General features: G+C 37.3%; 1 protein-coding gene across 1 annotated transcript; it reads left to right on the forward strand.

Annotated features, from left to right (window-relative positions):
• Positions 1-6,433: 6,433 nt before the first annotated feature.
• LOC146003601 (trypsin-1-like) lies at positions 6,434-38,623 on the forward strand. Its single transcript, XM_083141913.1, has 8 exons — positions 6,434-6,623; positions 14,589-14,810; positions 17,377-17,461; positions 18,505-18,667; positions 27,762-27,967; positions 31,374-31,585; positions 34,202-34,259; positions 38,235-38,623. Exons 1-8 carry the CDS (start codon positions 6,555-6,557, stop codon positions 38,354-38,356), a joined length of 1,137 nt encoding a protein of 378 aa, XP_082998039.1. The 5' UTR covers positions 6,434-6,554; the 3' UTR covers positions 38,357-38,623.
• The last annotated feature ends 22,325 nt before the right edge of the window (positions 38,624-60,948 follow it).

Below are 60,948 nucleotides of genomic sequence, written 5' to 3' on the forward strand. Positions count from 1 at the left end.
CGGTTTGGGGGTGCCGATGAATGCAACCACATAACAGGTTCTTCCGTAACAGGTTAATATTAATAACATGGATTCTGCTCGCATACTTCGTTTTCATATAGGATACATCGTTCAATTTCTTCGCCTTTAAAGCGAACATGTGTTATAATATCTTCTACCTCCGATCGAACGCGTCGGCACCGATTGAATACGGGTAAATCCGGATCCTTAATTATACCAAATATGACTCACCACCGACGCCAAAATGGCCGGAATAGGCCGAAAGTGTCTTTTGTACATTAATGGAAAAACCATTAATTCCAAGTTCCCACGTGTGCCTAAAGCACCCATGACTCATATCCGGCAGAAACGCATTAATAACATACAACAATTGTGTTAGAATAGTCCGAAAACGAACTCCATAATAGTGTCTTTTGTACCTTAATGGAGAAACCATTAATTCCAAACTCCAACGTCAGTATAAATCATCTGTGACTCATATCCGGCAGAAACGCATTAATAATATACAACAAAAGGTTAGCTTAGGCCGAAAACGGAATACATAATAGTGTCTTTTGTGCACTAATGGAAAACCATTAATTTCAAACTCACACGTGTGCATGAGTCATCGATGACTCATCTCCTCCTCCACCCACGACACGTGGCGCTAGATTAAATAACAATAGCGTCACCCCTCGAAAATGAATAAAAAAGCCATTAATGTCAATTAAAAGGTCTATTGTTAGGCACTAAGTATTTTAGATTCTACTGTTGGAAGGTTGGTAACTGCTGTGGCTTTCTCTCTCCACGCAATCCCGTTCCTCTCACTTGTTCATCGCTGCTCAGATACATGTTTTCGTTCACCTGCTCCAGAGATAAGTGGGACAGAGTGTAGTTCGCATACATTTAGCAAGTAAACAAGCTTATCTCAGAATGAAAATTCCAGAGAGTATTAAAACGTTTGCTTCAGCAATGAATGACTGATCATACATAATTCTCTTGCCAAAAATTAATGGCCTAAATTCATTTGAAGACTTGATAGTATATATTTACTAGATTTCAAGTTATAAGGAATTATTTCGTAGATGTTCATGTAACCAATAAAATTGCAAATAAAATATCCACAAGCTTAGATATACTAATACGAAGAAAGAAATTCAGAGTTACATTTCAAACGTATGCGTATAAAGTAATTCTATAAGTAAAGAGCTATATGAGAATTGAACTTTTTTTTCTTGCAGGATAAACTTTACAATACTGAGGCGACAGAATAATTAAGATATATTGCTCCAAGAAAAACCAAGGGCGTAGTGTATTATTCAGAGTTCTTGATAGCATTGTAAGCTGTCCCAGGTTTGACCCTCCATACGAGGTGTTCTTTCTTTAAATAATAATAAAAAATCCTTCTATTAAACAAGAACATGGTAAGATTATATATAATACCAGTGTACGGTGGCTACATTGTTCAGCATCTGGAATTTTCTAAAAATATATAAACAAATAAATGAATTGACACACGTTTAAAGGAATATTTTCATGTATAAGATCGTGAATTGTGATACTCTAACAATAATTGTTTACTGCTTCAAAGGCATTGGCAAATATTAATGAAATAACTATTTATGTTTGTGGCAATTCAGGACATACTAATTTTACCCCTTTTCCCACTCGAGTTCAATGCAGGGATACCTCCGTACGAACGAATGAACAATTTTCATCATGTGCAATTCTCCATTCAATGTTTTCGCCGATTCGTACTACCATCGTTTTCTTTGTTACAAACAAGTATCTTTGCACATTACATGTAGGAGGAGAGTTGATCTACATTTCACATTCGTCAGCTGCTTCTACCTGCTTTCAGGAGCGCAAAATTGTAGGGTAGTGCATACCGTTAAGCATTGTCAACCTGACGGTCGTGGGTTCAAACCCCTCCGGTGGCAGAAAATTTTCATACGTTTTAGACATATCCCATTGTGCTCATTGTCCACGCCGTGTGAAACGGAATGATTCAGTGTGGAATTAACGATTGGGGGTAGGGGAAATAACAAAATCTCCATTTCAACGAACCGCGAAGTGGAGAAATATTGGATAATTCTTATAAATATTAAAATTACATTCATGTTTTTAGTGGTATAATCGCAGGTAAAATCAAAGATCTTAAGTGGTAGATTTTATCTTGTTCTGACCCAACCAAAAGGCATTTCGCACACATCTAATACATTCTCCAAGACATTTTAAAATGTTATTGAATGTGTCATGTCGATAATTTGATCAATGCATCAATTCTTGACGCCGAGACGATATTTTCTGCAACTACATCTTCCCTTCTCTCGTCTCCAGTCTTTTCTGTTCTTCTCTTCTCCTTCTCCTTCTTCTCTCCCCTCCTTCTCCTCTGCTTTATGTCATATCGCCCTCCCTCCATTTCTCCCCTCTTGTCTTCATCCCACTCTTCTCCACTCCTCTTATCTCCTCTCCTGTCTTATATTTCCGACTCCACTACACTCTTCTCTTCTTTTCGTTCTTCTCTCTTTCACTCTATTCTCCACTCTCCTCTTATCGTCTCCTTCACTCCTCTCCAAACTCCTCTTCTAATCTTCTCTCATTCTGTTTGCCTTCCTCAGTTCTCTCCTGTTTGCTCCATTTTCCTCATCTCTTCTCGCATCTTTTGCCTTTCTCCTCATTACTTCTCCTATCCACTTCTGTCCTTCATTTCATTCCCTCCTTTGCTTTTCCTTTTACCCTTTTGCTTTCTCTCTTCTCCTCTCTGTTGTCCCCTTCTGTTTCATCTCTCATCTTTTCCTTTGTGTAGACTCATCAGCTATGAAATACTAGAAAATCGATTTTCTTTCTTTCAGAAAGTATTTCTCATTTGTAACAAATGTAATACTGATATTTTTTTCTAGTTTTGTACAATAATACTTGGATTTCTTTCTTTCTCGTATTTTATAAATATCTATTGTGCATGTGGCAACCCTGAAATTTAGCCTAACTCTACACGCAACCCAACAACGCCTTGGTAAGTTGGGTTGCCTAGTTTAAAATGTCGTTGTCCTAAAACTTTTGAGAGCCACTGTACCAGTGAAGTAATTTTATATTTGTTGTGGCTAATTTTAATAACTTATGATGATCATTATTTAGGATGTTATTTTTCGATACCATTTGGAGGTCGTATGATATGAAGTGAATTTTACTGTGAATTATTCGCTAAGCGGGTGGCAGTGGGTGCATAACGATAACCAAACTTGATACACATGTGACTTACAATCTGGAAAGAAATACTTTGGGGGTAAGACACCCCTGGTACCCTTAGGGGTGGGCGTGGGAAGGGGTGACATGTAAACATAATCTAAAACGACCGATATTAGTGTGGAATCCATAGTTTTCGGGGTTGATAAGATGAATAGTGACTCTCGCAATGCCTTTCAACTCCAAGACACCCCTGGCACCCCTAGAGGTGAGGGTGGGAAGGGGGTGACATGTAAAAATAATAGAAAATAACAGGATATTAGTGTGGAATCCATAGTTTTCCGGGTCGCTAAGATGAATAGTGACACTCTCAATGCCTTTTGATTGATTTATTGTTGCTCCTGGAGATGGAACTAAAAATGTTGTTCATAAATTGTTGTTAAATTTATATTATAGTGAATTTGTAAAATATATTACTTTATAATTTGTATAATGTACTTATGCTTTTAAATATACCTGTAAATAAAATTAGTTACATTTTTACGCTATAGTTAAAATTCATTAAACATCCGGGCAACGCCGGGTAATCAGCTACTAGCTGATTATATTTATTTTAAGAAATAAATTTGTTATTTTACGTATGATCAGGAATTGGATTTATTATTGAGTGGTTTGAAAATTTCTGTTGTGTTAATCGGGGCAAATAAGAAAACACTACAGAAAAGCACTGGTAGAAGGTAATACTGAAGATGGTGTGATGTTTGCAGTTCCAATGATCCTTATTTGATTTTTTTTTTTTTGATTTGTTTTATTTTATTTCGCTTTTGTGCCACTTTTGGCTAATTTGCGATGATGGAGATGAGTGATGAGATGATGAAATTGATGAAGGGACACACACAAACATCCACGCCTATGCGGGATTCGAACCCGTGACCCCTACGTCGTAGCGCGATGTGCTAACCACTCCAAAACGGGGGACGGCTGATCCTTATTAGTCTGTACTTTTACATGGTGGCAAGGTAATTTACTCATTACGTTATTTACGTAAATTTACGCAGATGAAAGAAACTAATTTTCCTTCGAAAATTAGTAATATAAAACTGCTTTAATTACTTTGCATTTTAACCTTTAATTTTCTTATATACTTTAGCACAAAATCGGTATTTTCTGAAGATTGTTTATTCAGCCACTTCAAGCCTTCGCCCTCACTAACAGTTTTCTTAAAAATAGAACTGTTCTTTCACATGTTTTTAAAAGTTGAGAAACTTGATATATCAGACTTGCACTAGTACTTGTATTCATAACATAATATAACGATTAACGACAATTTATTAAGATTGGATTTCAATGTTTTAGTAACAACTGCAAATTCCTTTTTCATGAGTATTATACACTTGCATAGGCTAATTATGATGTGAATGTGAATATGGCATTTTCTAAAATTCCAATATAAGAGCGGATTAAATTCGGAAGGAAAGTTTTAAAATCATTTTTGTTTTCTACCACTGAAAACTGCCATACACAGCCGTAACCATCGCAAAGAAAACTTTTCTTTTAATTTTTATGTTTGATTCTCGTTTTTTAAGTACTTTAAGTTTTAAACGTATTTTTACGCGAAATCTACGTGTCTTGAAGGAAACTTTTCTTACATGTAATTGCACAAACCTGCTTATTAACAAGGAATGTACCTATTCATTTTCATAATGGAGTTCTCAAGGCACACGAGTCAACGAAGATCACGAATAGAACAACCCACAAAAGCGATAATGCAACGGGTGGACTAAAACACTAACCACTGTTTCCAACTTAGCTCTTTTAGAGCCAGATCTGGCTCTTCCGTGCACTCGTTTGGCTGTGAACTGAGGCGCCTTTTCCCCTGCCCCACTACGATGTAATCACTGGCTCCAGCCCACATAGACCAACGTTTGCCATTTTGCACGCGATATTGTTGTATTGGCTACGTCGCCCCACCCCCTCTTACCTCCCCAGCTACCTTTTCAGAGCGCCGTGGCTGACATGAAGGTGACATAATATTGTTGTCTGGTAATACTTTATTTTCGTTTTCATACGACCATCGGTGGATTATTGAGATGGGTGATGCCGCCGGATGTAGACGGTGAAAACTAAGAATAAATTGTTGGCAACCTGAATTCTTAGGAGTTGGCAACCTAATTCTTAGGAGTTGGCAACCTGACTACCGTTGGGATGGCAACGTGGCTTCCTTGAAGACGTCAAGAATGAGCCTAGTCTTCTCCCTTCCTCCGTAACCTAGGACCAGGTCTTAGACTCAGCATACGCCACTGACACCTAACATAACCTAGGAGGCACTTTATTGAGCTTTCGAAAATTTAGATCCATGGAAGTCAGTTTTAACTCCATTTAAGGTGAAATTTAGCTCTTTTTTGCGCAACAGGTTTGGCAACAGTGCCGCCGAGAGGAGTTTTGCGCCCGAGAAATAGATTACGCTTATTCAATTCTGCGTTCTAACCATTTTTTGTCGAGCATGCCTTATATTTTTTTATCGTCGTGAGAACAACAAAGGGCTGTTTTTTTTTAGTTTTGCAAACGATCACTCTCTTTGAAATTCTATTAATAATAAACAGTGGTCCGATCGTGATGACATTTTAGTACGGTGCAGGCAGAAAGTATTTAAACACAATTCTCAATTTTCAGATTTTAAAAATGTGTCAAAAAAACGTTATTATCAATTTTACGAAACAACTTTTTCTTAGTATTGGGTAGTCCTACAAATACATATTGGTCTTGTTTTCAAGCTCTTTGCATCTGTTTTTACTAAAGTATCATCGTGATCGGACAACCTGTTTTTAATTTATAGAATTTCAAAGGGAACGAAAGTTTGGAAAACATTTTTAAATAATACGGCCCTTTTTTATTCTCAAGACGAAAAAAAATATAAGGCATATTCGGAAAAAAATTGGTTAGAATAGATTAACGCAGAATTAAATTAGCTAAATTTTGATGTAACTCGTTTCTTTGTAGGTCTACTGGTTAATTTTTAATTGGAGTCTAAACTCAAGTATCTATACCGATAGTAGACGGGGCTATTACAACCCGAATTTTGGTACAGACTAAACTAAGTAATAAACAATGTAAAGAAAACTTATGCCAGTTTATGAAACTGAACAGTGAAATGAAGGCACTCGTCCGTACCCGCATGTTTTGCTCCTTCGTGATCACCTTTGGCCCCTTCCCTCTGCCCACGCAGCTGCCTCCGCCCTACATCGTGTCAACTCTGAGTATCCGGAATCTTCGCCTGGAGCTGGAGAGCTGCTCCACATAGAGAGCTCGCAGCCCGTGGAGGAATTCGGGTCGCAAAATCAGTGGCTGCGTCTGTCGCACGTGCGCTGGAAGTGTGGATCAACAAAGCCATGGGGATTGCTGGATTGATTCTCGGCTTAGGGCTTCTGGTCGCCACGGGACTCTCCCAGCAGTTAGAGGTAGTGTTTACTTTCTCTAAGAAGATTCTGACATATAGCTAAACAAAAGTGTGTGACGTTGTTTATTTATCAATTCATTTCTTTTTCTACTTTGGTTCTCTTAGGTATTTTTTTTACTTATTTTGTTAATTACGACGATCAGAATATAAACTGATCAGATGGCAGTGGTCGGAAGTAGCGTCCTACTTGTAGTAACGCTACTGTAGCTGTAGTTGTAGCAGTGCTACATTTTAAAAATTTCTTCTCGGAGTTTTGATGTAAATTTTACACGCAGCAAGTGTCAAAAAAAATTGACAAAAACACTTACTTGTGTATGAGGTTTTAAAAAAAACACGTCTATTACTAGATAATGGCAATACGAATAATCTAGATGATAAATGTCCTGATATCGCAGATGATATCCACGTAATTTATTTCATTGATATATAAATAATTATGACATCCAGGTAACCAAATGGCATCAATATACTCCGAACAACAGCTATTTATCTTCCAAGAAACATATGTTGATATAATAAAATAAATAAAAATACGTTAATTGAAAAATATGTCAGGTTTGATTAACACCCTAATGGTAATACTAGGATATCAAATTTGAATTAATTTGCCACTTATATACGCACACATCATTTTCAAACACTGTAGTAAAAATAAGTTAATGCGGCAATACTGCTATCAAAATGATAGAACGATGTGTATCATAATAATAAATAACGGAATCTATTTTCTAGTAAGTACAACTGTTTCTTTTGAATACCCATATTTTTTTAATGAAAAAGTAGCGCGTAGCGAAATGGAGTAGCGTAGCGAGCTACTTTTCGGTAAATGTAGCTGTAGCTCCTTTAACTATTATATTCTCCCTCAACTCCACCAGAATATTCAAAGGTGCCTTATAACTTATTTTACATAATTTGAAAATTCACAAGTTAAAATCAATTTCTTATTAAGTAAATTTGTCCCATCCTTAAAACAAAATTACCCGCTTATATCTGGTAAAAGTATTTTAAGGATTGTTATGTGTGCTTAATAAAAACTGTATAGCTTCATAATTCATTGAACAAAATCTGTGAGATAAATGTTCCTAAACTATCAGTAGTAGTTACTTTAGTGTCAAAAATGTAGTCTAAACGTCCCACCCGTGACAATATGCATACATGCATAGATGCATATAATATGTATACGTATAATCTTCGGTCATCCCAAATTCCGAGTTAAAGTTACGGCTTATACATGGTTGGGTGGGGGTGGGTGTTCGTTCTGAGAGACATTTGTTAATACATTTTATCTAGTCACCAGTCATCGTCAACGTTACGATTACCCCAATTACATGGACGTCCGCAGGATTTTTTTCCCAAGAGGTGGGGCAAATGAGGCATATAAGCGTTGTCCCCTCAAGAACACTCCTTCAGTTTGAAGATATCATGTATCTGCAACGTCCTTATCGTAATTGACATGAATCACTGTGATTAAAATGAAATTATATGTGAAATATATACTTTTAAGTTCATGCTCATTTTTTTTCTCGTTTGAAATATCAATTTGTTCTTGTTATTGTAAACTTGATTCGAACCTTTTTGAGAAGTTCGGGTCTCTTCCACTATCTGTAAGGAAGTGTCTAGTGTACTCTTCCCTTTATAATGTGTTGTGTTTGTCCTGTGCAGGCCACTTAACAACCTTTCTCTTTTAACCTATCTCAAGGGGCTTTTTACACAGCACTTTAACTTTCAGGTAAAGATTTTAAATAAAGGAATATTTCCCCTTACACATTAAATGAACAATTGGCCATAAGTGCCATCACACCCAAAAAGTTTATTTAATTCATTCATACGACTCGTCAAAATGCAAAGATTTCCTCAATTTGTGGGAAGATTTCTATACCACACATCTCACATGAAAACACTAAATATTTATAATATTCGTAAAACTAATTTCATTCATGCAAGAACACAGAGATCTAATCTATTTCTTCCAAAGGCTAAGTTTGTATAAATACTGTCAACTCTTTTTCTATCGTTGCAGCTTTAATTTTTTCAATAAGGTGTGTGTACTACAATATTATAAATAATATTTCATTAAGAAATATTGATGATAATATTTTAACACTATTTACTTAAAATTTTCTTATCATGCTTTACTTTTCAAATCCGCTCTCAAATTTCTGTTTGCCTCTTGCCCTCCTTATCGCACTGAATCTCGAACATTACTCAGAACTTATGAGACAAGTCTGGTTCAAGTCAAAATAAGTGGTAATGTTTTATTTTGTTGAAATTTGTTCGTTTATACTTTTTCTTTGGTACAATTCTCGGAAACATACAAAAATTAATGTATTCATATTATTGCCATTGTTGAGTCAGATACTAACATGATTTCGTCTCTTGAAAAGGGATTCGCTTTTAAGGTTCCGAACAACATATTATATTTGCTTGTTGTACGTGGACATTTTCAGTATCTTGTATTTTGATATCCATCTTCTTTGTGGGGTGAAAGGGGTGACCTTCAGATAAACAACCCAAAGGTCAACCTCACTTCCGTGTAGTACATCCCGGTAACTGCTTCTTGTAGACCAATGAGGCTCTGGCGCCTGGCGCCAAGATAATCTTTTGTGGGGTCATATTGTCTCGTGTTTGACCTTGCAAAAAAAAAGAAAGGAAGAAAGGAAAAACCCCCGCCCCCAAACGGCTCGCGGGGGTGAGTGGTGCCCGACCGGCAACTACCCCTTTCCAGCTTTTAACCTCGTCTAGTGTCTCAACTTTCCCTCGTAAGGCTGATTGATTCATTTTCTTTTTGTGCGAGCCATAGGCTGTACGCACTACATAGTTTTGATTTTTGTCTACAATATTTTGTTACATTTAGTTTTCTTTTAAGCTGTCTCTTACTTTGTCCCCTATATACACATTTTTCCCCTCCCCCAACAGTTCTTCTTTCAGTCTTTCTTCCTTCTTCCTCGCCCACTTCTTTTTTTCTGCACTCTCACCAAAAAACGCATACATTTTACTTTACACACACTTACACTATAAAGTGTAAGCTCCTTTCTGGAGCATGAACATTCATTTCGCTGCCTTGTCTAATAGCTTTCCTCCGCCGTTCTGTTACTTTTCCCAGGTATTTCCCCACTTGCTGCCTCGTTTCCATTATCTTTATTCTGTCGTCTACCACTTCTATCAGCTCCCTCCCTGTTAAGTTTTTCATCCATTTGGCCCTTAGGTCACGTGTAGAAGGGCAGTTCAGTAGGATATACTCGTCCGTCTCCTCCCCATCGCACAAAGAACATATCGTTTCCTCTGCTTGGTTTCTCTTTCTTAGTTGTTTCCATCCCCCTAATCTGAACCATGCCAGCGCGCCTCTTTCATTTTTTCCCACAACCTTGATATATTTCGCTTTCCCCCTTTCTCGTACTCTTAACTGTTCCCTGATTGTGGCGTGTCCCGTTGTTATATGTTTAACCAGATGTTTAATCCTACACGTGTTTCTGTGGGCTCGCGAAAATCCTCAAGTAAGTCAATCCGGCAACAGCGCATCGCTACCAGAGCGGGTGGTTCCACGCTGGTTACTAGCGCGTCCCGAAATGTTAACTACCTACATAATATCGTGATTTGTTTGACCTGGTTTCAGTCTTTAAAAAGATTTTTACCAGGCGGCGAAATTAGGAAAGATGTTGAAAAAACTAGAAAAGGAAGAGAAGGGATGCTCCGAAGATAAAAGCCGTCGAGCCAGCAAAAACCTCGGCTGCGTCTGAATTGCATTAGCTTCATCTAGATTCTGATGTGTGAAAAACCCTCACGTTGAAGGGGATGGAAAAACACACACCCTAACGGTTTCTAGCTTCTAGGAATAAGGAGAGGAAGTTTTTTGGGTATTTTGGCTTTGCGGCGCATCCATTCTATTGTTGGTAGGACCTACTCATGCATACCTAGTTCCTCCTTGTGGATCTGAAAAAGAGGCAAAACGGCTCTTCTAAGGACCACAAAAATGGTTAAACCCTGGGGAACGAAGAGTATGCGTAGTGCCTGTGCCCCTGTCGGGGAATGTGATGTGGTTTTTATGGATCAGTTGGCTTTCAGCTGTCGGGCCGTGTTTGACCTTGTGTGTGCTCAGTGCCCATTTATAGCCTCAGCAGGACTTTTAGTCCTCAGATTCAATATAATTTAAGTTCTTGTTAAGTTATGAATAAACAGTGCTCGAAAAATTTTCTTCAAAGCTAGGCGCCAGCTCTGAAAATCAGGCGCCAGGAAACCACCAACTAGCAATTGTGCATACTACGTACAGTATGTTTCAAAAGTTGCGCAATCCAAACTTTGGAAATATATATCATGAAAATCGTAAGACATATTTACACCGGATTTTGTGCACTAAACTAATCATGTAGGCTATCACTGGGTTCATAAATTTATGTTAGCTTTTATCTTAATAAAAGCAATTACATTATTTTAAAAATCATTGTTAATTTGCTGGAAACATCTGAGAACTGATTTTCAACAATAAATACCAACTCAAACAATTTGTGGGATCATTTGTTGGTGTTTGACTGGTTGTAAAACAGTTGCTTTGTGAGGTACAGCAAAAGCAGGGCATTTTTATTGGAAAACCTCTTGCACATGAGTAAGAATGAGTAGTAAATACTCTTCAGCGATGAACACGCACTGCTCCAATGAATACGCCATGCCTCATCAATTTAGAAAATAGGCACAGTAGCGGCGAAAGTGAGCCAAAGACAGCCTAGGATTATCTCAAGAGTCCAATTTCGGCACAAAATCTTGATTTACGATTTTTCACGTAAATACTTAGACACATGTTGCATGCAACTGTTGGCAAATTTCAACCTGCTAGTGTTGACATATACGGATATATGTACCAAAAATGGCACTTTTCACTCAAATGTTGCACATGACCAATGTTGGTCGCAAATGACAGACTCATAGCATCATTCATCAAATGTCTAATTATGATCCTTCGATAATTTCATACATATTTTTCTTACTCAGAAGTTCATTTCTGGAGAAACTTGAATGCTGCTTTCGGTCAGTTATTAATTTATATAATTTTCTGTTCGGAGTGAACTGATAATTTTAAGCATTGAAAAATATATCAATGGATGAGGCTTTATAATGCAAAAAACCCGGTGTAAATATCTCTTACGATTTTCATGATATACATTTCCAAAGTTTGGATTGTGCGACTTTTAAAACTCTCTGTATAAGATGCTGAGCATCACGGTATTCAAAACATCGCTAAATTATTTGTGAAAGCAGGAAATGGGGGACAAAGGGTAAGAAATTGTTACTGACTCTATGGAATGTTCACAAGTTGATAAGAAAAATAATAATTTGCTAACTTACGATGTACTGCAATTTGAACATAGAATCATCAAAATTTCGTACATATTACAGCGAAAGATCACAGTCGCCAGGCTGAAACTTTTAGTCGCCATGGCGACCGGAATTTTTCGAGCCCTGTGAATAAATTAATTAGTTTTAAAAATTGAGTAAGGATGTTTGAAACACATATTTTACATTCTTATAAGAGGCTTGTCCTCAATTTTGATTTAGTTAAGGGGTATATCACCGTATTTTGTGACGGGCAAAAATAGCCTATGTGCTGATGTACCCATAATATAAAAATCAGTCCATAAACCATCTTGTTTGTCTTCACATGGGATCTGGACCATTGAAATTCTGGTGCTTTTCCAAATGCTAATATGGAGTATAATATCATCCCCTTGGTTCACCACTGAAATTAAAAGATTTCTGAATAAAAAGAAAAAATATTATTATAAATATTTTGTGACAAGAAACATTTCATGGTTTTTGAAATTTGTGTCTATTAGGAAAGCAGTAAAGAAGAAGATAAGAAATGCGAAATTTAATTATTACAATGATTTAAATTTTTGTTTTATGCATGACAAAAATTCATTTTGGAAAAAAGTTAAATCTTCAACATGCAGTGATTCTTGTATCCTGGATCCTGTTAACGGAAATTTAACTGACAAACAAAATATAGCTGATACATTTTGTGAAATGTTCAAAAAGAATTTTTCTCTTCCTTAAAATGGTAATTATTCAAATAAAGAGTGGTCTACTATGCCCATATTTCCTCCAGTTATTGGTGAAAAGGAAATCTCAGATGCTTTCCGTAAACTTCAACCCAGAAGTGATCCCGGCATTCAACGCATTCCTAATTATATTTTCAAGGGGTGCAGTAATTTACTTGCTCCTATTTTGTGCAGCATCTTCAACAGGTCTCTATCAAGTGGTACATATCCTAAAATGTGGAAAGAAGTAACAATTATTCCTATCCCAAAGGCGAGAGGAAACACTGAGGTAGATAGACCTATTTCAATTATTAATATTTTTAGTAAGTTGTTTGAACAAATTGTTTTCAAATCACTCTATTTTAATTTTAAGAATAATATTAGTATCAACCAACATGGATTTATGGCTGGGAGATCAATAAGTACAAATCATTCAGTATTCTTAACCGACATCTCTCAGGCTTTTAGCAATAGACACCAATTAGATGCTATTTACCTAGATCTGTCTAAGGCTTTTGATTCTGTGAACCATTATGGTTGTACACCGATTTATTGTAACTGGTTTAGTAATTATCTTAGGCACAGATTATTTAAAGTCAGGTTTCAAAATGCTCTTTCCAAACCTGGTTTTATCAACAAAGGTGTACCTCAGGGGTCTCCCTTGGGCCCCCTTTTGTTTATTTTATTTCTAAATGATATAGAAGATGTTGTAAAGTATTCGAAATGTCTTTTTTATGCTGATGACTTTAAGCTGTATGCAGAGATTAATGATGTGAATGACCATTATAAACTACAAACGGACATTAATGCAATTAAGAAGTGGTTAGATAATAATCAACTTTCTATCAACTTGTCTAAGTCAGTTGCAATGAATGACCTTCTCACGCAAGAGACAGCACTCCTGCTACAATTATAACATAGACAATGTGAATCTTAGTCTTGTAGAAGATGTTAAGGATCTTGGGGTTTTTCTTGACAGGAAACTTAGCTTTAAGGTGCATCTTAATCATATTGTGTCAACAAGTAGAAAACTGACAGGTTCGATCATTAACAAATGGCAAGGTCTGAACAACCTCCACCTTCTCTTAGTTATGTACATGGCATTTGTCAGACCCATTCTGGAATTCAGTTCTGTGACATGGAATTTTTCCTGTGGTGTGGGAAAATGTGACGTCATTGAGAAAATATAGAAAATAAATTTCTTTCCTATTTATATTTTAGATTTAAACTGTTTAAATTGTTTTATAGTTATGACAACCTATTGAACAAGTTAAAAGTTGAATACCTTTCAGCTAGAAGAAACAGAAATGATATAAAATTCGTTGAGAAAATTTTAGAAGGTTACTACTCTGTCCCTACGCTTTTATCGAGAATATCTATACGAGCTACGCCGTATCGAATACGCACTAAAGGGTCGTTATTGAAAACATCTACAGATTATAAATATAATGAGTTTCTAAACTCCATAGTCAGTAGTTATAATGATCTCCAACGAGCCTAAAGATCAATTGTATTTTAATCATTCATCAGGCTTATTTTAATGACTTATCATGTATACTTTAATGTATATATCATTCATATTTTATTGTACTTCTTATTGTATTTAGTATTTCTTTCGAACAGTCACATCTTTATCATTCAATCTTGTATTATAAATTTATGACTTTTTTGTATTTCCATGTATACGTACTGCTGTACTAAGGTCAGCCAGCTGTTTTCAGCAGGATAATACTTGCATAAATAAATAAATAAATCATACACAGGACAGCTTAGTTTGTTTAACTGTAAGGTAGATTGTTGTGTCGTGTAATTCCTGTATTTACTTTTGCCAGTTTTGGTAAATTACCATTCAATTTTAATTCTTAGGGTTTGAACGAATTTAGTGATGTTATTGTCAATTAGCACATGATGTTTCAAATTTATTTCGTTCCTTCCAGAGCACCGAACGAAACTTGACATCCAATGTGGAAATTATACCTGGCAATCCAACCAATGATTCCAATTCTCAGATCACCAATGCTTTCACTTACTCAAATGATAGTGGTGCCACCAATGCGCCAACCATCTCAATACCAACCTCCCCTCAGGACTTTTCGAGTGACAGAGAAGGTGGAGAATCTGAAAAGGAAGTTTCTGCTAATGGAGACACGAAATTAATTGTGAGTATATTGAAGTTTTGATGTTCCTGAATGTGGCTTTCAACATCTACGTCTCAAAGTTATGAAATTGATGCTGACATTTAAAAAACGTACGTAAGTGTACAATGCAAAGACTCTTTTCCCTTTGCACGTTCCGTAGTTAACAGATTAGTCACAAAAACAACCTCTTGTTATCATTCAGGTGCAAAGGCAAGTCAAAAATTTATGCGATAGCAGTAAGAAATTGAAAAATGATGGATTCAAGATGGCGGACCGAAAGTTTCTACACATTGAAATGGGGAAAATTTCTCTTCAACTTGGATTCGTTCCATTTCATTCAATATTCACAGTATTCATTATATTTTGTAATTAAAAGTAAAGTAAAAGTTTTCCCCTATTATTAATAGTTTTACTACGCTAATACTTCAATTTTTAAACCTTTAAGTATCGTTAACTGTTGCTGTTGATCAAACTAAAATTTTGGAAGTAAATTGCTGAGGTTCAAAGACGGTATCTGTTATTGCACTTCGATCTTAATGTGAATCACAAAAATGTATGTACTTTCTTCCTGATTAACAAGACTTATATTGAAAATAAGTTTTTACTTTTTGAAGTATGTCGTCTTTAAACAGTTATAATTCTGAATAGTCTTCATCTTTAACAAAATATTTTGGTTGCCAGACAGTAACTTACCTTTATAATCTTTCATTTTGCAGTTTGCTGTGTCTGGAAATAATACAACCTTAGTGACAATGAAGTTCGACCAGTCACAAATATAGGAGTGCGTTGTGAAAGAAGGAGAACACATGCATATGCTGAACATATTTTATTCAGCACGCTACATGGAACAAAGGAAAACATAAATTTCCGCTGCAACGCAGCAATGTATGGTGTCACACAAAATAAAACATGTTCGTCCATCTACACGTGACATTGAAGTTCGACCACTGTTAGAGGGGATCCTGTTTACCATGGTGTGACGCCGCCCCGTCGGCGAATAACTGTGGCAATGCGTCGGGGCATGCTGCGGACGAGTCGTTCAAGGTATTCCACATCGATGCGGTGCCATTCCTCCTGCAGGCAGGCAATAAGAGCAGCCACTGTCGTGGGTCCCCTCTGTTGCACACGTCGCTTAAGAACACGCCACACATTCTCAATGGGCCAGAGGTCGGGACTCGATGGTGGCCATGGCAGAGTTCGCACGTGATGGCGAGTCAACCATTCTCTTGTCAGCCGCGCTGTATGAGGCCTGGCATTGTCGTGTTGAAAGATGAGACGCCGCCTGTGGAACAGGTGCCTTCGAACTGTGGGAAGATGCCGCTACAGTATGCGTGTGCATTCACAATGCCCTCACAGACGTGTAGTGGGCCAACCCCAGATGCTGTCATGCATCCCCATACCATCACTGACACAGGTTTCTGTACCCGACGTGCATAACATTTTGCTTCATTCTGTTCCTCCTTCCGACAAATGACTGTTGTCCGTATTTTCCCGTACACAACATTGAAAATGGATTCGTCCGTCCACAAAACCCTGTTCCACTGCCGAAATGTCCATCCCCGGTACATTCGTGTCCACCGTAGTCGATTGCCTTTGTTCAACATGGAAAGGAAGGGTTTACGTTTCGCCTTGTACACTCGGTAACCGCATCGCTGTAGGTAACGGCGAATGGTTGTGGTTGACACTTCAATGTGAAAGCGTTCTCGAGTCCACAGTCGTAATTCGGCCACAGAAACATGATTGTTGGTCTGGATATAGTGCCTAAATATCCGTAGGTCACGCACGATCAGCACGCGTTTTCGACCGGGGGCCTTACCTGGCTCTGTAGTACCCGTATTTTGGTGGTGTTTGATGATGCAGTGGACGATTGACTTGGGTAATTCAGTTGGCGCCCTATTTCCCGTTCACTGAGTCCATCCCGTTGCAACTCCACCACTCTTCTCCTCACGGTGTTGTCAATAGGTTTGCCCCTGGCCATGGTGATGATGCACTGCGGTTCCTCGGTGCACAGCACGCGCTTATATACGGCGGACTCCCTTATCGTGTCCGTGACGTCATGCTTCCGTCGAATGCGCCACTATCTGGAATTTCCGTATGGGTCTGGTGCCTGGTCGAAGTTCAATGTCACGCGTATAGTTCCCCGTTTTTGTTCTTTACGTGACCTTGGGTGCAACATGCTGGGATCACGATTCTTGCCTGCTCACACGCCTCCTCTTACACACATACGTCACTTCAGCGGGTCACCCATTCCACCGCCTATCCCTCTGTGCATTTAATCACGTATTCCTTTCTGGTCGAACTTCATTGTCACCAAGGTTGTACTTACAAATAAAGAACACATTTTTATTACATATCTACGATATATTTTTAAAATTAACTATCCTATACCTTAAACATATTTTCTTTAAATTTTGTTGGCATCAATCTTCCCTGGTGAAGATTGTACATTAAACTAACTAATGAACAAAACTTCTTCCAGGCTCATGTTTTGTTGGTTAAGTAACAGTATTTTACCTGTCTGAAACATCTGCTTACATCTGTAATATTAGAAGCATATTTTCATAACTACATGATTTAATATCTGCAGGGTTCTGGAGCAACAAATACCAATTATACTCGGCAAGGAGGTATTTTCCAACTTCTTTTCGGAGGACCACGACTTTGCAACTGCCGTAAGTACCACTAGGTGCTTCGAAACTATTCTCTGACTACTTTATCTATATAATAGTTATTGTGTGTTTATTTACAGTAGAACATACTTACCTATTATATGTCCTCATACAACTCATAAAATTTTCAGTAATTTTTGAATCAGCATGTTTTTCATATTTTTCTATGATAAGTTATTAAGAACAAGTAAAATTATTTTCACCTCAAATTATAATATATTTAATTTAGTTTGAAATTAGAACAAACTGATCGAACCTAGGGAAAAGTAACTAACTTCTTTATTGCGTACAATTTAAGGAAGGACCTAATAAATAATAGTTATAGGAGACACAAGCAAAAGAACATGCGCAGAACCGCGTGTCCTATGCATCGTACACGCGCATGGAGGGGAGGGGTAAAGTGGTCGTGGGTCGAGCTGAAGGGATGGAGGGGAAGATGCGCGAAGGCTTCTGACCGAAGGTTCTTTTGTTCGTGGTTGCTCTATATCGCCCAGAAACTAAACACATGCATAAAATCTAACATGTCTCATGTTTTGCAAAATGACGGGTTTTACTGGATTCTGGAATTTTGACAATTTTCAGGATAAGTAGGATTCCTGAGGAACATATGACAGAAGTTTTTGCTGTTACTTGTGACCGAGTTTTACCATAACAAAATAAATCTGAGTGCAACATACTGCATACAATCTGTTCTCTTTCTCCTTCACTAATACTAAAGCAGCTCATAATTTAATGCATATTTTAAAAGTGCCACTTTATGCGCAGATAGGTTAACTGAGACTGGATCTACAATTTGGGCCTTAACCCAAATCACTCCATCGGGAATGGAATCCTGGAAGTTTAGAAATATAAATATATTGTAAAGTACAACAATAGTTAATTTAAGATTTATGTGAACGGTCGAAGGAAATCTTTTGAGATTCATTCGTTTAAAACTTGGGTTTTTGGATAGATGGTTTTGTTGACTGAACACACGTATTTCGAAATGGACGTAAAGGAAGGTGCGTAATTGCAATGTATGAAGATACTGTCTTGACCTTTTCCAGCGTGTGGGCGCTCAAACACTATCACACGAATCCTTGGAGGAGAGTTCGTTCAAGTGAACGAGTTCCCGTGGCTCGTTCTAATCAACGTCCGGGGCATCGTGTCATTTGGAGGAGTTCTTCTCAACGACCGCTACGTCGTCACAGCTGCCAGCCAGCTTGTTGGGTAAGAAATTATCACACACAGGTTTTATTTCATCTCTAAATGTCACTGCTTTTAGGTACAGCTGTTTAAAACATTGTTTACGTTTTTGTTTGGAAGTAAATGGGTGAATGATCTGTCTGCTGAGTGAAAACGTTTCCATTAATGTTCAATGGATACGTACGAAAAAGATACAAGTGATTGCAAATAATATTAAAGGTGTTATGTATTCAGTAGTTAAGTATAAATTAGATATAGTAGCTGTCCAGGAAGTTAGGTGGCCAGGAGAAGGTGATTGTAAAAATAAAAATTATACTTTTTTCTATGGTGGTACTGAAAATTATAATTTCGGATCAGGCATCTTCATAAATAATAGAATTATCTCGGGCCTTAAAACAGTAGAATTTATTAATGATAGGATATCATATGCAGTTTTACAAGGTAAATGGTGCAAAATTATTTTAATAAACATGCATGCACCAACGGAAGATAAATATGATATTACAGATGATTTTTATGCAGAGTTAGAACAGGTCTTTGATAATTTTTCCCAGTATGATATGAAAATTCTGTTAAGTGACTGTAATGCACAGATTGGTAAAGAAGAGACATTTAAACTTACTATTGGTAAAGAAAGTCTTTATGAATTAAGTAATGACAATGATATCAGATTAATTACCGTGCAACCTCAAATAATTTAATTGTAGAAAGTACCACTTTTAAACATAAAGATATCCATAAATATACCTGGTCTTCTCCAGATGGTAGAGCTCATACCAGGTGTAGAAGTATGAAACCGGAATTGGCCGATAAATGGTGCTAGCCGGCAGTGGAGGCTGCGGAAGATCGCGTAAGCAGCGCCAGCTGCTGCACGCCACTCCCGAGGACGTTATATCGGAACACAGTAACCCGAGTGCCAGACAGAGGAAGGTGTTGCACACCCGGAACATGTCGAGTTTTGTGCCTACGAACTACGATTTGCGGACAACATTGGTGTTCTGTTATCATTTGAAGAAAACCGCCGCAGAATCGCATCGAATGCTCGTCGAAGCTTACGGCGAAAATTCTCTCGGGAAAACACAGTGTTTCGAGTGGTTCAAGAAATTCAAAAGTGGCGATTTTGACTTGCGAAACGAGGAAGTGGGAAACCTCCGAAAAAGTTCGAAGACAACGAATTGCAAGCTAAAACCCGGTGAAACCGTTAATGCAGATCGCTACCAAGAGCAAATTATCAATTTACATCGAGCATTACGTGACAAACGGCCGGAATATGAAGCAAGACAACACAAGGTCATCCTGCTCCATGACAACGCCTCACCACACACAGCAAAACGGGTCCGGGAAACGATCGAGGCGTTCAAATGGGAGATACTAGGGCATGCGGCGTATTCTCTCGACTTGGCTCCTTCAGATTATCATCTATTTGCCTCACTGGGACACGCTCTTGCAGAACAGCGCTTCAATTCGTATGAAGATGTACGAACATGGCTCGCGGACTGGTTCGCTTCAAGAGAAGAACGTTTTTTTTTGGCGTGGCATTCATAACCTGCCGGAAAGGTGGGAGAAATGTGTAACTAGCAATGGAGCTTATTTGAATAAAATATTGTTTCTCAGTTGCAAACACCAGCCGTTTACTTCTTGCAAACAAATTCCGGTTTCATACTTCTACACCTGGTAATTAGATAGATCATATTCTCATTGACAAAAAAGGGCATTCTATAGTATAATTTAGTCCATGAGCCAGGACCTCAAATTTAGGCGATCGGTACCATTCAGGGGGACGGGTTCTCATATGATTTTTTTTTGTAAGGTCTGGATGCCTGCGGCTGGAAAATGTGTGATAGCATGTCATAACTCTCTGCTTTTTATCTGAAATTATTGAATTAGTAACAATAGCCGAAAAATAATGGTTTTTCATTTTTTTTATATATAGCATATAAATTCATCACAATATTTGAATAAATAAATTTAATTTCAACAGACTTATTAAATTCAATATTACTTTATAATAATTATAATTATTAAGTGTAATAATATTAATATAATTCTTATAATAATATTAAAACTTTATTATATTGCTTATATACTGGCATAGATGAAAGTCATAATTTGTTTTTACAATTTTCAATAATAATAGTGGGTAAATAATAAATACGCATGTGTGTTATAATTTAACATAAACAAAATTTTATTATTTATATTAATCACCATCATCCTCTGAATAGGTATCATCATTCATTGAGTTTCACCTGTGCTTAGTCTACACTTGTCAGCGCACCTGATGTTATTTAAACAGGAGACGCAGTTTGTAGTTTCTAATTGATTGGTTGGTTAATTGATTTGGTGTTTCAAGTCCACTTTATGCACAGTATGGCTAATTGGGACTGGACATACAGTTTAAAGTGTGGTCCGAACCACTGTGTGCCTCCACCGGGTATCGAACGTGGGACCTCTTGATTACAAGGTGATGACGCTACCACTGTACCATCAGGGAGGCAGTTTCTAATGGAGTTGCAAGCTAGCAGATAACATAGTTTGAGGTGCTGGCTGGCAATCCATCCAATCCACTACCAGCTGCTCTGCTCCATTTTTTTTTTAATGTCCACCTTCTCCCACTTGGACTAGATGTACATGGATCATTCAGAATACATCTCTTGCTTATAGCGGCTTTATAATCGCACGTTCAGCACGTTTCTTGAGACAGTTTCTCCAAGGTGCAAGTTGATAAATGTCTATCTCACCCTCCTTTGGTATGTCATTCACATAATGTACGTACGATTTTGGAGCATACAGTAAGCACGAGAACTACAATTTGCCAATTACTTTTTCATTGAGATCCCTTTGATCTCCGAGGCTGTGTTTGTCTGTTGGCAGGAAGGATTTTCAATGCACTTACTTTTCCTTTTTCTGCAAATGCATTTGGAGACTTATCATATCTCAACAAATATTTTTAATAAGAATTGAAGCTATTTCCCTAATGGCAAGGACCATCATGGGTATTTTGGTACTATATTTCAGAAACAATTTAACAATGATTCTTTCATGGAATCTCAAACACGTAATACACACATCAGCCTCTCATTAGCAGCGGTAGTATTCACCAACAAATTACCACCTCTTCTTCATGTTTACTGTTGAGATTGAGCACTTTGGGGCTCGCTTCAGATGTGATTTAGCATAATCATTTATCTCCACAGGTTGCTAAGTATTTTATTCATAAGTTTTACAAAATGTTCTGGTTTCCTACATTCGTTAACAAGAAATGCAGAGTTGTTTTATTCGTTACGTGACTTAGGAATTTCCTTCACTTTTTGACAATCTGGGGAGATGAGATGCTCCGTGACTGGTGCCCGAGTTCTTCCCATGTGATTATCCTTTAGGTGTTCTTTATAGACGTCTCATTGTACGTATCAAACAGACATCGATTCTTGGACTAGTATTTCCTTCTGGGAAGCAATGACCAAGGCAGATAGACCCCACCAAAGTTTGACTACTCTTCTTTTACTCTCTGAATAAGAGCCATACCAACAATCGCCGTGGCTAAATTTTCAGATATTTCCTCAGGGGAGATAACATTTTTCTGCAAGTATGTCTCTAATGACCACGATAATGGTTCTAAGAGAAAGCCCATTTGAAGATTCCGATTCTGTGCTGTCTCAGTAATTCGACCAAGTAGTGTCTTGTCTGATAATTGACCTGCCATTACTATCCACCGCCTTCTTCTTGGATCAAGAGAGGAACAGAAAGAACTAGACGAAAACCATGTACAGCCGATGTTTATGCAACTGAAAGAACATTCAGAGAACAGATACAGAAGAGTATGGATTATTACAGGTAACAGAAAGACCCTACAGTCGCTTGAACCAATGCTCACATGATGTGCGTCACTATAGAGCAATGTGTGTATCAATAGAACAGCTCAGAAACGGACAGGATCAAAGCAATAAGTCACCCCTAGCATGGCGTGTGATATCGAACGGCCAACACCGCTGCATGCATACTTGATGAGGTGATGAGAGCTTGGAGGATTTCTCGAAACTCTTCATTGTGGGCAATTTCAGCTCTGAAAGAGTTGAGGGAAGTGACATCCTGACTAGAATGCGTCTGCCAAGTGCATCCCAGACATTCTCTATGGGATTTAAGTCCAGTAATCACACTGGCCACTCCATGCTCTCTATTCCCTTGTTCTCGGACACGTTGTGCACTAACAGAACGCTGTGAGGACGAGCATTATCGCCGATGAAAAGGAAACAATCACCTATTGCATCTGCGCACGACATAGCAAGAGGTCTCAGGTTCTCGTCCCCATATCTAAGGGCCGTCAAACTACAATTTTCGATGACGTGGATATTCGTACATCCCACGATTTTGATTCCAGTCCACACCATCAGTCCACCACCTCCATTTTAAAATGTTACTTCTCTCTTCATAAACGTTTCTCTTCTCGTTTAATATCTAAGAAACTAAAACTTAAAATATACAAAACAGTAATTTTGCCTGTAGTATTATATGGATGTCAAACTTGGTCCCTTACATGGAAAGAGGAACATAAATTGAGAGTATTTGAAAATAAGATCCTTAGGAAAATCTTTGGACCTAAAAGGGATGAGGAGACAGGTGAGTGGAGAAGGTTACATAATTTAGAACTACATAATTTGTATTCATGTCCACATATTATTAGAATAATTAAATCAAGAAGACTTAGGTGGGCAGGCCATGTGGCACGAATGGGAGAGGAAAGAGGAGTTTATAAGATTCTTGTTGGGAAACCTGATGGTAAGAGACCTGTAGGAAGGCCAAGACGAAGATGGAGGGACAACGTTGAGATGGACCTAAAGGAAAACGGTAGGGATGGAAAAGAGTATATAGATCTTGCTCAGGATAGGGACAGATGGAAGGCCTGTGTTACTGCAGCCATGAACCTTCGGGTTTAAGAATGCTAGAGAGCTAGTTAGTGGTTAGTCTTGCACAAACGCAGGTTATATCGTGTTCCACATTCCCTCCAGATAAGGTACGTCTATTGTAAGGCTGGAGGATGAACCTCAACTCATCGGAGTACAACGCTTAATCTCATTCGTTGTGGACCCAATTGCGATGTTCCTCAGCCAAGTTTCTACAGACTGAAAGCTGTACGGTGATGGAACACACTCCATGAGTCTATATGCATAGAGGCCATCTTTTAGAAGGCGATTGCAGACAGTTTGAGATGACACCTGCGCCCTATTGCTGTGAGAATGGCATGTTGTATTTTCTTTGCATTTTGTCATCTGTTCCAATCCGTTGTTAACAAGAGGTGTCCGTTGTCTCTTGGTGTTGTTGTTCGCAAACGAACTTGACCTTACATTCATTGCGCATTTCCAGTTGTTCGGAACCGAATCTACAGGCGAGAAATTGAACTTTGAGACACTCCAAGGGCTACTGATAGCTCTCTCTGTCTATGCAGCTTCCATCCTTCCTATGGCTCTCCATGTCATTGATTCAGGGAAATCGCACTTTAGAGGCATTGTACGTACAACTTGCTCACGTTCCTCAATGAACTCTTACACTGTCCTTGGACTGCTACTGTTATTCTCACAGCTGCGCACTTCAGTTGTTAATTCCGATATATCGGCAATAATGATGCGCAAATAGCCAATTGAATCCAGTAATGGTGTTAAATCCCATCCAACTTGTCAATTATATTATTTAAATATTATCATATTTTAATTAGTGTAATTATTGTAATCATGCTAAAAGTCCCGGGTTCGATCCCCGGCCGGTTCAAATCCGGGAACTTTTCTAACGGTGGAAGCGGCCCCGGCGCCTACCCAGCGTCGAATAACATGGGTACCTGGGGGAAACCCTGGGGGGTAAAGGCGGTCAGGGGCGTGATGCTGATCACATCACCCCCACTCACGACCGGATCAAGAAAGTGTGGGGCGTTACCCCCACACCCCCTATACGCCTTCATGGCGTGGTGCTAAGCACAGGGGAACACTTTACCTTTTTACCTTTTTTAATTATTGTAATCTTAATTATTATCATCATAAAAAAGAAAGTAAAACAATCTAACGAAGGACCAAAATTAAATGGTGTGACTCAGCTGTTAGCATATGCAGATGATGTAGACTTACTGTGGGATGATGTAAATTCAATTAAGAATATTTCTAAAATATTTTTTTTAAAAACAGCTAAAGAGATAGGTTTGAATGTTAGCAAAGACAAAACTAAATATATGCTTACAGGCCGAAACCAACTGCTAGGTAATAATTAAAATCTAATTATTGATAACAACTCGTTTGAACCAGTTTCGAAATTCAAGTTCTTAGGAGTAATACTAACAAATAAAAATGATATTAAAGAGGAAATTAAAAGCAGGCTTAATTGAGGAAATGGATGTTACGTTTCTCATCAAAAACTTTTGTCTTCTCGTTTAATATCTATGAGACTAAAACTTCAAATATACAACCGTAACTTTGCCTGTAGTATTATTATATGGATGTGAAACTTGGTTCCTTGCATTGAAAGAGGAACATAAATTAAGAGTGTTTGAAAATAAGGTCCTTCGGAAAATCTTTGGACCTAAAAGGGATGAGGAGACAGGTGAGTGGAAGAAGGTTACATAATTTAGAAGTACAAAATTTGTATTCATGTCCAGATATTATTAGAATGATTAAATCAAGAATTCTTAGGTGGGCAGGCCATGTGGCACGAATGGGAGAGGAATGAAGAGTTTATAGGATTCTTGTTGGGAAACCTGATGGAAGGTCTAGGAGAAGATGGGGAGATAACGTTTGAGATGGACCTAAAGGAAATCGGTAGAGATGGAAAAGAGTATATATAGATCTTGCTGTGGATAGGGACAGATGGAAGGCCTGTGTTGCTACAACCATGAACCTTCGGGTTTAGGAAGGCTAGAGAGTGAGTGAGTAATGTATTCAGTAGTATCAGAGCATAACACGTTACCACAAATGGGTACGGATTCTGCTCACAGAAACATGAACAAAAACCCCCACACCAGAAGCTTTCGCACGGACATACCAGGGGTACCAGGAGTGCCTGTGTACCCACTAATGTGTCCTGAAGAAATATAAAATGTTGATACGGCCATTAAAATAATGAAAAATAATATCCTTGTTTCAGAAAAGTAAACTGTTTTGTTTCAACTTAGACGCTTCCAGAGGCGGCGACAGGAGGACCCGAAGGGGAAGGGACTGGGGAAGGGGTGCTCGCACAGTCTTTAATTTTCTTCGGCGCAGCCTTCAGCACCCCCTATCCAAAACCTATATTATACCGAAAACATTACCTATTACAGTGTCATATTATATTGGGGGCCTAATGTTAGGTACTGAAGTGAAACTGCTGTTATTATTTACAACAAGCAAGAATTGATACTACTCTCAAAGATTTTGAGCATTTATTTTCTGTACTGTTGGCAATCTATAAAGATCAGCGGCCCTTGTCTTTATTTCTTGGGAATTATTGTTAAGAATTGTTTCTTCTTGTGTTTCAAGTATAGTAAAACCTCGTTAATCCGGACTAATTGGGGGCATAATTTGACCTGTTTAGCGAAAGTCCGGATTTACTGAAATAACCTAATGGAACCGTAGAAAGTTCATTAAAACTCCGTTTATAGCAACAAAACACGTTTATTAAAGTGTATTTAAGGGCATAGGCCTAAATGCACTATACAGTACAGTACAAAGTCAGCGGGAAACAGAATTTCATCAGTTCTTTTGGGAAGTTCTCTTGTTGCTCTTCTAGCCACATTTAAAACCTTGCTTTATTTTTTTTTTGCCTGTTCAGATTAAGCGAAGTCAGGTTTATCGGGGTCCGGATTAACGAGGTTTTACTGTAGTCTGTTTGGGTTTGTTGATAAATTTATGTAGCTCAGTGTCAGTTGTTGTATGTTTTCGTTCGTACTGTTGATACACGGTTTTGATGTCCGCCTACTTGTTCTTCCTCTTTTCTTCAAGTCGCATTGGAACAAAAATTTCAGTTGCTTTCAAGCATCATCGGGTCATTCTCGGGAAATTATTTAACGCGAGTTGTTAGAGTTGGTTATTCTGTACTAATGTTGATATAAATATTGTCACAATGATAGAAACCCTGTGTTAAAGAGATCTAAAATACTCAGATACTATTTTAAAATTTCTTCTGTGAAACAGGAACACGAAAATACAACAATTACGCTAACATTGTCCAGACAGGCAATTGAAACTCCTTAAGGCACCCCCAAACAAATTAGCCTATTCACGCACGCCTATGAGGAGCGCAGTCACTGGAGGGATGTCAGTAGGACATTCAGTCGACTAGTCCATTCATCCCAAGCAACATAAAAAACTAGAAACGTATCTATTCTTTTAGACCACATATGCATTTTGCGAAGTCTTTTTAGGGATTTACGAAATGTGACTTCCTTAAAGAAATACTCCCACTCCCTACTTATTATTTTCTGCGTTGTCACTGCACACATTTCTTTCATTGTATTTCAGAAGGTAAAATTGTTTGTTTGTGTTTCTTGTATTTTAAATGGATCCTACATATTAGCAAGTTATGCTAAACTTCATTTGAAAGAAGCAGACTGTAAATAATCATTAATGTTTACACATACTAAATTACTTACCACTTATTAATATTACTCATCAGTGTTTAAATTAATATTATATTTCAATGGTTAATTTATTACATAACTTTGGTACAAATACATTATAATTGATGAAAACTATTCTTAATACAAGAAAATATTCCACTGAATATATGTAAATATATGTGTCTGTGTAAAAATTATTTAAGTACTGTTAAATGCTCAAGTCAACCTATCTTTCCTTTTTCTATAATAGTACTCCTAATAAATTGTAGGTATGTACAGTCACCGGCAATAAAACTGGTACGACTAGATCCTGAAATAGCCGATGGAGTTATGTAGGCTATGTTGCCTAGCTCCCCGGCGATAAACGAACTTCCTATTGAAGTTGGCTTGTTTGCCACAGAGTTAGGCCACACACACAGGCAGGCGGGTATTTCAGGATCTAGGTGTCCTATTTTTATTGGCGATGACTGTACACACAAATCAAAATGTACTTTTTTAGTCTCCATACAAAACTCCTCGAGGCGTTTAATGCCCTCTCTATTCCAGCCTGACTCCATTCGACGTGAAGGTGACCCTGGGGGAGCACGATCGCTGCTACCCTGACGTGTCGACGGTCAACATGAGCGTGGAGTTCATCCGCCTCCACCAGGAGTACGACCCTCTCACCAAGTCACACGACATCGCCCTCTTGCGACTCAGCAACTCCGTCACCTTCGAGAAGAGGATCAGCCCCATTTGCCTGCCTGTTGTGGGTAAGATACTTATTTATACATAAAATGAAATGTTTGAAATGTCTGTGAAATAGAAATTAATGATAAGTTCATGTTTGATGACGTCCCTTCATGTTCAGAGCAATCCAGGGAGAGAATTCCTGTAGGGAAAACTACAGTCTGCGAGGGGATGGGTGGAGTTTTTGTTACAAAAACAAAGATAAGCAACTGGTTTTCACTTCAGATATACTGTACTGAGGATAATATCGAAAACTCATGCAAGAAACTGAAGGATAACTGCTGTCTCTGTGTGTGCTTGTGAGTGATGCATGCTTTCTCTGTCTCTCTCTCTCTCATACACACACACTATCTCTCTTTTAACAGAACATAAACATATCTACATCAATAATAATATTTTCACAATAAAAATAAAACAAGAATGCCAAAGAAATATAAGTATGGAATCTAATTGACTTATATTAATAGAAATTAAAAACTGAAAAAAACAAACAATAAAATCATTTCAACTATTACCTGGGGGCATCAAAAAGTTTTGCCTGTTGAGGTATAATGTGTTTAATAATGGAAAGATTGAAACAATGAACATACATATACGTAGTTTGCCTGTAGTGTCCTCTACTCAAAGTTACCCTTATACATAGTTCCCATCATGTTCGATGCATTTGAGCGAGCGTTTTACCAGGCGCCAAAAAAAGTTTGGAAACATTCCACAGAGCACTCCCTGCCCCTTCGTTCAGATCTGTTCTTACCTTTTAACCAGTTGGTAAAGGAATTAGTTTGCTACTTTATAAATATCGGATTGTACGTAAGGGTTTGGTTCCTTGATACATACTTAATAACATTTAATACAATTTAATAATATAGCCTAATAACATAATATTCGTATATATTTTTCAATATTGAGTTTTTCACTTTTCTATGTAAGGTAAAGTTCATCGTGCATCTTGCACCATGCCATGAGGCATACATGGGGCATGTGGGTGTACGGCCCCACACATTCTTCGATCTCGTTCATTTTGGAGGTGATGTGATCAGCAACACGCCTTGTCCGTCTTTAACCGCCAGGGTTTACCCAGGTACCCATTTAGCTTTTATGTGTAGTTACATAATAAATATATGTACATCACACAATAATTATTTTTTGATTGATTTGGTTTATTTTACTTCGTTTTTCTGCCATTTTTGGCCAATCGCAAAGATGAGGATGAGTGATGACATGATGAAATTGATGGAGGGACAATCACAAAGAACACCTTTCCCTAGTCCGGGATTCGAAATGGGGGCCTCTGTGCTAACCGTGTGTGTAAGTTAAGATCTTCTCCCCACCTCACCCAGTAGTCTCCAATGATTCCGCACCCTGTAGCAGTCTAAGGCAAGAAACTCATTATGAACAGTAAGCACGGCACGCTTCGGTACAGCACAAATGAGCAGTGGCAAATTGATTTAAAGGAAATAAAAAAGAAAGTAACCGCTGAGGGTTCAGATCTCTTCATCTCTCTTCAGCTCACACATGAGTGGAACGGCTGGACCTGCTTCCCGAGAATTTGAAACCGGTCGTTGGCGCTCGTTTCGAACCACATAGGCTACGCAGGTGTAGATTTTGTTTACTTACACTTGTCTTGAGTGAGAAAATGAGCAGGTAAGTGAAGAGGAACTTTATAGAAGTTTGAGTTTTGTTATAAATCCACTATTTGTAGTAGAGGTGATCGTTCCTGTATGACACTTTAATCCAAGTCTATCATATTCTCTCCGCTTTGCAAATAAACTGTGAACCCAATCCAATATCTGTGCTTCCGTTTGTAATATCTCTGTTCCTCTTCTTCATCTTGAACTCTGCATTACAACTTCTGGCTGGTCCCGTGCCCCGCCAGTCGTTCATAATTGGTTTTGTGCTTAATCCAGCAACAATAAAGCTGCTCTCTAACGGTACATTGATGTGATGGATTTCCATTTCTGTAACATACTAATACACATCCTGGTACTGTTACAGCAAAGAGCAGAAAGAGAGAGAGAGAGAATGAACACACACAGGGTGGTGAAGAAAATATTTCGAACAACATTTGGTAGTGGCATATACCATGAACAGTGGCGGTGATTAGGGGGCAGTTGCCCCTTCCCCACGTTTCGCCACTTTTGCCCCAGTAACTTATCTACCAAGGGAAAGTAAACTGTCCTCCTCCCACCAGTTTTTGCACCCTACCCCCCTCCCCCTAGTTGTGGAACCCAAACGCCGACATTGACCATGAGGGCAAGTATCTTTTCCTGATAAACATTACTTCGGAAGCTCTTGTAAGTCGCTAAAAATTTCTACACAACAAACGGAGAGCTTGCCATTAGAGTCCATTGTCAACAGAAACGTATTTAAAGCAACCGCGTGTGGATGTTAACAAAGCAAAAGTCAAAAGAGTAATGAAACTTTCCAACTTTCGAAGAAGGTGGCAAAGTTTGTTTTATGTCCACTTTACGCTCAGATAGGCTAATCTGGATTAAACCCACAGTTTAATGTAGAATTCGAACCACTGTCCTACAGTGTGTTTCCATCGGAAATCAATAGTGATGACGTTCTCAAATGCACAAATTGAAACAAGGCAAAAGTTTCGAACAGCCCAATGGCGTACTTGCAAAGCTGTTACCTTATAATGAAATGTTCCCAGGTTTGATCTCCTTAGCGGCACATTCCACATTTGTCCATTATAGAAATTTTAATCTCCATTTGTAGTCTCAAAGTTAACAGAAAGTTCCAATTTAATTTTATGAATAGGAAAAAAATCAGATGTTTGCCGTTGAACTATATCAAACCAAGGATCAAGGTTCGAATGCTTAATTCTCCTACATACCCATACATTTTTATCATGGACATTATAGGTCGTTAGATTTTAGACATTGCATATTGTTTTTGGTTTTAGTTCTTGGCAAAGGGTAGATGTCTGTCAGTTTTAACAGGTGAATTGGTCATTTTTAAAGCAACATATTTCATTGTAAGAGACTGTATCATGCTGTTTTCGTTAACGCGCTTCTTACCACGAACAAGTAGACGCTATGCTAACATACACATAATTTTACAACCAATTAAGGAACTGATATTACATTTCTAGTGATTGCAACCTACGTTTCCAGTGTACATTACATTTTTTGTTGTTGCTGGGGGTGTTTGAGAAACGAGGGCATAGGCAGGTTATGTTTGAATATTTCTAAGTGCAATAATGAACAAAACAGGAACTGTGTCAAAGTTATCCGTTTTTTTTTGTTTTTTTTTAAGTTTTTTCATTTGCCATTCCCTCTGGAGGAAAAATGTGCCGTGTTTCAGATTAATGACAATAAATTATTGCATAACAATTTTATACTAGTTGTAGTGATCAAAATCCAAACCTCTGTGAATATATTTGTATTTGTAGCTGCTCTGTAGATAATGCGTGATTTGTTCCAGGAACCGATTACACCGACCAGGTGGCCATCCTGGTAGGCTGGGGCGAGGGCCCCAACGCCGAAGGGGGCGTCGTGTCCACCTGCCGCCCCAGGAAGCTTGGGCTGCCTATTCTGTCCGAGAGGGAGTGCTTGGTCAGCAACTACGAGCCAGGGCTCGTGACGCGGGACAAAGGATGCGCCGGGGTATTAGGAGGACAGTCTGTCGTTTGCTCGGTAAGTGTTCTGCTTTGACAAAATAATTTGAAGTCTAAAATTGGTAAACGCTCTAAGTGCCAAAATAATTCAAACACCGTTTTCCACGTTAAACTGTGCAATGTGCCGCGCTTTATAATGTGGTAAACGTGAAAAGTGGCTGGTAGCCCTCTAAGTAGTTCAAAGGTCGTGTAAAGAGGTCACTGTGTGAACGTTCTTAGGGGCTGATGTGCGGAACGATGCGATTTCCCAACACTTTCGCTTTTGGCACTTACAACGTTTACCACTTTTAGTCCTTATTTATCATTAGCATGAACTTCGAGTTTTCACTGTTGTTTTCCACAAAATTCCCTCTTTTATATTAGCACGCTTTTCTGCCAAATGTTCCTAACATTATATCTTCACTGTGCTTTTAAAGCAGTATTTTAAATTGTTCCTGACAGTTTCCTATACTGGAAACGATTTTGAGGAAGTTATTTTCCTGTTATTTCTCACGCGATATATGCCGATGTTATGGCTCCTATGTAATTTTAGTGCATACTGGATCGCCACGAAGATCGCGCCACTTCGGTCGCGCAAGACGTTTCTCGCGCGACAAATACCGACGTTACGGCGGGGATGTAAAACGATCTGAAAGAGTGTAAAAAATTGTGAGAAACATCCGTTTACACGTTATTTCATGTAGCTGTCGGGATCATTCCATATATAACACGCACCATAGTTTTCTTTTGGATAACATTTTAGAAAATGTGTGCTTTATATGCGAGATTGGAATGGCAACTATATTTCTTTCTCAAAGTAAAACGGTGGTACCACAGCATGATCGTATGACCCGAAGAACATGCCACCCGTAGTATGTGAACACGCCACTAGTAGGCAGTATGACGAACGGTTATCGAACAGAGGGCATAATTCATTGTTGAGTCAAGCGCCATGCAAATGTGTGAACATCCTTCGTGCATCAAAATAGCCGTTCTTCGGGGCAGAAATGACAGAGAATGGCACAGGGAGCTGATGGAAACTGTGGGTAATAGTGTCCTACGGTAGTTATGCGACTCGTTTGTCTCTGTAAACCTTCTATGCTTTATGACTTGAAACACAAGTGGCACAATGCTATGAGGAAGTTTTGCTCGCTTCCCTACCCTACACCTGATACACATGATCTGCCCCCTCCCATTTGCATATTTCAAATTTTCGTGTCCGTCCCTCATTCTTACAAAAAAATAGTTGCCATGACTTATGCTCCAACCCAACCTCGTACATGCGTAAATATGATAGGTTTACTTTTTAAGCCTAAATCAAAAGAGAGTTGAATTTTCGCTGTAGTTTTCGATTTCTAAGCAGAATAAAGTGTGTTTACATTCACGTAAAGGTCATTATTCTCATTTTATGCCAAAATCACGTTATCTTGTAATTTCGAATTGTGGGGGAAAAATGTTCAGAACATGTCTCTGCATGTACAGAAACACTTTTTTGCAGCAGTTAACATTTTTCGGCGTGATCGCGTTTACGAAAAATTAAGGCCCGTAGTGATTAATAATGGCATTCTGACACTTTACTCCCTTCCCTATCAGTGCTTTTCGAATCATTCAGCCACAAGAGCGTGGTGGAGGCACAAGTGGTTCGGATCCCACTATAAACTGTAGGTTCAGTCCCGATTAGCCTTACTGTGCATAAAGTGGACTTAAAACAACAAATCAAATCAAAGCTGCAAGAGCGTGGAATGAACTTCCTCCTTCCATGACGTCCCTCACCAATCGCAACAACTTCAAAGACAAACTAAAAAATCTATTGTTAAATTAACAATATCTGTGTTCCAGCACTCACGAATAATAGCTCTCATTTCTGAACCAACTTCCTAAAAACAAGTATTTTCATTTTCATTTCATTTTCATTTTGCTTGTTTACTTTCCCCCATACATCTTGCAACTCTTGTCGATATATTGTCCTTTCTCGTAGTTGAGAACATTTATATATTTTTACATAATATTAATTTGTATTAGTCTCAACTATATCAGACCAAGCACAATTATTTCAAATTAATTTGTGTATCCTTTGTGTATTTGTTTTCGATCCTTTTATTTCTTTTCTGAGTGTGTAGACGAGCATTTGTTCTCAATTTTGTATTTGTTCTTTTTGTGTCTTCTTTATGTTTATTTCTTTCTTCATTGTTTGTTATTGTAGAAACATTTAGTATGTAGAATGTATTTAGTATGTACGTACGTATATGTATCCATCGGGGTTAGGTGGTAGAACAGCCGCAGGCTGAACCTAGGCCTTTAATAAAGAAAAATTGAAATTGAATTGCAATTAACTTGAAATATATTTAAACTTATTGTTCCTACCTTTGACAAATTGACATAACGCAACATAAGAGGAAATTAATACTTTAAATTATGAGAATTAAGACAATTTATTTCATAGGATTATTTTATTTTCAAACTTTACTGGTTCTTCTATTAATTCAGCACATGTTCATAGTCATGGTTTCACTTCATTACCTGTCTTCTTTCTAATACGAGACGACACGAGAAATGCAAACTTTATTTCTCATTTATTTATGTTGAAATATTAGTTTTAATTATTGCCTCTTATATTAAAAATATGATTCATAATGCAATTGCTTTCCCTTTATAGACAGACGCTGGGGGACCTGTGCAATTTAAAACACTTCGAGGGATATACGAATTAATAGGTAAGTTGAGCATTCAAATGATAATTAGGGTGAGTGAGAGGTTTGATTTAATTTCTGTAATTTAGCGGTGCTTTTCTGCCACTTTTGGCTAATCGCGACAATGAGAATGGGTGATGATATCATGAAAATGATTAAAGGACACTCACAAATAACACCCATGCCCAGGCCGGGATTCAAACCTTGGACCTTTGGCGACCTTTGGAACTTTTGAAACAGCTAGTTTCATAGTTCTTGGCGAATTCTTACGGAGAATTCAGACCGAAGCGACAAGGGACAGACGACACGTGTCACTTGAGGATTTTACCAATCGAACGCAGCCTTGTGTGACCTATCATGCCGCTACGGTGTGAAACGTTGCAGCTGATTGGCTCGTTCCCAAGCGACATGAGTCACGTGTCGCTTGAGTGTGAATTCTCCCTTTAATATATAAAAATGAGTCCTAGAATAACAAGGTACGTACATGTTTGAAATTTTGTTTCAAAATAGATAGAAAACTTTACAGAAATCTCTATGTTAAAACAAGCATATCGTACAGTGTCTAGACTCGTATTTGCGTTTCGAATCGGACAGAAGATTAATGAAGATGTAAGTACTATGGTGCGATTAACTGTTGGTTGATAGAAAAAAAAATGCATGTGATACAATTTGGCCCAAAAATTAAACATGTGCCTAGAAGCTGTGAAATTTGCGACACCGGTATTGGGAGACCAGCTTAAAGGAAACCCCATTGGAATTCTCGAAGGGTTTTTCTATCTGTTGACAAAGATAACAACTTCTAAATATCATAACATATGCTGAGACATGATTGTACGGTTACGGTGTCAAAATGAAAACAGTCTCACGGTGGGTGAGAAAATCGTTAGCCAGACAAAATATCAGACAAATATTTTCAAATTATATATTTTTAAGATTGATTGATTGACTGAATTAAAATTGTTTTGGGTGCGACGGCACTTTAGGCCACTTTGCACCCTTCAGTGTATAAGGGGAAATATCCCCTTATCTAAAATTCTTACTTAACACTTTAAAACAGAGGGTGTAAAAAACCCTTTGGAAAAATTAAAAGTGCAAGGTTGTAAAGGAACCTGCTCCAGACAAACAAAGCACATTAAAAAGTAAGAATGAACTAAAAGCTTTCTCACACACAGTTGAAGAGTCCAGTTCTTCGCATGAAGTTAAAAAACGTTCGATAAAACTAGTTTTATTCAACGGTAGTGCGACGTTTGAGGGAGGTAGTGAGAAATTATAGGCAAAAAAAACTTGCTTCATCAACGCTGGAAAAAGGGAATGAATATGGGAACACTTTTAAAGATGTAAATTTTATTCGGTTTCTTCTTGAGCAGAGCTCGTACACAATAAAAAAAGATTCATATTAATGTACTGAGCTGTCTTAAATTCATCAAATGTTTAAAGTGTATAACCAACCGCTGATAGCTACAAATTTATCGTTCTCTCATTGGCAATTTACACTTAAATATAGTTGCATTCTCGTCCAGGGCTTTACTTTATACATTTGTTTCAAATAATGATAATATGACTTGAGTCAACGTCTAAGAAATTTTCATGTCAATATTTTGGTAGTACTTTGAGGATGATTATATATCGTGGAGTATATTATTACCCATTAATTTTGTTTTTCGCCTTTACTTAACATTTAAAACTTCAATGTTAGTTTTAATAATTGTTAATAATTGTTATTTTTAGCTAATAGTGTTTTACTGAATGTGACAAATGAACGTCATATTTATAATCCTACTTCTGAGTAGCAGAATCAATCATTTTCCTTAATTATTGTTACATTTGCTTTAATAGATGTAGATCGCTTTGGTACAGTTAATGATAACACAGGTCAACACGGATTTTCCTTTTTTATTGTAACACTTGTTTTATAAGTAAATTGTGTACCTGAATCAAAAAATGACCCCAGTTTTGTCCTATCACATACCAATTTTTAATAATTTACATATGTCTATTTAATAATAAGATTAAAAAATACGAAATTTCCCAATGAAATGGCAAATACAAATACTGATGTGAAAGTCAACAATCACTCACTACTATTTATGTGCAAATAAAAGGCTTCAATACAAGAAACAAAAAGGGAATATATTATCAGGATTTGGATTCTGCCTGAAGGCCTATGTATACCACATGGCTCTGATGTTCCTGTACCGAACCCTCCGAAATACCTTGAGATACTGCAATCTGAATCAAGTTCTATGCCAGTCGAGTGATTTGAAGATTGCAAACACATCTGGGCAGACACACAAAGCACCTTTGAGACAAAATAAACTCAATGATTTGGTCAGAGATTTAATCCTCCCAAAGGATGCTGCGGAACGTCTGGATTCAGGGCTGAAAGAAAAACCTGCTAGTTCCAGGATCATATGTAACAGTATGTAAACATCGCGAAAAAGAACTAGAACAGTATTTTAAGCTCTTTGTATATTGCATAGACATTCCAAACCTCATAAATAATGTAGGAGAAGAGTATAACAGAGATGAATGGAGGCTCTTCATTGATTCAAGCAAGACAAGGTTAGAAGGTGTGTTGTTACATAATGGTAACATTCTAGCATCAGTCACAGTCGCTCATTCTATCCATCTATGACAATTTTGAGCAACTACTAGAAAAAGTAAAGTACTACGAAAATGGAAAATGGAAAGGCGGTACCGGGGTTGTTGGAATACATCAATGATGGCTGACTACTGTTCGTTTCCGAAACGTGATGATCCTGTTACAGTACACAAGAGAACATGTACAAGAAGTTTTTCATCCAAGTGACAACGGTTCTATTGACAGATCATATACGTGACCATTAGTGGCTTTCTTGCTTCTTTTCCTTTGGACTTTATATGATAAAATAGGCAATGTGACAAGTGTTTATGAATTCCATACGTTAATCTATACCTGTACTAAAGACACAATACTGTATAATGCAACGTGTATTTTATTACTGTATATTACATTACGTTGCTTGTACGGTTCATGTGTATTACAGCATTGCAAGTTCAAACATGTACCTATTACTTGTAATTTTAAGAAACCTGATGTGATCCAACAAAATGGCAGTCTTTCTGTAATCCGTGCATCTTGAAGATGCAAAATGAGTTATTGGTTGCAAAAAAGGTCTCAACAACTTTTTTCTTTGTTGACCTGTGCAATCTCAGTAAAATTAATCAATGCGTTTATTTCATACATAAAACATTTTGCAGGGTATTGCATGCCGAATTTTAGACACCCTGTAGAGGAGTTCTTGTTATAATTAAAATGGATTCATTCGTGTAATAGCACATAAATACTTCTAAGCATAACTTCATGGCAATTTTGTGAGCCGTATACTTTGATATTGAGAGTCTTGCCAAATTGTGTTTACATAACAATTCTTTAAATTATGAGAAACACAAATTCTATATACCCTATTTAGAAATTCAATAAAATGTCATATATTTACAGGACAGTGAAAGATAGTGAAATAAATTAAAATAATGAAACATAATTATATTTTTCAACGAAATACTTTTTAACACATTTCGTACATTGTAGATTGAATCTTTTATTTAGTTTGTGCATCCAGTGGCGGCGATTAGGGGGGGCGAGGGGGCAGTTGCTCCCCCACATTTTCGCCACTTTTGCCCCCGCACTATACTAAACCTTATCTACAAAGGAAAATATACTGTCTTTTGCACTTTGCCTCCCCCCCCGGTTTTGGAACACAATCGCCGCACTCATAACGTATGATAGAAAAAGCATTACGTGTTTTCACCATAATATATTCTGAAGAAGTTCATCTTCTGAGAACAATATAGCCTATTGTAGTTGGAAAAATGTTTCTGATCAAAAATTTACTAAAAATAATTTTAAATCAATTTGTGTTTGTTCTTCTCATACATTGACAAATTGGACCAGGAAAATTATTTTCAATAGTTATGAAATGTGTGTGTTGATATCAGATGACATTCTTTTCGTTGAAGGTGTTTTGTCGGATGTTAATGTGTGCAATCAAAATTCAAGCCCCGCATTGTTCACCAGAATTGATTTCTTCATGGACTGGATAATTGAATACACACGAGACAGCTGTTATTGCACTAAATGAATAAATGAGACACCATCCTTCCAGAAAGAAGAACAAGAAGGACAAGTATGATAGAAATGTTTGATTGAAACTTTTTAATACTCTTTAATGTATCATAAACCACATTACGGTTTTATTTATTTATTTCTTGTTTCTGGATGAATGTAGTTAGTTCTCTGAATATATGGTCAATCTATAATTTAAAGTTTTACTGCTTCAGCGTTCCTTTGCCGTTCTCGAACGCTTGTATGTATGTTAATATGTTAAATAAATTTTCCTCAAAACATGTCTCTTCGATATACTTTCTATCTCCTAAAACAAATTGTCACTTATAATATAAATGTAAAACTTATCGAAAGTTATGACTGATGGTTTATTAGCGCAGTGTGAAGAAAGAACATGAGTTGGAATACATAAGAAAATCACGGAGTTCTCAACTCAATTTCTTACTTCTTGTACTTCAACAAGGCTGATCTGAGGTTACAAATATGGGGTATGTAATAGACAATAAGCATAGTAAAATGAATGAAATTCCATCAAAGATCAAGTTGATATATGAAGGTTAAGTGATGTGTGACAAGTAGAGGCACGAAGATTTCTTTGGCAAATTGGTAGAAAGTAGATATATAGGCATCAAAAACATCTAAAATAGACATCAAAACTTATGAACTTGTCACTGCTAACTACTCCATATCAGTCGCCAGTCTACACTGAAAAAAATAAAGGTGTGGAAACTCACCTTTTGGGGTGAGTTTGGCTTGTCACAAATAGACGTCCCCAAAAGGTGAGTTTCCACACCCCATATTGGGGTGAGTTTTTCTCACCCTAGTATAGAGTGTGTTTTTCCTCCCATAGGGTGAGTTTTCTCACCCTAGTATAGAGTGTGTTTTTCCTCCCATAAGGGTGAGTTTTCTCACCCTAGTATAGAGTGTGTTTTTCCTTCCATAAGGGTGAGTTTTCTCACCCTAGTATAGAGTGTGTTTTTCCTCCCATAAGGGTGAGTTTTCTCACCCTAGTATAGAGTGTGTTTTTCCTCCCGTAAGGGTGAGTTTTCTCACCCTAGTATAGAGTGTGTTTTTCCTCCCATAAGGGTGAGTTTTCTCACCCTAGTATAGAGTGTGTTTTTCCTCCCATAAGGGTGAGTTTTCTCACCCTAGTATAGAGTGTGTTTTTCCTCCCATAAGGGTGAGTTTTCTCACCCTAGTATACAGTGTGTTTTTCCTCCCATAAGGGTGAGTTTTCTCACCCTAGTATAGAGTGTGTTTTTCCTCCCATAAGGGTGAGTTTTCTCACCCTAGTATAGAGTGTGTTTTTCCTCCCATACGGTGAGTTATTCTCACCCTAGTATAGAGTGTGTTTTTCCTCCCATAGGGTGAGTTTGAGGGGTTCGTGAGGAAGAGGTAAATGATCTTCATTTAGTATAATAATGCTTACCTTTAACCTTGAAGAATCAGTCAGATCTTTTCTATCTTATCGAATATGAATTCAGAATAAGATAGAGCAATCATAACTTCATTATAATTTCTTCCCAGATGGCAAATGTATCAAAGTAGAGAAATGCAATGTTAACTCTTGCATTGTGTAATATACGACATCACAGTGAAAACAGTGTTTCTTCATTTAATGTGTTCAGATTTTAATGTGATTAATTGTCTTCTTTATAAAAATAATACCATTCAATTCAGCATTAAAATTTGACAAAGCTTAAAAATCTTAGAGGAAACTAAATGCAACACGCTCACCAAGGTATTCATGTAGAAGAACAAGCCATCCCTAACTTACATGAAGCTTGCAAGGAATATTATGTATCGATTTCTAAATCATACAAAAAAGCCGCAACTTTTAATGTACATACATATTTTCCAATAAGTCTTTTTTGAGACTTCCACTTGATGCTTAGAAGCCAATTGGGACTGGATATATGTACAGTCACATACACTGCTGGGTTGTAATGATTTAATTGAAAGTCAATGGTGCTGTTACAACCCAGAAGTGTCCTTGAGTGTACAATATAACATGAAGGGTATTGATCTTCAGAAGTCACACCTGTTAATTATAAAATAACAACTTTTTTCTGTACTGTTTGGAAAGCAACACTCATGCTCACATACATTGCTAGGATAAATAAATGACATACTTAACACAACAAAATACTGTATACTTGTATATCCGTAGATAAATTTTATGTATACGTTGGATGCAAGTATATACATACATGGTAAGGGGATAATCTCTGAAAAATACTACCTTGCCACTAAATGCATACACATTAAGCAATAATTCAACCTTACCTTTCCTTTGCTGTTGGTTCTGCACACTCAGTTCAATGCCACAATCATTACAATGTGAGTGATTTTTGGTGCTTTTAGAACCTATTTCAGTACTTTAATAAATTAATTAGAAACGAAAATGTACATTCTTAAGAAGGCAGAGCAAATTTAGTAGAAGTTATAAATGTTCATATACATAATTTTTAACCACTCTATTTCAAATACAGAGCTTAATTTTTTTCGCCCCAAAGATTAGGTTGAAGAAATAAAGTTACCAGTTAGCAAAAAATTCAACTTTATTTACAATATTCGTACATTTCATCTTGCAATAATTCAACATAGTTCTCACAATTTTATCCAAAAAAGAGGAATTTTACTTCATTGCTAAAAATTTGCATGCTGTATTCCTTTAAAATGTCTGTATGGAAAGACGTCCATGATCTGAAAGGAGAAAAAATGTAAGAGTAAATAAGAATATAACCAAGAATGCATTTAGGTCAGAGTGTGATAGTTTAGAATGTACTTATAACATTTATGAGTCCTAATACTTCCCTGAAAAGTATACTAGTGATGTGTGCATACAAAGTGATTCAAGCTTGAGTAGCCAGCCTTCATGGATGAATGGTTACGAAAGCATGCTAAAACGCCTGGGGTGTCGAGTTCGAATCCCAGCCTGAGCACAGGTGTTCTTTGTGAGTGTCCATTCATCCATTCCATCATATCATCACTCATAATCATGTTCGCAATTAGCCCAAAAGTGGCAGAAATGCGAAGAAAAATAAACAAAATCAATCAGTCAAGCTGCTCAATTGATAGATTGACTTGGTGTTTTAAGTCCACTTTATGCACAACATGGCTAATCGAGACTGGACCTGCGGTTCAAAGTGGGATCCGAACCACTATGTGCCTCCACAGGGTATCGAACCCAGGACCCCTTGATTACAAGGCAACGACCTACCACTGCACCATCGGGGAGGCCCTCAAGCTGATCAGTTTCTACATTGAATGCAGTAGCACTAAATTGGCAATTTATTTTACACAGCATTTCCCATAATATTTAAAGCTCGGGGGGGGGGTTAAACCCAGTAACCCCCCTTGCGTGCGCCACTGATTGAATGAACAGGTGGAGGGACTAAGAGTATGTCACCCTATTATGCAAAGGTAATATAAACATGCATGCTTTTATTTCATAAGCAAGGGCCTATACAAGGAGGGTGATGATGGGGCTATAAACAGGCAGGAAAAAATAGCGAAATGAGGGCTGACTACTGGGCACGCCACAGCATATAACTGGAAATGGCACACTATCTTCAAAAGTAAGAAATTACTTTAGGATAATATTTTGTGCTGAAACATCGGTGTCGGGAGATGGAGGTGGAACATATCCGTTGACCCCCCCCCCCCACCCCCCTGGAATTGCCATCGGCCATTTCAAGTCACAAAAAGCAGAAGTTGTTATAACATAAATAATGTTTAGAAAGCTTTTATTGAAAAGTTAAAACTTAAAGATAAAACAGAATAACTGTGCATTTCAGTACACTAACTGTGTAAAATGTAAAAAAAAAAAATATAGTAATAAGGAAAAGTTGTACTTGATATTCATTCATCTAGTAGTTCTCCCAAAGGATTTAATAATAGTAATAATAATAATATAATTTTATTTTTTTGTTATAATAGTTATTACTGTAAAATTATTATCATAACCATGATTCTTATTGTTAATATTTGTTCTACTATTAAGTTAAGTCAATGGATTGCCCCCCAATACACACACACAAACACCTTTCTGGTGTCGCCTAAGAGCTCAAACAGTACCATTCAATGTTGGTGTGAAAAATATTTTTTTACTAATTTTTGAGTGTTTAGCTTTAGCTTGCTTTTGTTTCTGTTAGTTCTGCAGGGTGCGAAATCCTGGGGGGACAGGGGGATTTCCCACTACCAACAATCTTGGCCTTAAAAATCCCCCCACCAAAAATTTCCGGGGGGAAGATTTTTTGTTATAACAAACGAAAGATAAGCAATTACTTTTAATTTCAAATATACTGTACTAAGAATAATATCGAAAACACACACAAATTAGTGTAGTTGTGAGTATTGAATGCTTTCTCTCTCAAGAAATCATTAACAAATCTACACCAATACGCACAATTAAAGTAAAACAAGAATGCAAGAAAATTATAACTATGAAATCTAATTGATTTATATTAACATAAAGCACAAACAAAACAAAAACTTACACATAATAAAAGCACTTCAACTATTTCATAATTTATAACATCTTTAACCAAGTTACTAAAGGAATTAGTTGGCTGCTTTACAATATCTGATATGTATAAAAGTAACAAATTAATTTACTTTTAATAATACACACATGTGGCGGAGGGGGAATGTAAATTAAGAACTTTCTTCCCCCACCAGTTTTCAATGATTTCGCACCCTGTAGTTCTGTCCTGTCAAAGTGTATGTGTAAACATCATGTAGCGAAAAGGCAAAAAGATTTTATTTATTCTGTACATTATACTAGCATGTAACAGGCACAGTGCCAGAAGGAGAAGTGAGTGGATGCCTCATTCCATCCCTTCATCCAGCAGACAAGAGACACATGCCCTTGACAATTTTAAATATTTTCTATAGAAACAAGACATAGCTACATGAAAGTTCAACTCTCCAAAAATAAAAGCATGGATATGATTCTGTTTTCAAGTAGCAGAAATAAAGTTCTATTGAAAGTTTAGTAGGCTACGAAAGAAATACATAAAGATTATAATTTGTATATTTATGCTAAGGTGCATTTTGGAAATGCATATCCAAAGATTCTTAATTACAAAATGAAAGGTGTGTATGTATGGTTCGCACACGCAGCATTATATTTTACGTTCCTGGTTCTATTTATGTGATTCTGACATTTTCAGATTACATACAGGTTAATTGATTTATTTACTTACATTTCCATTTACAAAATCAGGATCATCTTCAAACATCAGATGTGGTTATTTTAGTTAAACAGCATTCAATGTCTGAAATAAGGAATAAATTTAAATTAGATTAATCTTGAAAGTAGCAAAAATTTAACTTCTTCAATACAACAGTTTATTGTACAACTATATTTCTTAATAGATGGAAGACTATTTGAAGCGTTCAAGTGGATTTAACATATAAAAGTTAATTATCATGCAAAGTTAGTATCATTTGGATCCCCCCAGCAATTTAAATTCTCCTAAGGAATGTCTATACATACAGTTGAAGATTGAATGAAAGAAACCCAGAATGATGAAAGTTTAGATACTTTTCAAATAAGAATTAATTTCTTTATCTGTGTGTTTTCTTCTACATAACATCTCAAAATGAATTTAATTTCCAAAGACAAAATTTGTATGTAGGCTTTTACAGGGTAACTGATAGCCAATAAATGTAGCATCACAGACCCTCACTTTGCAAGTTGAAAAGAGAAAACAAATAAAATGTATGAATCACTTACTTCATCCCACATCCACAAGAACACTAAATTGTACACAAGCAGCAATCGATTCTCAGAACTTAAAGATGCTGACACAGAAGTATATTTGCTGTGTGGTCTAGTCAACCATTTTTTTTCACTAATCCTCCATGAAATTAATTGTTTAACAAAGATATTAGGAAAGGTATGTAAAGAGTGAGATGCATAAATATTTCCCGGAGAAGTTCAATGCAGTTCAATTCATTAAATACACGTGGGACGTCAAAAAATATTGAAAATTATGAACAACTTGCCTGGTAATATTTTAACATCTCGCTGTACACATTGTGTAATTAGTATGCCATATCAATTTCCAAATACTTCTTAAGACAGTCACAACAAAGTTTTACACTCCAGCCTACACTGTGTATAACTATTAGTACTGTCCTTCCCAGTGGCGAACACTCCCTTTGAAACAGAAATAACCGAAGCTATGAGACACCCACCCACCCTTTCCTATTTCCAGATTTGTTGTTTGAATTTGTTTTTAAGTCCACTTTATGCACAGAAAGGCTAATCGGGGCTGCACCTAAAGTTCAAAGTGAAATCTGAACCACTACCGAGTATGGAACCTCGGACTCCTTGATACATGTATTTATGTATGCATGTACTTTTGACACTTTAATTTTCTTTTCACACTTACTATGATGACTAAATGTTCAATACTAGCTGACCACCTCTAGCGTGCGCAACACCTGGGTACATATAGTGGTCGCCACTGGTCCTCCCACCTCAACATATAAGCTTACTTCCTAAGAGACCTCTTCATTTCAAGTTCCTACAGCTTAAAACTTATGAAAATAATGAATAATAAATTCCCTTGAAAAGAGAACAAAATTAGATTTGAACTACTCTACTTACATTGCATATCTGTGTAAACCCAACCCATGGAGGATCCTTGAAAAACTGCTATCGGTGATGAGTGGCGAAATGTTCAGTGTAGATTGGAACTAAGGCGAGAGTGTTTGTGGGTATTATCCGTATTCACTCCTCTCCATGCATGGCACATTCCTGAAAAGGAGTTGAAAATTAAAATAATACTTAAAATTTTATGTTACACAACCATATTTATGTGTAAAAGAAATCTAAGACAACACTCTAAAAGAAATTCTAGCTGCTGCTTGAAATTGTAAGTTTTCTTAACTTAAATTGTTAATGTTTAGAATCCCCCAAGGACCGAAAATTAGAAGATACTATGGACGCACACTACAGAAAACCTCACGAATATCAGCGTCTGAATGTGGGAAGGCGACCATTGCTCCAGAAAATTAATGTCAAGGTATATTTAACTTTCACGCCCTTGTTTACAATGTGTCTTTTTTCCTTTAAAAAATTGTGAATTAGATGCAATCGACTACAACGAATGAATGAAGTGAGTTTAAGCAGCAGCTTACAAATCTTATAAACTCTTACAGAAGCCTGTTTTGTAAATAATATTTCCCATGCAAATTAACTTTACGTCCCACAGTATCCCACTGCATTATTTTGGCCTCTTTACTTAAAAATCAATTACAAATCCCTCTGGGGTACGTTCCGACAGGCAATAACGAAAGATTATGAATTATGCGCAACAAGTTACTTTACAACTTTAGGAACATCACACACCAAACGAAGGTGCCAGTCGCAGTCAGAATAGTCGACACCAAAGGGGGCTCTAGCCCACAACGAAATATTTTTGGCCCATCTCCTCCTAACACAAATAGCCAACAGTTAAAAATTGGGATTGCTTACAGCGCAGCGAGAATCACACAAGAACAGAAGAACACAAAGAGAGAGAGTGAAAGAGACCGAAGATACATTGACAGCGAATGACAGAGAACATAAATAGAAGGAAATGGGAAAGAGAGAAGGAAGCGTAGAAAGAAAGAGACAAAAGGTAAAGAAGAATAACGGAAATGGAAACAGAGGAACCAAGAGAGCAGAGAAAAATTGAAACATATGAAAACGGAGAAAGAAATAAAGATGATAGAGAATCCTAGTAGCAGTGATAATTGTAGTAGGGTCAACCTTTGTAACGTTGTTCCCCCAAACATCCACATATTCTGTTTAAAGTAAGATTATCTTTCGTTTGTACCGGATTGTATAGCATTTACTTTCGTTTGCAACATTAGAGAGTTCGAGTATTCACAAATTGAACTTGGGGGGGGGGGCTTCAGGTAGCCCGTACAGTTTTATCCCAGCGCATTTTTTCGATTGTACCGTAACGATTTGAGAGTAAATTAAATTAATATTTGAAGTTCCCTCGCCCCCAACTTTAAAATGAAGGACAAAATCATTACGTTTGTACCATTGAAATAACTAAACTAAACAACTAAAAGCTCCCCATCATGGAGGAAGAAAAAATCAAGCAACTTCTTGGATAGAATTTCGTTTGTGCACTTGAAATTTTATTTTTTATCGTTATAGTTTTCCAGTTATTTCTCTCCAAAAATGGGAGTGGGAAGGACGGAAACGAACTTAAACCATGATTTCTGTCTCCGTAACCATAGGCGTAAATTGGCGGGGACAAGGACCCCCAAAATTTTCACATTTGTTAAAATCTTCAAGTTAGGCGACCTGAGGAGCAAAGTAATAAAGAGTAATATTTGTGATTTCGCTAGTTATTTAAATGTCTTAGCACGTCGAGCTGCGACGCCAGGTGTCCCGGGTTCGAATCCCGCTTGGGCATGGTTGTTTGTAAATGTCCATTCATCAATTTCATCACTCATCCCCATATTCTCAAAATTAACCAAGAGGCACAAACCGCGAAGTAAAATAAAACGAATCAATCAAATCAAATCAAACCATCACGAATGCCAATCTTCGGACGAGAACTATTGAAAGGGCTCACACTGCATGCTAAACAGTGCCCTCTCACCGTGTACTGTCATTATTTCGAAATGTGAAACACATTTTGGTCTAAGCATTTAGGATAGGACAATCTGAGCATATATAAAGAAAACTTACAGTGTAAAAATATTGAAAACGTTATTGAACTTACTTACCTTCGAATCCTGCTTTCTTATCTTCACTTTCAAATACCCACTCAGCAGACAAACTATTCTGGCCCACGGCACAGACGACCTCACACAATGTCAACGGCAAGGCTATTCTGGGCCTGCTTGTCCCAGACGACCTTCGATTGGTCCACACGAAAAGCGCGCCGTATACGACGCGTGACTTGCAACAAAAGACACTAAAAGTGAATGTCCTTTAAACAAAGCAACGATCTTTGGGGGCGGGGGTGGTTTAGACAACTTTTGTGGCAGGCGGATCCACTGTGGGGGGGGGGGGGCGATGGGAACGATCTCCATTCCCAACTGCCAGTTCTTGGATATGATATTATACCTGATATTTTTGAGACTCAAATGTTCCGACTTTTATCCCCAAATTTAAAAGGCTCGATAATATTTATAAAATAAATCAACCTTATGATCAAGATAAGCTAATCGAAACTGACACTACAGTTTAAATTTGTATTGAATCACTGTGCAATATGCTTCAAAATGAAATCGAACTGAGACCCCTTGAGGGAATAGGCTTTCGTGTTCTGTGAATATTCACTATATTTCTCATATCTGCTCATTCAGATTACATTGTGGCAATAGGAGGTCAAGAGGCATTATGATACAATAATAACCACCTATTCCAGTCCTCGACCTCTATTTTTGCAAAGGAATTCTCTATCTTCTAGAACACAAAATCAGCTTCGTTCCTGTTTACAGTATAATATGTTGTTTATATATAGCAGTGTAGTGTATGTTAGAATTGAGGTTCGGTGAGGTGAGGCATTCGAATGAAATTCGCCCTTCCCAGCTGTATTTTCTGGATCCGCCACTGGTTTGTGGCAATTTGAAAGCGCTCTGTGGATACCAAAGTCCTAAGAAAATAAAGGACAGAATTTCTCTCCTCCACAAATTGATTAAGCTAGTTTATTTTATTTCGCTTTTGTGTCACTTTTGGCTAATCGCGAAGATGAGGATGAATTGATGATATGATTAAATTCATGAAGGGACACTCGCAAAGAAAACACATCCCCAGACCTGGATTCGCTGCGCTACCCACTCCGCCATGGAGACCGGCTTTCCTTCACAGAGATAAGTACTTCATAATAATATTAATGTAGAATATAATATTGTAATTCTCATCCAGGAACAGCCCTATAGTAGGGGGGTGGGAGGATAAGGGCAGTTGATTCAGGTTCCGCAACAAACAACTTCAAATTTCCCCAGAACTTATTAGTTAATAGTTGACATTGATACTTTCTAATACACATGATTAGTTGACCAAAAATTTAGATTTTTACCCCCTAAAAAACTAATGTGAACATGAGAATGTTTTTTGACGCTTTTATATAAAGAAAACTTCAAACTGCGTTTATTGTGTAATGCTGGTTATCATCAGTTCGTTACAATAATCTGTAATTAAAATTTTATAATAATAAATGAGTATTTAATGTCTTATTGTTGAAAATATTGTCTTTGCATTTACTGTAGTGTCCTAATATACTGATTGGAACAAAGAACTCCAGAAAATATAACTTATATGGTGGTCGTTACCAAAGATAATGTACTCTTCCTGCGGGATTTGTAAGCAATAAGTTCTTCTCAATAAGGGGACCCCCACGGACAGGGTGCAGAGCTGTGGTGCAACGCTCTCGTCACTTGGTGTCCAGGTTCGAGCCTGGGTGAGTGACTGTTGAAATAGCCATTTCCATAAGATAAATTATTTTCCTGTATTTGTACATATTGCCAATGGACACGAGAACTTGCGAAAAATAACATTTTTTAAAAATAATCCAGATAGTTAATAAACAAGCGTGAATGTGAAGATATGAAGGACGTATCATCCAAAATACAATAAGTAACTTCATTTTTTTTAACTAGTCGTTGAATGCAGGGTCTTGCACTACTAATAAAACTGTATCTTAGATAGTGGTAAGCAGGAATAATGCTGTTTTCTTTTCCTTCTCACTGGCAGGCAGACACGTCATTCGAGGTATTACATATATCGATTGCCTTCGACTGTTGACTAGAACAATAGAAAACCAGATTTTTTTAAAGGAAGATCGGCCGTTGGTATAAAATTTATTATTACGTATTATGATTATTTTGATTGATTGATTTGCTTTATTTTACTTCGCTTTTGTGCCACTTTGGCTGAAACCGAGCACAATTTAAAATGAAGACAAGACCGAGAGTGACAGCCGTCTGTATAATCGAGACTTATACTGTCCGAAAGCCTTGTATTGTTCAAGGATTTGGTAAATCGTAGTGTAAATTATTTTTTGAATTCGTTATAATCAAAATTTCTATAATATGCAACTTGATTTACTTTTTATTTAAAGATGTTTAATTTTCTAAAACTTTCGTTTTTAAGTTATATTACTAAATGTCTTTGAACATTTCTTATATATTTATTATTGAGAGATAATCTAAACGAGACCGAGGCTTTTCCTTCGGGAAAGAAAGAGCAACGAGAACGAGTCTGCTTACAGCGACGTCTGGCGAAGAACGAAAGGTTCCTTCATTCACGACTCTCGTCTCAGTTTGTAACCTAAATTCATGTTGCACTTTTATTAATTTTTGTAAAAGTAATCCTATGTTCAATGGCATTGATTAACTTCAGTTGACCATATTTTGAGAAATCTTACGTGCCAGTATAATGCAAACTGTCTGAAATAAATGTAATAAGTTAGCCGTGACCGAGCACGTTGAATAGTAGACTCAAGGATTTTGCTACCGAATGCTTGACGGTCAATTAGTTGGCTTATGAAAAGATCCACGTATATATCCAAACCAATAATAATAATAATCTCTTGATTTAGTAGGTGACGTGCGCGTGGATTACAAGGAAGCAGAATTCTTTATAGGGGTGGTCAGGCCAACAATAAAATTTAAACAGTAATATTAATAACAGTAATAATTATCATGCTTATGATTATTATTGTTATAAACTAATTGAAATAAACCAATTTTATTCCAAATGTATTATCATTACTATTATTATATCCTCCTTGGAGAGAATTTTCTTCTCGATCCACTTGATAAATGAATTTCCAGCGCAACAGTAACTTGACTGAGATGCTTATAGTCATTAAATTTTGTTATTAACTTCTATAATAATAATACCCATGGCTCTACAGCCCTCGAAGGGCCTTGACCTATCTCCCGGCTGCCAGGCTCCATCCCACAATCCTACCTAGAGGTGTGGAGATCTTCAACCAGTAATGGGGTGACGTGGGGTCAGCACGTCGAACCTCCAGCCGTTATAGGAGATATCCGTGACCGGGTTACACTACTCACTCGTAGCTCGCCAATTTCCTCACGATGGTGGGTTGCCACCGGTCCTATGCACAGGCCGAGAACCCAGAGACTGAACCCAGGCGGACTCGAACCCATGCCGTCGGAGGCCAAAGCACAGCGCCTTAGACCGCACGGCCACGGACGAGGACAATTAACTTTTGTACAGTTTGTTCAAGAAAAAGCTTTCAAAGCTAGTTAGAAATTTTAATCACAGCGTTTATCAGAGGAATATAATCGTGTACCAGAAATAAAACATTGCTTCGACTTGTAATGTCATTCCCAGGGAAGACTTCAGGTTTGGTGCATTGACGCGTGACGCGCACAGCAAGGGGTTGCTCGTTACAAAGGAAAAGGAGAGAAAGTCCAGAAACGGAACTTTGGAGGATATTCACGTATGGTATTCAACACGTCGTTGCAAAATTTATTTGTTGCCACATCTATTTGAAGACAGTGGCTCAGAAAGGGAACCAGTTTGCCTCATTAAATGTAGCGTATATTTGGAAATGAAACAAGAATAACAAATTGGAACTGCGTTTATGGTATTATGTGCTCATTGAAATTAATTAGCTTAACCAAAATTTCTTTTGAATACTTAGATAAGCGGACTTATTTAGAAACTTTTATGATTTTTGTTTATGCAGCTCTAAAGATTTCAAAAATATGGATAAGCATTTTAGGTTGTACATTGACTGTGATGTAGGGGTGGGGGAAAAGTAATGAAAGTTGAATGTCTTCTTGAGTTGCGGTCCCTTGCAAGGATAAAACGCAAAGTGGGATGAAACATTTTCTATTAGACTGTTTGTTGTTGGCGTTACCGCCCTTAGGCATGCCTTTTGAATAAATGCAAAAGATAGTCGTTGGTGTAGTAAACTACGAAGCAGAGGGTTTGGGTAAAGTTTGAATATGTCCTTTTCTTTGTCTCATCAGTGTTATCCTCATCGTTACAATTAAGCCATTCGTCAAATTGCAAATTGAAGTATTCGTCACATGTCATATTGGTGGCGTACGTAAGTTGTTTGGCAGAGAACTTTAAAAAAAGAATTTCAAATGCAGGATGGGAATTCTAGGAACATGACTATAACACAGGCCCGTTTATTTCGGGGGGGGGGGCTCATCCTTATCACCACAGGCGTCGCCAGAAATATTTGCAGAAGGGGACAGGCCATTGATTGGTAGAAAGAATAATGACAATAATAATTATTACCAGTTTACGACGGTTATAATTATCATTTTACAATAACAACTATTATAAGGTATTGAAAATAAACCAATTTTAATCCAAATTATTTGTTATTATTATTATTATTGTGTAAATGGAGAGAGACTGCTACTCGATCCACTGTATGAGTGTATATCCAACACATTGTCCATTTTTTTTACATTTTGTACAGTTAGTGTACTGAAATTCATAGTTATTGTATTTTGTTATTATCCTTTACACATTCCGTCAGTAAAGGCTTTAAAAGTTTTGCCCAAATTTTACTCATAAAGTTTATATAGTATGACTTGTCACAAAGAAAACTATAAATTTTGAGAGCTGGTGGATCCATTTATTCTTTGGATTAAATGGTAGAATATAACAATATAAACTGGTTTCTCTATTATACACTAAACTTTTTTCGATCTAATGTTTAATCCTGCTAAGTAAGTAAAATTAATTACCTCTATGCACTATTTAAATTAGATATTTGTAGGATTTCGGGGCTTCAGCCCCCTTAGCCCTCCCCCTGGCTACGTGCCTCATAACAAGAAGGCATAACCCTTCTCTTATGGTCATAATCCTTTACGATAATCCCAGTGACTTCGGAAATATTAAATTTTTAATTGTGGTGGGGTCACATTTTAAACATTAAGTTTATTTTACATCTCAGCACAGAGAATTGTCTTGACGCCTCTCGTTAAATTTACTGTAAAATAGTAAGGTTAAACAAATTATTTAAGCGTTAAAAAATAATTCCAATTACATTGAGTACTCAGGATGTGTACTCCTGGTGTTATATCTGTAATCTGTGTTTTGCATAAGAGCTTCCTCCTAGCCGAAAAAAGTAATTAAATAAGAATAGGAAAAGTGTAATGCAGCCCGACAGATAAGCGTTATGAATGAACACTAGAAATACCGACTCCAGGTAACAAAATTTACTTCTCCAAGATAACATTGATAATGAAGGCACATTATATTTTCATGAGAAAATAACTACAAAGATGCAGTCATACAGGTTCGAACAACAAGAAAGAAGAAATATTGTAAACAAAAAAAACACAGTTTTTTATGCCTTAATTTGTATGCACTTGCACGATTGCATATGTCACACGTTCTTTCAGGCTATAAACATGTATTTCCTTTGTTTAAGTGAGGAAAAATCATATTTTTCTTTCGGCTTAAATTTTGTTAATTACTGACGTAAAGCAGTGAAATTGTACTTGAAAATAAGAAATGACTATTCAAATAGATTATTCCTGAAATTTACATGTAACATACAGGTATTTATTTCGTACACTTTCTAATTATTAAAACATCACAGGGATCTCAAAACTGACAGGTTTATTCCAAGGTCCCTCGACCGCTAGTTTCCCCCACACGAACAACGTCGACGGACTTTAGGTTTTCGACCTATTTTGAACGTATTTCACGATTTAGTCACTCGAATCAGCGCCACTTGCAGTACAGCGCCTCTGCTGAATATTTAGAGAACTGCTACAGGGTGGTAATTTGTTGGGAAAAGGGTTCGGCAGGTAGAAAAAATTGCCTCGGAGAGCCTGGCAGGGGGTCCAGGACGACAAACGTTGTCATGTCGGCAAAATTCTTTCGCTATGACAAGGCCTGTGAGTGGATTTTCAGTGGGAAAGTTTGTACATGTGGCATCACGGTGCAGCCGAAACTCACCCAAAGGGGTGTATAGGGAAGGTTTTCACGACAGATCTGCACTCACCCTAGGGTAGGGAGGAGAAACTCACTCAAAAGGGTGAGGATTCCGAGTATTCTGACCTTCGAAGCCTCCAAAGAGCGAAACTCACCCCAAACACACCTTTTTTTTTTTGCAGTGTAATATGGAGTAGGAAGCAGTGACAAGGCACTCTGTATTGTCTATTTTCATTTATTTTAACTTTCATTTTAACTCAACTTACCTTCCCGTGTTTCAAACTTCGACTGTTCTTGTCCTAACCATAGGCGAAGTTTCGTTCGTCCACTTGGGGGGGGGGGGGTTAAATGGGGTTAACGCTATTCATACTTTATCCATTGCGAAAATCATTGTGGCCATTCTCCTTGGGAAGCAGGTGATCCCCACATTATCCAAAAGAAATGGAATTGTGTTTATGTCGAGTGCTACTTTTATGAAAGGAATAAAATGCATTATTATGGTTGCAAATTTATTAAATAACACATTTCATCTTCAGGATAAAGAATATATAATTTTAGTGTGTTCTTATTGGATAACCCAGTGTTCATGGTAATGAACAAATTATAATGCTGCAAGGCAAAGCACTGGGAAGAATTTGCGATTAGTTCCGTGTACAAAAAATTAAGATATTATACAAAATACATAATTGTCTCATCTAAGTGCTCTTTTATGCTCTTCTGTATAAATTTCTTAAGAATTCTTTGCGATCCGCTACAATTTAACTTTCTATGTTCAATAGTGTCTTGCGTCATGGTTGATCTTAGCCAGAATTGTATTGAAGGAAACAAACGTTCGGTTGTAGACGAATATGCTGTGCAATGTCAACCAGGGTGCAATTTGTGGCCCCAAACTCTTGCCCCCGCCAAGTTACGCATATGCTTTCGGATCTTAAGAAAATGAATACTGAAGAAATGAATTAGGGAAACGAAGAATTCCAGACTATTACAAATTGAGAACCTTGTAAGTTTACCTCGTAAGTTTTTGAATTATTCGCGACAGGTGCGATATTCTTGGTGTCAATATAGGCTTAAGGATAAATTTGATCTTTTATCAAAAAAAATTACATAGGCGCCTGATGAGAAGTTCTGACTTAAACAAAATATAAAAAAGAACATAGCTACTTATACTAAACATGCACTAATAATTAATGGCGCGAAGGATACAGAAAGTTGCAATTTAGGTTATATATTATTCAATTATCCTCTAAGACTAGACTTTTGATTCATTGATTGGTTGATTGATTTGATTTATTTTACTTCGCACTTCTGCAAATCGCGAAGATTTTTTTAAATGAGAATTCTCTACCAAACAACTTTTATAAACCCTGACCAAGTGACTTCAAAAATACACGAAGTATGATATTCAAAGCAGGTTTTATAATATCATTTTGCATATGCATCATTTAATTTTCTTTCTCAAATTTTATAGTCTAAGTCTGATCGCTCGACGCTAGACTTTTACTATTAACAAACTCTTTAATCAAACGGAATGACCATTTTGTCATGTGTGACTTAATTTCACAAATAGTATCAGCAAAACAACAAATAATGATCTTCCAATAATTTCCAATCTCCAAAAGATGATAAAGATTTCTTGTTATGTAGCCAGCATAAGCACGTACCCTTCCACAATAATCTTCCTTTGGGTTACTTGAAACAACAAATAAGCTTATTCTTACATCCAGTAGAATTCATCTATCCTGAGACTCCAAGAGATACCCTAGATTCCTAGAACAGCATCATTAGAAGTGATCCAGAAAATTCACCCGTCAGTAGTGTTTTCCACGGGACGAGACGGGACAGGCTTTTAAAAATTCGAGACGAGACGAGATTGATCATGTGTCCCGAGACAAACGAATATTTTCGAGACGAGATAGCATTTCACAGCATTTCCACGAGACGAGACAGGCCAAAGTCTCGTCTCGTGGGCAACACTACCCGTCAGTAGGAGAGTTGAACACAACTTTCAACCGCACTGCCCTCGCACAATGGAAAATTCAAATAAGTCCCGCGCGTCTGCATACATCTTCGTGACGTACACATATGACTCGGAAAGGAACGATTCCACTAATCAACTGTAATGATCAGTGGTGGCGGTTTGTGGGGGCCATGGGGGACAGTTACCCTCACACTTTTTGCCACTTTTGCCCCTGCACTATGCACTATGCTAAACCTTATCAACTCCTTGACCCCCCGCCGGGGGCCCAGTTTGGCACATTGCCCCCCCTAACTTTGGAACCCAATCGCCGTTACTGGTAATCATTTAATAAATTGATTGCGCACGATTTCATCATCGCTTCTACAATGCAGATCCACAAGAACTAATTTCACTTTTCTGTGAAATTCCCCATCAATTCTATTCAATTCTATTTTATTTAAGTTTCTATTGGGTTGATGCATAAGTTCGTATCGTTTTTTTCACCGTGGCAAAGGTTTTGTTATTTCGTACTCATTTGAGATGAACAAAAGACAAAAATTAATCAATAATATATTTTCCTTCACTGTCTGTGACTGTCTACCAACTCTATGACAGTTTTTCGATTCCACGCGCGAAGAAATCAGCTGATTTGTTGTTAAAGAAGTCGCCGAGCCAAGTTTGAAGAGCATTTTCGTTACCAAAGGAGTTTCCTTGAAGATTGGTAGATTGGGAGCTGAAAAGGTGGATATCTGAAGGCGCAAGATCGGGGAAGTAAGAAGGACGTGGAAAAACCTCCCAAGCAAGTTCTTTTGTCATGTTAACGGAGTGTGAGCGTGCATTATCATGTTTGATCAGCACACGATGCAGCCTTCCTGGCCTACTCGCTGATTTGTGTTGTTTTCACTTAAAGCGTGCGGTATCAATACCCATGGAATGCAAATGTCGTACGATGATTGAATGGTCACATTTTCTAATTCTCGGGTCGTTTGACGACTGGCGTGGATTAAAGCGTTTAAACGGTCTTCGTTAAGCCCGACGGTCTTCCTGAACGTGGAGAATCAAAAATTGTTTCCTCTCTTTGAAATGACAAAACCCTTTTCTTCCCCTGCTTTAAGCTTTACATATTGGTATTATCCCCGTACACGGCACAAATATTTTCAGCTGCCTTCGCTCCTCTGTTAAACCCAGACAAAAGAATGTTAGGTTTTTTTCTTGCACCTGACACGTATTGTTCTTTAGCCAAAAAATAACACTGTCTTCCTTCAAACCTGCAAAATTCAATGCGTATTCACAAGCATAACAATGCCACTCCAATTGATGAAAGTTAAACGATAATCAAACTCCAAACACCGCAGTGTTGCATACCAAACACAAACGCTACGAACTTATGCATCAACCCAATACAATTAATTGTTATTGTTATATTTTGAGTTCACTTTATGCACATATAAGCTAATCGGGACTGGACCTGCAGTTTAAAATGGGATCCGAAACACTGTGCCATGTGTATCCACAATGACGACTCTTTTTCATATTCAGAAAATAAGCCCCCCCGACTGAGTAGTGGTAGAGTCGTCGCATTGTAATCAATGGGTCCCGGGTTCGATACCCGATGGAGGCACATAGTGGTTCGGATCCCACTTTAAACTGTAGGTCCAGTCACTATTAGCCATACTGTGCATAAAGTGTACTTAAAACACCAATTTAACTAATCAATTAATCATGTTCAGAAAAACTCAATGGTAGGAATTCATTGTTGAAAGGCTCCATTTATGTTAACACTGAATGTTGTTTGAAAGCAACAACATTATTGTTTACCATTTGCTCCAAGGTGAAATAACAGTAGAAATAATGGTGATGAATTTTCTTTGAAATCTTGTCCTCACAGATGGTCCATAAAATGCAAATTGACTTCAACCATTATAGATAATAAATAACACCCTGCGTTGTACTATACTGCCAGCATCAAAACATAATTTGAGCTTCTTTTCTTAAGTGTAACTGTCACACCACAAGAGCAACACATGGCAGTTTCATGAATTTTCTAATTTTTTGTGCAGTTTATCATTCCTTTATAATTTGTGCACATGCATTAAGGTGGGCTAATGTTAGGCTCAGGGGGGCTCAGCCCCCTAACCCTACCTAACCACACCTATGGTCCTAACTCCTGAAGAAGTCACATGATGTGGAGAAAGCTTGAGTAAATTAAAAGAAAATGCATTTCTATGCGTGACTTCAGCTACTTAGTGAAGGAGTTATATATATATATATTTTATGTGTGTGCCATAGTTTCTTAGCAACAGATATCTGATGGTGGGATTGTTGGCCAAATAAACATGGTATTTTTTATTTCTTTCGGTACGGCAAATTGTATGTTCTTAGTATTAGTTTGACACGTCCTTTCTCATTGCACTAATATCTATTGTTACTAATTATCTTTTCTCTGTACAAATGTTTATTGTTCTTTAATGTTAATTTCTGTAATTTACCTATCACTGATAATGTCAGGTGAGTGGCAAACCCTTTATATACTTATCTTGTAAGGGCTGTTACCATGTCAATTAGGATTGTCTTTTGTCTTGACTTGGAAGTTCGGGCTCGGTTTTTTAATAGAGTGATCAAGTTGAATTATAAGAAGTTTAATTTCTTTGAGTGACATGGATTATATGTTAGGCATATAAGTATTTAGTTTGTAAAGAAGTAAAATAGACTTCCTTTTTCTTAGTGCAAACTTAACTTTTTTATTTGGTTTGAACAACGAGGAGAGATATTACCCCATACCCTGAGAGGCATCACGTGAATGCTTTCGTGTCTTTCATGTGAACTTATTATTTGCTCTTTTAGTTAAATCATGTTATTTTGACTAAAAGAACGTGTCAAGTTTTTTTTCTGAAATAAAGAATTCCAGACGTACTCGATTTCAATCAGAGCGGATTGGGGGTGAGGTTGCTATGATAAGCATCATCCACCCGTGTCACAGGATAAAACGTCCTCTTTAGTAAACGTTCGTCCTTGGAAAAAATAAAGAATGCCCCTCGATAAGTTACAGTAGATTAAGTCCATTTGGAATTCCCGCTCATTTGATCCTTCTCTCACAAGAGGGTTTGTTCCATTTGTGTATGTTCTCTCCCGCATATACTACAATGGGTGACATTTCGTATCCCCCGCCGTGAAATTATAAGAAAATGAACAAACACGAAGATGCATACATGCGTTATCCAGTGGTAGAAACGGTAACTTAGATAACTGTAACTTGGATAATTCGGTTTTGCGCCTTTGACAGTCGTTTATCACCATCAGAACAATACCATCCGATCAGTAGGCATAACTGTATCTAATTGTCGGCTACTATTTCTAACACACTGACCAATATATGGAGGGGTTAAAGTTACAGTGGTGTAAGTCACTTTCTTAAAACGAAAAAAACAGTCTGACTCACAGCACTTTGCTGATCAACACAACAGCTGTTTCCTTTATCACGAGACCTTAAACTGTCATCTGTTGACAGTTGAATGAATCTCTGATTTACTTCACGTTTTCTGTTAACAGATTGACTTATATAGATCTGGTTTCTGTGTCTGTCTTTTTTTTTTTAAAAAAAAAAGTTACTTACACCACTGTAACTTCAACCCCTCCATAACTGAGTGAGTAACTGGTATGTACCATTTTTTTTATTTATTTATTTTTGTTTTATCAGACAATGATGAATATTAGCAAACATTTAGGAGAGTACCATTTAGGTTTGAAATTTCCACTTCCGTTTTACAAATAGTGAAATTGTACAAAGTCCATAGGTTCGGTGATATCTACCCAACGTTATTCTGTCAATACATACAAATTCATGAAATATTTCTACAATTTCCACTAGGTAATATCGGACTTTTCTACGGAGGTATATAACAGTGGACGTACTAACGTTTACAGATAAAGAAACTTCTTGTAATGAAGGTTATGATGCAACGTAATGAGCCTACCACCATCCACAACTGATATGAGATAAGGGCAGAAATGCTTGAATTATGATGGTACTTTAGCAGAGCTTTCCCTTTCACTTCTCCCCAAGACTTTCAGTTGCTTCAGCTTTGGTGCCCAATTTATGATAGTATTTTCAAATACAACAAAAACAAGATGGAAAAACATTCTAATATTAACCGTGTTCATTCGTTTGGATAAAGTAAAAAATACCGTTACGACACTTCAAGAATGAAGACATTGATTTGGATACATTTTCAAATGTATTTATCACTCGCTTTGGTAAGTAAAAGTTATATCACAATTAACCATTAATTGTTCCTATTTTTGTCTTAATAATATTTGTTGCCAAGCTACACACAAGAAGGCACAAGAAGAAATCTTTGTTATTTATATTACATGGACCAGAATATAATGAATTTAAGTACAATTGATATTTTTATTATTTATTTGTAGAATCTGGAAAGAATATCTATTTCATGAATAAAATCAGTTTCTCCTCAGTAGGTCACAGCATATCGGCCATTAAACAATCACAATCCATTAGAAAAAAGTAGTTTATACCCGACCAGCCGGGTTTATGTATATTTGGAGGCCAGTGACTAAGAAGCATTGTGAGATCCCTCAGTCCTTATATCTTTCAGGCTAAGTTATAATGGTTAATTACTTTATTCTTACTACACTTCAATTATTTCTTTTTTCATTTCGTGACTTTTTTCAAAGCATTTTTTTTGCCACTTGAGAGCCCATACTCCCCCCTCGCCTCATAAATCTAGTCTTAAACACAACACCTTATAATCAAGCTTAATGCATGAATTTGTTTAATAGATTAAATTCTGTTCTAAATTTCTTCCTGGCCATTGTTCGTCACCGAATTCCATCCACAAAACGTTTACGTAAGTCCATCCTTCTGAAAATGCTAAATATCGTATCATTCTAAAGAATGATGGGATCAGAACCAGTCACTTTGCAATTAATTGCTGGGTGATGTACGTTATTCATCATTCATCCTCTGATGAGAGAACTCTGTCATTGGCATGACGAGTTAACGCTTGGCAATACGAAAGGTACAAATAAGATTTAGGAATTAATCAACTAGAAAAGACAATGGTCACTCGTTGGGTTTTCTGAACCTTTGAACCTGAATCATGGCTGGGTGTTAGGATAGTTACCTGTCTATCAGACGAATGAAGATAATTGTGATGAATAAAATATACGAAGTCCTCTGTTGGCTTCTCTCTCGGTTGACCAGAGCGTCGTCTCACTTTTGCTCCACTGTTCTCCTAACCTCTTCCCCCTTCTCAATTCCAATCCCAAGTCAGTCCTCTCTCAGCTTGTCTCCTCTCTATATCCCTAGGCCATGGAGCTCTTCCTCCATGCCGAATCGTGTTTTTAATTGCCACTATGCAAACCGCTGACTCCATAGGCAGAAGAAACTACCTGTTTCCTGAATAGTTCAGGAGGTTTGCATAGCACAACACCACAGACAACACTGTGCATTGTTTACATGCCTCAGAGACTGAGACAACTGAGAAAAACAAGTGAATGCCCTGGTCAACGTGAAGCATTCAGAGAGGCTTTATAAAATAAACATATAATCTTAGGGATTGATACGATATCCATACCCCTCACGATAGACACAAACTTGCAGACCATATTTTCATAAAGTATGTTCATTTATTAGAATAATTGGTTTTTGTGCAATATTAAATGATTGGTGAAAGTTTTGTAATAATATAAAGGTGAAAGCCATCATTAATAGGTTGTGCTTTAG

This window comes from Lepisma saccharinum, chromosome 20 (assembly GCF_977018435.1).
Source record: "Lepisma saccharinum chromosome 20, izLepSacc3.1, whole genome shotgun sequence".
Lineage (NCBI taxonomy): Eukaryota > Metazoa > Arthropoda > Insecta > Zygentoma > Lepismatidae > Lepisma > Lepisma saccharinum.

What these genes read in the sequence shown, in the direction of transcription:
- LOC146003601 (XM_083141913.1), top strand. Translation starts at nt 6,555, where the DNA reads ATGGGGATTGCTGGATTGATTCTCGGCTTAGGGCTTCTGGTCGCCACG. An exon ending in GACTCTCCCAGCAGTTAGAG is followed by an intron (nt 6,624 to 14,588) that starts GTAGTGTTTACT and finishes CGTTCCTTCCAG; the next exon opens with AGCACCGAACGAAACTTGAC. An exon ending in AGGGATATACGAATTAATAG is followed by an intron (nt 34,260 to 38,234) that starts GTAAGTTGAGCA and finishes TTTTCGTTGAAG; the next exon opens with GTGTTTTGTCGGATGTTAAT.